The sequence below is a fragment of the Grampus griseus genome, assembly GCF_964374135.1.
Source record: "Grampus griseus genome assembly, chromosome: 10".
Classification (NCBI taxonomy): Eukaryota; Metazoa; Chordata; class Mammalia; order Artiodactyla; family Delphinidae; genus Grampus; species Grampus griseus.
In genome coordinates, this window is record NC_139004.1 from 76,039,663 (window position 1) to 76,095,066 (window position 55,404).

The 55,404-nt window shown below is 38.9% G+C and overlaps 1 long non-coding RNA gene across 1 annotated transcript; it reads left to right on the forward strand.

Moving 5' to 3' along the window:
* Positions 1 to 4,089: 4,089 nt before the first annotated feature.
* Positions 4,090 to 53,631, forward strand: LOC309828608. The gene is made up of 3 exons (XR_014297331.1): positions 4,090 to 4,192; positions 46,709 to 46,752; positions 53,529 to 53,631. It is a non-coding gene; the product is annotated as an uncharacterized lncRNA (long non-coding RNA).
* The last annotated feature ends 1,773 nt before the right edge of the window (positions 53,632 to 55,404 follow it).

A 55,404-nucleotide genomic window follows, 5' to 3' on the forward strand; every position in this document is an offset into this window, starting at 1 on the left:
TCGGCAGTATATACATTCACAGAGAGCTTTAAGATGCGGCACTTGAACCGGTTTGCAGGGTAGAAATTGAGACACAGATGTAGAGAACAAACGTATGGACACCAAGGGGGGAAAGCGGTGGCGGGTGGTGGTGGTGGTGGTGTGATGAATTGGGAGATTGGACCCAGGACATGCAAGTGCGGAGATAATCAGTGGGGAGATAACTATCTGATCTGCAGCTTCATTAGTAATCACCTGGAGATGGCATCTTAGTTTGTGTTCTCCCACAAGTATATCCTGAGACAAGTATTCAAGTGCAAGTAGTTTATTTAGGAGGTAATTGCAGGAAACTGCAGTGGGAGAATAGGAAAATGAAATGCGGAAGGGAAGACAGACAAAGAAGGTGCACTATCAAGCATATTACTGCTCGGGGTGATCAGAGCTTAATCTTCCTGGGGAACTCTAGGAAACAATGTGGAACCCATGCCTTAGATTGAGCTATCCCACCAAAGGGACAAAAGAACCCTATTGTTTAAACACCATCTCCCATCAGTCAATGATTGGGGGCTGTTTTCAGGGGCTGTTAAGTCCCTGGCTCTTCATCATACTGTATGAAAGGCAGAGTTGCTCAGTGACCTGAGGAAGCCAGAGATACAGGTGCTGCCATGTACTGGTGGGACACCAGTAGTATCTGCTACAGGTGGCTTTGGTTCACCACAAGCTTTTATCACTGAGACTAGCAGAATAAGAATAATTCAAAATTAAATAAATACGTACAAAAAGAACTAACCAAATGAACAAAAAAACCAAGCAGCCTACCACCTTGTATACCTCATCACGTGAACAGTTAAAATAGACAGCACTTTCTAAATCCTCACTAAAACAAAAACTGAACAAAAACGGCAACAACAAAAACCTCTTTTACACTGGGAAATCTTTGGGGACTTACGGAGAAGCTTCAGAGGAACTGGGGTTTAGTAGAGAGGGGAGGAATGAGATCAAGAAAAGGGGAAAAGGGAAATTAAAGAAATATTGCTGGAGGCAATGTGTTCATTTCGTGATATTGAAGAAACATAAGTAAAGATTTTTGAGAAGTTAGCATTAAATGCATAAACTGTGTCTTTAGACCTAAAAGACAGGTTTTTTTCCCAATTTTATTGAGATATAATTGACATATATCACTGTATAAATTTAAGTTTTACAGCATAATGGTTTGACTTACATATATTGTGAAATGATTACCACAATACATTCAGCTAACATTCATCTTCTCATATAGATAAACTAAAAATAAAAGAAAGGAAAAAAATTATCCTTGTGATGAGAACTCTTTAAGATTTACTTTCTTAACTTTGCTGTATATCGTACAGCAGTGTTAGCTGTAGTCATGTTCTACATTACACATCTAGTACTAATTTATCGTGTAACTGGAAGTTTGTACCTTTTGACCACCTTCCTCAGTTCCCTCTCCCCCAACCCCCTGCCTCTGGTAACCACAAATCTGATCTTTTTCTATGAATTTGGTGTGGGGTTTTTTGTTTTTTGTTTTTTGTTTTAGATTCCACATATAAGTGAGATCATACAGTTTTGTCTTTCTCTCCCTGACTTATTTTACTTAGCCTACTGCCCTCAAGGTCCATCCATGTTGTCACAAGCAGCAGGATTTCCTTGTTTTTTATGGCTGAATAATATTCCATTATTATGACATTCCATATAATATTGCATATATTCGACAACTTCTTTATCCATTCCTCCGTTGATGAATGCTTAGGTTGTTTCCATGTCTTGCCTATTGTAAATAATGCTCCTATGAATATGGGAGTGCATATATCTTTTTGAGTTAGTGTTTTCATTTCCTTTGGATATATTCCCAGAAGTGAAATTGCTGGATCATATGGTAGTTCAATTTTTAATTTTTTGAGGATCCTCCTTACTGTTTTCCATATGGCTGTACCAGTTTACAGTCCCACCAACAGTGCACAAGGGTTGTCTCATCACATCCTTGCCAGCATTTTTTATCTCTTCTCTTTTTGTTAATGGTCATTCTAACAGATGGGAGGTGATACCTCATTGTGGTTGTGATTTCCATTTCCCTAATGACTAATGATGTTGAGCATCTATTCATGTACCTGTTGGCCTTTCGTATATCTCCTTTGGAGAATTGTAGAAGACAGTTTTGTGAAAGACTTCTGTGGGTTGTGCCATAATAGCACTTCTTCATAGCAAGTAGCTTTACTTGAAATTATAGTCCCTATTTATGTCTTTCTGTTTATCATCTTTCACCTCCAAGTAGAATGTAAGCCTCTGAAGGCAAGAACTTTGTTTTTGTCTTATTCGATAGTAGGCACTCAATAAATATGTGGTAAAAGAATGACTATGTTATGGCCACAAAAGCAAACAGGGTAAGTACTACAAGGACCTGATATTTGTACCACTCACTGCATTCAGCTAAGCCATAAAGTAAAGAGACAAAAGTAACCCCACAATAACCTCTCATTATCGCAAAGCTTAGGACCACCCTGATGTGTAAAAACCTGGTCGTCACATACTTTTCTGCTTTAGCCAAACACTCCCAACAGCTCACAGGACCTACAAAGAAATCTTTACCATGGAAACAGAATTTCAAAACTGGAAAGACCTAGAGGTCAAAGAGTTGAACCCTCTACATAAGTCATCTCAGCCATATATTACAGGTTATAGTCCAGACTTTTGGACAAGAGTCTTGGCGGTATTTATTTAATTGGGAAAAAATCACATCCAATATGAAAATATCGTACTAGAATAAAGAAAAAATGATGCGTCGTAATACAAAGTATAAAAAGGTTGGGAAACTCATCTGTACCAAATGTTCCCACCTCCTTCACAATTTCTCATCCCATAATCACTCAGCTTTTTGGCTGCTATTGGACAATCCTGATGGTTAATAAGAGCTACCTCATGATACGCTGAAAATTCTCTAAATTTTTCCCCTATCTTTTTTTAAATTCTCTCATTTATCCTTTTGTTGTTCTGTGTTAAATATATTCCTTGGGTGGATTTGTTCATCAGATATTTAGAGACCAGTCTATTCCCTATAGTTAGTGAACATATGCATGCTGTCTCCTTTTAACTATGCCTCATAAATAATCACACTTAATCCTTCTTACTGCCATCTTTTGCAATCATCTTCCAGTTTCCTGGAACATAAGGTACATAAAACTAAGCTCAGTGTCCAAGCTGTGATTTCACTAGGGTGGCTCAGAGTTAAGCTATGATTTTGTATCACTCTCCTTCAAGAAATTATGACTCTAAACACATTGCCCTGGTTTCACTGCAGTTTTAAAGGCATTTCTTCATTCTAGAGGATAAAACCGACTAAAAGCTAAAGTTCCCTAAAAATTAAAAAGTATATTTCCTTAGTAGAGAATTTACTTCAGAATGGGATGCAACTTCAATTCAACTTAGTTTTTCATGGATGGAGGGTTACTCTGGGCCAGTCACTGTGCTAGGGGATAGGAATCACCAATGAATCAGACAATCCCTGGTAGTGTACTGTAATGGAGGCCATAAACACGTAAACAGGTGAGCAAATCAACGTAATGCATAAAATCAATACCAGAATGAGTCAGCTTTTCCACCTACGGTAGAGGAGGAAGGAGGTTCTAGGCAGAGGCACAGGAAGCACATGGCAAGTGCCAGAGCTCAGGCAGAGTAGATTCACCAGTCCCTGACCTAGAGTGGAGGTAGGGCAGTGGTGAAAGACGCTGGAAGTGTCCCAAGGGTCAGCCCATGAGCGTTTGGTAGGCATCCTTCTTAATTTTCCATAAGAGCAACCGAGAGCCTTGTTAACTATCAAATGAATTGCTTAACTTGAAGGCAAAAGAAAAAAATGCGTTCCACAAATACTGAGCACCCACTAAATGTCAGGCATTGTTCAAGGTGCTAGGGGTACAGCAGTAAATAAGTCAAAAAAATTCCTACCCTCATGGAACTTCTAGTAGAAAAGATAGACCATACACTAATACACAAATGCATGATATATCATAGGTATTGATTTTTAAAAATGCTATGAAAATAAGCAGAGTGAGGGACTAAAAAAATGATGGATGGTCTTCTCTTGGGTAGGGTGGTCAAGAAGGCCTCTTTGAAGAGGAATCACTTGAACAAAGAATTCAATGAAGTGAGGAGGCCAACCATGGGGAATTCTACAGAAGAATATTCCAGACAAGCAAAAGTAAGTGCAAAGGCCTTAAATAGGAATAAGCTTGGCATTATGGAAGAAGAACAGGGAGGCCCATTTGGCTGGAGAAAAATGAATGAGAGGAAAAGTCATGAGAGATGAGGCTAAAGGTCACAAGAAGCCAGACCATGTAGGCCATGGTAAGGTCTTAAGGGAAAGTGTTAAACTATTCCATAAATGTATTTGCCAGACAGTATATATGGTATGATCTATTTGTGTAAACGAAAGGATTGTGTGTTACACACATACTTATCAAGGTCTGTAATCACTCATCCAGAATTTTGGGGACAAGTCAGTTTTGGAAATTAACAATTTTTTGGTTTTTAGAAAGGTAATATATGCTTATACCATTTAGTGTCTAACATTCCTGCAACAGTCTTGGGATAGCACCCTGTCATCAAACGTTAATATTTCTGCAACAAAACACATACTGGATAAACAAACAGTATAAATACCCCCATATCAGGTCAGCCTTTTGGTTTTCAGACCTTTTTGGATTTCAGAATTGCAGATAAGAGATTGTGGATTTGTACTTGCACTTGTGTAGAAAACTTCTGGGAGCATCCCAAATGATTATGAACAATGAGATTATTGGAGCAATGCGATGGGATTGGTGGCATAAGTACCTTCTATTCTAAATACTTTATACTGTTCTTGACTTCTGAACTTTTTTTTTTTTTACCATATATTAGTTATGTAGTTGAAGTAACACTAATTTAAATTAAAAAATAAAATGTGGATGCTAATGTTTTTATTCATGTAGTCTTTGGGTAGTCAACAATATGGATGACATTAAGGGAAAATATTTTAAACACAAATGTAATAGAAAAGATTTTGAATATGCATTACAAAATTGCTTCTAAATTTGAGTGTTACAGTCATGACATTCAACTTCTATTGTGTCCGCTGTGTGCTTTTTGGATTTTCACCTTTTAAATATATTTGTGGACTGGAGAGAGTCATAGTATCAAGATGATTTTGTAAGGAGTAGGAAAATTCTAAAATTCAGTATTAAATGTATTTTTAAAATTTATGGTAAATAGTATTTCCTCATGTTTCAGGAAGTTTCTTCTGTTTTCATGTAGAACATGGTCCATTCTCAGGACTTGTGGTTGTTTCTGTTTTGTTTTTAAAGCAAATCTGTGGGGGTTTTGTCTGTTTTGATAACAGGATGTCATGCTTGTGATAAATACTTGCCTGAAAGAGATTTATAATATACAAGCCCCTAAAATATTTAGACATTTTTAAATTGCAGTTTGCAACCTACCTATTTCCTAGCACTCTCCCCCAACAAAAATTCAGAGAGATGCATTTAACAGACGCCGTGTTTCATGGTGAATGTTATTGGCTGTGTGGCTGAAAACTGTAATTAGCCATGCCTCACTGATTCATACATGAATCGTTTTGAGGTTTATTATTCCACTGGAATGTTAATGAACATGAATACAAAATACTTTGAGAGATTTTCTTTTTATCTTTGCAAAGTACATATGGTAAGGGGAAAAAATCATTTAAAATAATTAATGAAAAAATACTTGGTGTATATAACTAGAGCCTTGATTTTTTTGAATAGTAAATAAGATTGTATAATTTATTGGAGCCTCTTCTTTATGAAGCACACAGTGACTTTGAATACACTAATTAATAAAGCTTCAGGACCCCTACCATGTAAATTTTAATAAAACCCAGGAGTCCTAATTTTTCTGACCTTTGCTCTAGTTTCCAGATGAGACACTGGCTGACTAAGATGCTTCTACATCTTTGAAGACAGAATGTCCATGAAACCGACATTCAGAGTTCAGGTGTCATTTATGAGTAGCATTCTCTTATGAACCTAGTTGAAAATAAAAGTAATTTAGAAAAAATGATATTTCAGCACTGCCTTAATCTAGGAGGGATTTTCTTCTTGAGCAAATTAAACCAAACACAAACTGGAAGTATGACTTAACTGGGCCTGCTTCTGCATTTAGGGTCACCAAAGCACACTGTAAATGGAAATCAGATTGCATTAGAATCCAAGAACAAACTCTACTTTTGACCTTTAGAAAGCTCATGATGTATATGCCCACAAAATAAACAAAATAATTTCAAAGCAAATTCGTTGAGTGCACCTGACCTTTGAAACAGAGCAGATGATGTTAATCAGATTTGTACAACTTTAATCTAGCTCAGGCTCCATCTCTCCATGTAGTTTTTAAATATCATAAAGAAGAGTCTCACAAAAGGGAATCTTTCAAATCAGAATAGATTTAGAAATGGAACAGCATGTATGACCTTGCTTCAAACAATGAAGTATAACTCAGACATATAAGCAAGTGAGCACTATGACCATAAACCAATATACTGTGCTCGTGAGGAAAAATGACTTTTTAAAAATATTAACCTAAGCACATTGTAGGCAGCTTCTCAATATTACAATAAAATATGGCTTGAGTCCTGATAATGTATGAAGTACCTTTGGGAAACTTTGAGTAGAAAATGGCTTGCATATTATAAAAAGGTGTTCCATCTGATCACTGCATCTGTTTTTGCCCAGCCATATCATTTCTGCATTTGGGACTTCAAATGTTTGAACCATGGCCTTTCTAGAATAGCCTGTTAAGTAACTTGGTAGATGTATGCTTGTCTTCCCAGGATTGCCTCCTTTGGGTAACCAACCCTGACCTTGTAACAGAGTAATCTTTCTCAATTCAGGTGGCTCTGATGGGGCTAACCACATCTGTTCCTGCCCAAAGAGGCAGGTGAAGAAGGTGTTCAGAGAAAACAGGCTTGATCAAAGTACTCCAAGCTATTTGGCCACGTGATTTCTTCAGAGATGTGCTCATGGCCCAAGCTGAGCCAATTCCTTCAGACAGTTTGTCAGAGAGACCACGAAGGACGGTCCCCCCTTTTCCGTGATCACAAGCTGTAATGGTAGCTGTGTGGGGCTGCTGGTTATCTTGCCAGCTTAGGAATTAAGTCAAACAGGGGTAAACAGAGCTTAGAGGTGAAGAGAGATGAAAAGAGCCCGGGTGGTATTGCATGCCAGATTCCAGTTTTACCTGAAGCCACCCCTTAGACTTGCCAGTTGAATGAGACTTGTCTTATTTAAGTTGGTTTGAATTAGTTCTTTGTTACTTGCAGCCGAAGGAGTCATAGCTAATTCGTAAAATTTAGCTTATAGATAAACTCTTAAACTACCCAGAAAAGGAAAGTGAAATGAAAGAGATAATGAAGTTGCTTTAGAAGGCAAGAAATCCAAACACACCAGCCCCTGCTCTACCCGCACCAAAACTGTGCAAGAACTGGAGATGTTTAGCCTAAAAAAGCGAAGACTCAAAAATAAATAAATTAAATTTAAAATGTTTAAATAAAAGTAAAGAGAACGCTCAAAATGTTCTTGCTGGGCTCAACCATGTGAAGGTCTATTTTGTGAAAAGGGTGTTGGATTCATTCTGTAGAGTTAAATCTCAGACCCACAAGTGCTTGTCACTCAGAGAAATTTTCTATTCAACATGAGGGATAACTTTTCTAACAATGAAAGCTATCATAGCAAACATAATGTGACCATCTACCAGCAACAGCACTTCTTCTTTTGCTAAATAAGAGGTTGGACAAAGTGACATCTAAAATCCTGTCCAACTTTGTGATTCCTTGATTCAGTCAAAGTTTGGTCGTGATGATTATATTTGTAATTTATCATAAAACACCTCAACCTTTCAGCAAATCACAAATCAATACAAGTCAATCATATAAAAGGAGGCATAGAGGAAGGAAAGTGTCAGGCAAGATTTCCTAGAGGGGATGATACTTGCACAGTTTTAAATACAAATGGGACTTGGTTTATATCACACATACCATGTTGAAAAACTCTGATTCTTTAAGAAACTATTTGTCCCTGTAATAGTTTATTTTAAAATACGTAAATACATGTATAATGACAATATATTAAAAGTACTATAAATAAATAATTTCCCATGTCCTGAGTATATTTGTAGGCATATAGCTAATAAGCATTAACACAGCAATGTATTCTAGACCCTCTCAGCCAATGAATATGAGTCCCCATTATTGCACTCTACCATTCAACTTTGAGTTGAGATTGTTCTATAATACATATTCTTGCATCTCTTTTTACTAGTATTTTGAGTACTGGAAATTTATCTTGTATCTTCAAAAGCATCTTTGACATGCAGTGCTTAACAATACATAACTAAGTGACAGCACCATGCTAAAATGCAAGTATTATAGAAGTTCAGGGTGCCTTCAAGAAGTGTTTGAGAAGACAGAATCAGGCAAATGGGCACTGAAAGATATCCTTTGGCATTATGAAGGGCAGTGTAAACACCACTGCAGCCAGGAAGATTCAACAAAAATGTTATGAAAGCTACTTAGAAGAAATTATTGGGAGAAGGCACATCATGATGTAAGGGGTTTTACAGAGAGCAGAAGTGTAGTTGCCATGTGAAAGGCTGGAACAGATCTGCATGGGAACAAGGATAAGAAGGTCCAGGATAGTGCTGATCACAGTAGCACTCCCATTTTCAGGGATGGAACACCCCATCCATCTCCTGCCTTCTCTCTAAAAAGGCTTTGTGAGTGCTGCAAACCAAGAGGGGAAAGGCATTCAAGACAGAGAGAATAACACGTGAAAATGAAAAGAAATGCGAAACAGGCATTTTAGAGAACTGTAAGTGGTTTAATTTTACTCAAGAGGAGGATATGGTAGAGAGGGTAAAAATGACACTGGAAATGTAAGCAAAAGTCATGTTATGAAAGGGCTGATAAAATTCTCTAGACCAAGGGCTTGACCTGCTAAGGAATGGGGAACCAATGTTTGGCTTTAGTATACAAGTGGTATGATCGAGTTTGAATTTTAGAGAAAAATCTTTCTAGCAGCACTGTGGAGGCTTATTTGGAATGGGATATGACTCCAGGAAGATCAGTGAAGAGGTCACTGTTAACAATTAGACAATTTTTTTGACCTGTCAAATTACTAAATAATAATGATAAAAATTAATAATAATACCCCAGTAGCATAATAAGTGGGTAAATTTCCCAAAAGCTATGCAAATCAAGTAAGAACTTTTTTTTTGATTAACAAAAAGGTCATACCCTCTGACCCAATCATGCTATTTCTAGGAATCAACAGTAAGAGAATAGAGGTGCAGACAAAAGTATATGATCAGTGATATTTCTTCCCACAGCCTTCTTTCTGAAAAATTAGAAATTATTTTAATGTTCAACAAAGAAGTAATGGTTAAATAAATGAAATATGTCACTGTCATTTAAAATATTTCTAAAAATGTTGAATGATATGGATAATTGCCCAGGAAATAATATTAAATGAAAGTTCAGAGAACAGAATTAAATATATGGTATAAGTTCACTCTTCAGAAAATTATATACATTTAAAAACTGGGAAACACATAAAAATGTAATTGTACTTATCCCCAGGTGGTGGAATTATTGATGATTTTTATATTCATCTTTCTATCATTTTGTATCTTTGGTTTACTGTCATGAACATGTATTACTCTTGCAAACAAGTGTTAGGTTGAATCATTTGAAATTGCCTTCTATGGACTGAATTGTGCCACACCCCCATTCATATGTTGAGGTCCTAACCCCCAACGTGATGATACTGGAAATCAGGTCTTTGAGAGAATATTAGGTTTAGGTGAGCTCATGAAGGTGGGGCCCACATGATAGGATTGGTGCCCTTATAAGAAGAGGAAGAGACCACCACGGTACTATCTCGCTCCTTTTTTCTCTCTCTGTCTGTGTGCACCCAAAGAAGAGTCATGTGAGCACAGTGAGATTGTGGCCATCTACAAGCCAAGGAGAGATCCTTGCCAGAACCCAGCCAATCTAGCACCTTAATCATGGACTTCTAGCCTTCAGAACTGTGAGAAAATGAATTGCTGTTGTTTAAGCCACTTAGTCTATGGTATTTTCGTTATGGCAGCTCAAGTTCACGAATACACTGCTGAAACTGACTCCAAAAAAATGTCAATTCCATATGACTCAACCTATTTAAAAGAGAAATCAAGCAAGAGATAGTCATTGGAAATGCCCTTGAAATGGATGCTAAGGGTCAGAACTAAAGCAATAACAGTAAGGATGAAAGATGCAAAGGATATTAAGATAGTAGAATCTGTAACTTGGTGATTGATAGGATTGACAGAGTGAATAAGAGAGAACATCTAGAAAATGAATCTAAAGCTTTTACACTAAGAAACTGGGTTATCACAATGGTATTATTCAAGACAAGGAATATTCAGAAAAACCTGTTTGGGAGCTAGCCTCTAAAATGGCCCCCAATAATCCCTACCTGCTGGTATTCACAACTGTGAGTACTTCCCTTCCTCATGTACAGCTTGGTCATTATTCTACCTCATGTATAATACTGCAGAAATGAGCACACCACTTCAGAGGTGAGCACTCACTCCCAGAGAAGCCAGCTGCCATGTTGTGAAGGCACTAAAACAGCCTATGCAGAGGTCCACATGTTGAAGAACTGAGGCATTCAGCCAACAGCCAACAAGGAACCGAGGTCTGGCAGTGACAACAACGAGAGAGATTGGAAGCAGATCCTCTAGCCCGAGTCAAGCCATCAGTCACCTGCAGCCCTAGCTGACTACTTGACTGTAACCTCATGGGAAACTCTGAGCCAAACCACCCCACTAAGCTCTGCCTAGATTCCTGACCCACAAAAACAGTGAGATAATAAATGTTTGTTGTTTTATGGTGCTAAGTTTTGAGGTAACTTGTAACATAGCAACAGATAACTAATATGACTGGATTTGATTAATTTGCTGATCTAAAGAGCTGAATATTCCTTGAGGGCAGGAGTCATGTCTTAATATTTAAGGCCTCTTGTTGCATACAGCACATGGTCTGTGTTCAACAAATATGTTGCAACCTGAAAAGGTAGAAAGAAAACTGGAGAAGCTGGCAAAGTACTTTGGACACATCCTGATAGGGACCCAATAAAGGGTCATGAGATATAACCATTCAGGATAAAGATTTGTTTGAAACAAAATGTGGTAATGACTTTATTTCTTGATACTGCTTTAAGGACTTGTATTGCTTGTAAGTGTATGTACTTTAATAATCTTACGTGCTTCAGAAGTCCATAAATCCAAAATGACTCCAAATTGTAGAGCTCTAAACATGTAACAACTGATTGATCCCATTAATGCTTGGACACTTGTCAGAAACAAGGAGAAATAGAATGCAATGGACTGAATATTTGTGTTCCTCCAAAATTCATATATTGAAATCCTAACTCTCAATGTGATGTTATCAGGAAGTGGGGCCTTTGGGAGGTAATTAGGATGTGATGGTAGAACTGTCATGAATGGGATTAGTGCCCTTATAAAGGGACTCCAGAGACCTCTCTAGCCCTCTCTTTCCATCATGTGAGGATACAAGGAGAAGTTGGTAGTCTGCAACCTGCAAAAAATCCTTACAGAACCCGATCATACTGGCACCCTGATCTCGGACTTATAGCCTCCAGTATTGTGTGAAATAAATTTCTGTTATTTATAAACCACCCAGTTTATGATACTTTGTTACAGCAGCCTGAACTAAGACACAGAAGATGTAATAAAGAGAATCAGTCCATTTAAACCGGGGTATACAGACCATGATGTCTGGTCTCTAGTTTGGTACTAAAATATCCCATAATAATCCCACAAACACCCCTCCCCCAGATTTTACAAAACCAACTCATATTCTTTTCATCCCAAAGCTCAGTGAAAAATAGAAGGAATTTGTGAATTTCTGGAACACACCATATGCCTGATGAGAAGGAAATCAGCAAAGTCTGGGGTGCTCTTCAGAGATCACTTTATTAAAAATTAAAAAATGAGGGGCTTCCCTGGTGGCACAGTGGTTGAGAGTCCTCCTGCCAATGCAGGGGACACGGTTTCGTGCCCCGGTCCGGGAAGATCCCACATGCCGCGGAGCGGCTGGGCCCGTGAGCCATGGCCGCTGAGCCTGTGCGTCCAGAGCCTGTGCTCCGCAGCGGGAGAGGCCACAACAGTGAGAGGCCGGCATACCGCAAAAAAAAAAAAAAAATTAAAAAATGAAAATCTCGCATCCTATCCAAAACTACACAAAAAGTTCACAAGAAACGTTTCTATCTCTGGATAAAACCACAAAAGCTGAGAAAGAAGAGGCAGGAAGGCCAATGAGTTAATCCACTGCCCATATGAGGAGGGATTGGATCTTGCAACTCCGTCATTTACTAGAATCTAGTTCCATTTGATATCTCCTCAACGACCCAACTCTCATAGCTCTTGCTTCAAAGACTACCTAATTAGGTACAGCAAATAAGAATTTCCCTTCCAGAGCATGACTGTTTTTTCTTTATTTTATATCATTTCATAATTCACTTTGATAGTCCTTGTACTACGTCCGTATAATTTGCATCTTTCAAACATTGGAAGATAGCATTACCATGTACATTTCATTTAACTAAATTGTAGTCTGGCAGCTTTTACCTCTTTTAAAAAGAGATAGCGGACTTCCCTGGTGGCGCAGTGGTTGGGGGTCCGCCTGCCGATGCAGGGGACGCGGGTTCATGCCCCGGTCCGGGAGGATCTCACATGCCGCGGGGCGGCTGGGCCCGTGGTCCGTGGCCACTGGGCCTGCGCGTCCGGAGCCTGTGCCCCATGATGGGAGAGGCCGCGGCAGTGAGAGGCCCGCGTACCACAAAAAAAAAAAAAAAAAAGAAATAGCAAGAATATCTTTGACCTTATATCTTAACCGTAATTAAGATATCATCTCCAGTGTTTTCCTCTAGTAAATCAATAAGTAAAATATGAATTGATACAACAAATTCATTCATACTGAAAAGCAAATAACGGAGTATTTTTCATGCTTCTCTTGCAGTCAAACAGAAGGACTACTGGCTGTGTGACCTTTAGAAAAACATTTAACCTTTCTATGCCTTTGCTTCCTAATCTGTAATAGGATAATGGTTCCTATCCTTATGATTGTTGTGAGGATTAATTGAGATTATGTGACTCTCTCCCTACAACACAGGTATTATTTGTAATATCTCTCAAGTATGAATAGAATTATTTGGACTTCCTTTTACAAAAGGAGTTCATATTATTTCATTAGTGCCTCATCACCTAAAATAAGCATTATAAAAGCGGTTTATCTGTTAAATTCTTTTTAGATTTTGAGTTATTAGCAGCTGCTGAGTTGCAGCATCCCAAGATGCAGTGGGCAACACCATGATAGGAGGCATACAGGAATATACATGTATGCACATGTGTGTGACTATGTACATGTGTATATATATACGCACACACATTTGCATATATGCAAAACACCAACAACGGTATGTGGTAAAGACGGAGATATTTATATTGAGGTAGATTATTTGTATATTTATATATTTTGCTGTTCTGGTTTGAAGAAGACATGGTTATTCCTGTATACAGTCATAGCTGAGAAAAAAAATGGTTCATCTTAGCACCTATGAGCTGCCTTTCTGCTGCCAAAGCAGCTATTGCAGACAATTTATTCTTTTGCCTCTTCTCTTTACAGCCTTATTTCCCACTTCCCTGAAAGAAAGCTTGAGCTAAACTCATGTGAGGCAGAAGAGTAAACTAAAACAGCTCAGGCTCTGAAGCCCCTTTGATTTGCCTTCAAATCCAAACCCTGCTACTTCCAGCTATGAAACTGTGGCTAAGTTACTTAATCTGAGCTCAGTTTACCCTTTCGCAAAATGGGAATAAAGAGACAACCCACCTCCATACACTTGTATCAAGGATTAAATGAAACAACATATGTACAGCAGAGTGCCGAGCACACAGTAAGCCCTTAACAAAATGGTGGTGGTGGTGGTTATTGCATGAGACAGAATATAGGCTCCAGCTGTTGTAATGAATAAAAAGACCCAAATATAACACAGGCTTAAATAAACAAGGCAGAATTATATTTCTTGTCACTCAGCACTGATACAGAAACTCTGTGGCACCAGAGACCCAGGCTCGTTTTATCTTGTCGTTTTGCGTAATGAAGTGGTAGCTTCCATCTCTGAGTCCAAGATGGCTGCTCCAGCTCCTGCCATCCTACCCAAACCTCACAAAGGAAAGGTGCAAAGAGGTTGGGTAGTTATTTGTTCATTTATTTTTCTAGCTATATATATATTTTCTAATAAAATTATTTTATTTTATTTATTTATTTTTGGCTGCGTTGGGTCTTAGTTGCTGCATGCGGGCTTTCTCTAGTTGTGGCGAGCAGGGGCTACTCTTCATTGTGGTGCACATGATTCTTATTGTGGTGGCTTCTCTTGTTGTGGAGCACAGGCTCTAGGTGCACTGGTTTCAATTGTTGTGGCATGTGGGCTCAGTAGTTGTGGCTCGCGGGCTCTAGAGAACAGGCTTAGTTGCTCCATGGCATGTAAGATCTTCCCGGACCAGCGATCGAACCTGTGTCCCCTGCATTGGCAGGCGGATTCTTAACCTCTGCTCCACCAGGGAAGTCCCTGTAGCTATATATTTTTCTGTAATAAACCAAAACAAAAAGTGACATAAAACAGCAATCATCTCTCATGATTTCTGTGTCACAGGAATTCATGAAGGGCACAAGCCAGGCTTGTCTCTGTTCCACAATGTCAGGAGCCTCCTCTGGAGAGAATCAAATGTTGGGGGTGACTTAGTGGCTGAGGGCTACAGCCATCTCTAGGGCTTCCTAACTCACATGTCTGACAGTTGATGCTGGCTACCAGCTAGGACCTCAGCTGAGTTTATTAGCCAGAATACTTCCACATGGCTTCTCCGTGTATCTGATTGGGCTTCCTAACTGTATCGTGGCTGGGTTCCAAGAGAGACCGATTCAAAGAGAACCAGGTGGAAGCTTCACCTTTTTATGACCTAGTCTCAGATGTCAAATAGCATCACTTCCACCACAGTCACAAAGTTGCCCAAATTCAAGAGGGAGAACATAAACTCCACCTCTCAAAGGGAGGAATGTCAAAGTCACAGTGCAAAAAGGATCATATGGGATGGAAGAATGTAGTGGTCATTTTTAGAAAATGCAATCTGAGACAATCAGCCTGTGAATGACATAGCAACTTTATGGTAGCTATTATTTGTTCATTCATACTTTCAACTGATATTTTTTAGTGCCTCCAATATGTGAGGCACTGTTCTAGGTTCTAGGGATATGGTGGTGAACAAAACCAAGTCCCTGCCCTCATGGTCATTATATTCTAGTGGGAGAGACAGATAATAAACAAATATATAATACACCATTGGGTAGTGATGAGTGCTATGAAGAAATTAAAACAGAGTAAAGATATAGAAAACGACAGCAGGTAAATGTTATGTAGATAGTATGGTAAAAAAAGGAATTTCTGAGGCGGTGACATGGGCACAGGGACCTGAGTGGTCAGATGGACCAGCCAAGCAGGAGCTAGGAAAAGAGCATTCTAGGCAGAGGGAACTGCCCAAGTAAACATGTGAGGTGGAATACACTTGGCTCTTCCCAGTATAGCAGTAAACACATGTGACTGGAGTATAAAGATTCTGTAGATGGGAGTCAGAGCCTACCAACAAGAACTTTTTTTTTAAAGCTCATTCTGGCCACTATGTGAGAGAGTAAGAGTGAAAGTAGAGGTTATTCTAGTAGTCCAAGCAAAAGGTGGGAGACTAACCCTGGAGGTGAGAAGATGTAGCAGATTTGGAATCTGTTTGGAAGGTAGGGGCAATAGGACTTACTGATGGACTGGATGTGGGGTGTGAAAGAGAGACATAGAGGATGACTATTAGGTTTGAGGCTCTGGTTTGCAATGGAAATCTCCCCAGCATATCAGAGCTAGAGGCAGTATCATACAGTGGTTCATATGGCTTGATAGAGGCTCAAGGTCAAAGCATAAAGACTGAGACGCCCCAGCAGTGACCTTGAGTTCCTCCCCTTTCCACCAACCAAGGTCTGAACCAGCCCCACACACTGAAGTTTAGCAGGGAGGGAATTAAGCCTCTCAGATGAGGAGAGAAGGAAGCAGAGGAGTGGGCCAGGAGTGTAGAGGACTATTTTTGCAGTAACAATGGCACAAAGGAATCAGGCACCCCCAGAGCAAAGCACAATGGAGCCCCACGGAAATCAGGCCTGGTAATTCCCTCAGAATCATAGCCTTTGCTTCCTTTATGCCAGACACCCAGTGGGCGCTCCGTAAACACCATTGACCACAAAAATGATGTTGTTGACTGGGCAGCAATGCCACTCATTTGACCAGTTATTTATGATCGTTCAGCTGATTTCCCACTCTGGTAATCGTCTTCAATTTTACTGCAAACACAACTAGGGCATGCCAACACAAGTGCTTTACCACCACAAAAATACATCTTACCTCCTACTGGATGCCTTTGTGCAGTAAATTTGTGGCTAACAGACCCACTATCAAAGTCCCTGGCAGTGTTCTCCTGCATCGCCTGCAGATGAAGACAGTGGTAGGAAAAGTCAATAGACTGAGGTTAGCCCTACCAGTGTAGGATGGAGTCTACATTTTCTTCTTAGCAGTCTTAGTCCGCCGACTTCTTTCCCACCATTTTATTATAACCATATATATATGGTTTTTTTTTTCATTTCAAATACCAAATCTCAATTGATGTAGATTGGCAGTCTTACTATTTTTGTGCTCTCTCTCTCTCTTTCTTCTTTTATGTTTCACACTCAAGTCAAACTGAGAAAAAAGGTTTGAAATTACATCCTTATTCAATGTCATACAATTAAACCTTTTTTTCTTCAGAATATCTATTTTTCCCTTTCCAGATTTCCCCCTAGTGTTTATTTCTTCAGTATACTTATGGAATGTTGTTTCTTGATGTCAAAAAATTTTGCAACTTCGATCCTACATATATCATTACCTTTCTCGACCAATTGTAACTGATGGAAAACAGAATAAACAAGTGCAAATCCAAAAGGCTGGCTTCCCTTTGTGCTACAGTGCACCCACCCATCTCCACTCCAACTCCCTTAATTCACATAACCAGGGAAAGCAATCTCCTAATAATAATTCCAGAACACATTTCAAACAAGAAAAGAATTGTGAATTCTCTAAATCATAATATCTAGGACCAAATGGGAAAAAATTGGGGATAATCCAAGTACTCTCAATTAGCACAGCTAATCAATATTTGATTTATATTTCTTTGAGACATTTAAACTATAGATTTCCTCCCTACTTTAGAGATCTCTCAACATAACTTTGCAAAACTACCCTACGTGTGACTGATGATCTCAAGTATTTCTCCTGGATGGATGGTCTAAGTCTTTTTTTCCTAGGGCTTCACTAGTCCACCTTTAACTGTTTTTGGTTTTATTTTTAGGTCCATAATGAAGGAATACCTGTCTCATCAAAATTGATTTATTAAATATTTGTGAGTGAATAAATAACTTACTGATTCTCTAATCTTCGAGACTGAAGGCTTAGTGGTTTTCACAAATTGAGACTCTAATCCTTACCCTCTTCTTACTTTCCTGCTACCTAAGAAGTAACTCTTATCAGCTCTACTAAACTCTCATTGCCATTTAAACCCTGCGTTTCAATTTACGTATTAGTCGCATGTCAAAATAATAGCAAACTAAGAAAGAAAACACAGAATCAAAGTACAATTTCCATAAACTGTTGTAGTTTTTAAACATGTCCACGATGTTTTGATGGACTGGCCTTGTGACTGACTTCCAGCAAAGAAAATATGCAGAAGTGTCTGTGTGTGACTTTCAAGATCAGGTCATAAAAGTCATTGCAGCTTCCACCTTGCTCTCTCTTGGATTACTTCCTTGGGAAGAACCCAGCTGCCATGTCATAATGACACTCAAGCAGCCCTTAGTGGAATTCCAAATGACAAGGAACTGAGGCTTCTTGCCAACAACCATGTAAATGAACCATCTTGGAAGTGCATCTTCCAGCCCCAGTCAAGCTTTCGAACAACTGCAGCCCTGGTCAATGTCTTCATTGCACCATCGTGAGAGACCATGAGCCAGAGCCACCCAGTAAAGCTGCTCCCTAATCTCTAACCCACAGAAGCTGCAAGGTGATAAATATTTATTGTTTTAAGCTGATAAGCTTTTGGATAATTTGTTTTGCAGCAATAGATAACTAATATACTGATTATTTCACTGATGCATTACCCTCTTCCCCATTTTATCTTACACTGGTAACTGTTATCACACACTTAGATTTCTGTGAGCCCCTCTAGTCATGACAGATGATTATGGCACAGAATATCAGTGCAACATTTAACTGACTCAAAAATATATGCAAATCTGTGTATTTTTTAAATTAGAAAATATTTTTTATGTATTGTCTCTCTGATAGAAAATACTTATAATAATAGTAACTATCATTTATTGGCTATGAATATGTGTGAGGCAATTATATTCATATATAATATATAATTATACATTATAAACTAAATTATATTTTATGTTACATATTATTATATTTATTATATTATAAAATTATTTCATTTCACAGCCTTTGCAACTGACATCTTCATCCCCATTTTATAGAGGAGAAAATTAAGACTCAGAGATGTTGAGTAACTCATTAATAAATGGCAGAGTTGGAACTCAAAGCCATATCTTGGAAGACTAAATTTTATACTCTTTTTGTTATGACCACAAAAGATTCATATTTTAAAATTTTCACCTGATGGAAGAATAGCCCAATACTTATATGTGGACTTTGAATTTAAACATGTACCTTAACAGACAAGGTAACTCACAGTCTTCTGATAACACAGTAATCAAGAGCCTAAATTATTATATTATTGTCTTCATCCAGTTAGGTTATTTTTGCATCCTTGTTAATGCATTAGAACACATCAAATGGATGTGGAAACTGTTCCTCTTAGCTGCCCCCCGAATTTTCCTCTTGCAGGAGAAAAAATTCTTTTACATTTTAATGAGCTTACTGATACCATTATTTATCAATTTCATTCTCTATTACTCTCACATAGGCTATAAAAATCTTAGCAAATTGTTGGGAAAAATTAATTCAAACATCTATATCATTAAAGATAAAATAATGTTTCTTTAGAAATCTATCTCAATTTCTGAAAGAAGCTGTGTGGAAATACACTCAACCTTAGCCTCAATAGATGTTGTTTTCACCATCAAAATGATCCTTCAGTTAACTTAGGTCAAAATAACAATAAAAGTTGAGGTGATTGCTAGAATATTTTTTTTCTCAAACTGCTGTATTTTTTTTTCATGTCAAGACTGACAATTAGCAATGGTTTCCTACATTCACAGGTGAATGATTTTCTATAATTTCTAAAAGAAGTGACCCAAAATGAATTATTTCTAGATAGCTATATTACTCTGTTTGTTTCTCTAACTTCACATTTTCTTAATTCAGTCAAAGACTAAAGGGATTTTTAAATTTCTCAGCAGTGGATCTCATTGTCTTACATTTTTATTGATATGATTCTTCATAGTAGCAGATATTTTTCCTTTTATATTTTCAATTTGACATTCCAGACTGTTCAATTTGTTGAAGGACAGAAGGCTTAAGAAACACATTGATCTGTTTTTCTAAAACTGTGGAGCTCCTATAGTCTCCTTCTAAAACATGCATAATAAAAAGTACATCAGTATTTCTGGGAAAAAATTTTTTTCCCAATTTAGCTATTAGGCAATTTCTTCTACATTTTTCAGTACAAAAAAACCTTAACAACTGGAAGATCAAACCAGGAAAACCCAAATATTGCTTTGTAAATCCCTCTACCATTTTACTTGCAACAGGTCTTTGAAGGACCCTTACCATCTTACATCTTGCTATGGAATTATTTATATAAACACCTGTTTTCTTCCCCAGTACCTTATAATCAGCATATAGGCAGGGCTGTTCTTTCAGAAGTTTGGACCTTCTTTAGCTCCTAACTGGTATTATCTATCAAATTTAAAAGATCTTTTGTGATACTTTTAGCCCTGTAGGATTTCAGACACAATGTTAACCCAAAAAAGCAATGGAATTGGTCTCTATGTGAAACTTTTGAAATTTGTCACTTACTCATCCATTTTTCAAAAGTCTCTATGGTAGATTAAATTATTGGTTCCAATTCTTCGCTCTTCTCTGATAGAATTAACCACATAATTGTACATTTCTCTTTTGTACATTTCTCTTCCATTATGAGTGAAGCATACTTCTCTGCCTTGCTGATATCACATTTGGGTCATTAGCATACTTGCTTTGGCCAGTGAAATATTAATGGGGACCATAAATGTGCTTACACAGGTTGGCTTACCTCTTATATTCTTGTTATCCATCATGAGAGGAACATTCTACAGGTAGCTTCTGTTTCAAAGGAGGATGAGAGAAATGTAGAATAAATCTGGACTCAATATGAGGATTGGAAGCAAGGTCAGCTAATGCTGACCAAGCACAGTACAACCTTAGCCAAATGTCAATCCCTGAGCAAAACAAAATTAAATGCTTGCTATTGTGAGGCACTGAGATTTGGGATAGTTTGTTACACAGTGTTATTGCAGCAGTAATTGTCTATTACTATCTCCTCCCATTAGTTCTCATGTCTTTGTTGAAAAGATTAATGAGTTAATACACTTCAAGCCCTCAGTAAGTACTGTTTTCTGTCATTCTTTCTAGCTCTACATATGAATGTAAGCTATAAGTTGAGAGATATCAGACCCCAAATGTGCAGAGGTGTGTTGTCTGCTGCTCTGCCCAAGTAGTACCATCCACTCATACTCACAATATGGTGTAGTACATGGCACAGTTGATTTCAGAGACAAATGAATTTTATTACAGGAAAATTGAGATGTAGTACAGGAGAAAAAATCTAAGTCCAGCCTCAACTACTGAGAAGTAACTTTCTTAAAATCACAGGCAAACACATTTTGTAAGGGAAATGGGAGAGTCAAAAGATGGGCATTGATATGACTCCATCTAATTATTAATTCAGCTTCAATAATCTGTCTACAAAAAAGGAAAGGGTTCATTTCTATCCCAGCTGTGCCCAAAGATTTATCTCTATAGTTATCTCGGCATTATTTTAGAAGCAAAAATGTTGGAAACAACATAAATGTACAACAATAGGGAATTAATTAAATAAATTTTGATACAGATGTATAATGGGATAGTATAAAGCCTGTTGTAGAAAAATATGGCATAATATGTGAGTATACCCATTATATATTGCTTAAATGGAAAAAAAAGAGCTATAAAATGTTATTTGCAGTTTGATTCCATATTTTTTAAAAGCATACATTTAAAATGTGAAAAAATACTCAAGTTCATGCATTTATGAGAGGTGTAAATTAAAACTACATCAAGAACAATTTTCATTTATTAGATTTCCAAAGACCCAGAGTTCAATAACACATCATATAAGAGGTTAAGGGAGAAGATATACTCATCCATTGCTCATGAGAGCTATAAATTGCTGCAATTTTTATACAGGATAACTTGGCAATATCTACAAAAATTACAAATGTATATAACCTTTGATTCAGCCATCCAAATTCTAGAAATTTGTCCCAAGATACACTTTATTATTTTATTATGTGCAAAAATAAACACATTTTATTATGTGCAAAGTGACATATACAACAGGTATTATGGGTTGAATTGTGTCCCCCTCAAAATTCATATATTAAAGTCCTAAACCCCAGGTATCTCACAACATGACCTTATTTGGAGATAGGGCCCTTACAAGGTAATCAAGTCAAAATGAGATCATTAAGGCGGGTCCTAATCCATTATGACTGGTGTGAAAAGGGGAAATTTGAACACAGAGGCACACATAGAAGAAAGATTATGTGCAGAGACATAGAGAAAGATGGTCATCTACAAGCCAAGGAGAGAGGCCTGGAACTAGATCCTTCCCTACCAGCCCTCAGAAGGAACAGATGATGCCAGCACTTCAATTTTAGATTTCTAGCCTCAGAACTGTGAAACGATAAATTTCGATCGTTTAAGCCACCCAGTCTGTGGTGCTTTGGCCCAGCAGCCTTGGTAAACTAATACACAAGATTGCTCATTGTAGAATTACAAAAACAGAAGATTGGAAACAACCTAAATAACCATTAATTGGGAACTGATTAAATAAATTATTTATATATCTATATTATATTTATATATACTTATATATTGAACACTATACATCCTTTTTAACAGAGGATATTTTGTACTAATATGGAAATATCTCTAAGATAGATTGTAAAATGAAAAAACAAGTCACAGGACAATTTGAATATTAAGCTACTATTTGGCTCAGGGGGAAAAAGGAAAAAATATACATAAAGTTATTTAAATCTACTTAAAATATCTCTGCAAGAAGAGAGAACAGAGAACATTGGGGGACTCCATGGAAAGGAACTAGACAACTGAGGTTCTGAAGGGGGAAGATTTTTAATTTTCTAACATTTTTATCTTTTGAATTTTGATCCATGAAACTGATTCAAATACAATCCATGTGTATGTGTGCATGTATATACATATATTAGAGAAATTAATTGAAAAATATAAGCCTGTAATCTTAAGTCAGGGAGATAAGAAGGTTTTTTAAATTCTTGTCTTGTTTTTACTTAAAGTATTACCCTTGCAATTAGAAAAATCACTACATTTAAAAATATTATGTCATTTTAAAATAGGAACATACAGACAATAAGAAGAGGACTGTTTTGTTTTGCTTTGCTTTTTAATCAGCATGGTAGCAGGAAGTACATTAATAGAAGTACTTTAGGAAAAACCTGCCAGCCATATTTTGGCCTGAGAGACAGAAAACAAAAGCAATATTTAATAATTTTCATGGTTATCTTGAATTCCACTTGTACTCAGTCAGGAAGAATCATTTTCTTTCAACAGATAAAAATGCAACATCATAGCTTAATTCATTTGCTCAAAATATATAAACCATCATTCAGTAGGATGCCAATAAAATAAAGCCTACATGTGCCTACTCTGAAATTTAGTCTACTTAGAGCTAGTAATAGTCCACTACTATAATTAAGAAGAAAGATATGCCGTACCATCATGTGTAAAATGGCATAAACAAACTGTATCATATCTGAAAGATTGTCTCTCAGAGGAGAGAAATAAAACTGAGGGCAGGTAGTTGAGCCCTTATCAATTCATTAATGAAGTAGCGAACTCTTCTGTATAGCAGATAGCACCACAGGGTCAACCGAGCTAAAGCCAGCAGTGATACTATTGAACGTGAAGCAAAACAGCTCCCACAGGCATACTCTAAGATAAACCATGAAAAAGAAAGCTCTGAATTATGTGAATTTTAATGTTGACTTTGAAAAGATTTCATTTTTCTATAGGATTATCTAGGTCAGCAATAGACCTTTACAGGTTTACTAGTATTAAAGCAAGTAGAGAATTTACAGACCACGAGGTAAGATTGGTTTTGAATTACAGGTAGATTTACCATCCCAATTTCTTGAGTCAGATCCAAATGCTTCTCAGTTCTTCTTCTTTTCCCCCTACATCAATTGGGATAAAATTCTTGGCTCTACTTCGAAAGAGAAATAATACATTGGTATTTGATACTGGGCCTCCATGAGGAAAACAGAGCCAAAAATCATGTTTCCATAACTCCAAGTATTATAAAGAATGTTGAAGTATCTGGACAGTGGATACTCCCAGAAATCACCTTGGGCAACAAGATGTTTCCAAATGCCCAGCAAAGACCCTTTGTCATGGTTTTAAAACAAGTGTACAACTTTTTTGACACTCTTCCCTTAAGGGATGAGGGTCTATGTCCCCTCCCTGTGAATCTGCACTGGTTTCAGTGATATTGTACCCACAAGAATGCTGTGGAAGTGATGCTGCATAATTCTGAGGCTAGGTGAGAAAAGACCATGCAGCTTCTTCTTTGTTCTCTTAGGATGCTCACTCTGGGGAAAGCCAAGTGCCATGTAAGAAATCTGACTACTTCTGAAACCACCAGGCAGATGCCATGTGTAGGCAGTCAGGTAGACAGCCTTACTGAGCTCCTAGGCAATAGTCAACATCAACTGCAGCTGGGTGAGTGAGCCTTCTTGGATGTCCTGCCCAGATATCTTTGTCCCAGCTAACACCTGACTGTAATCACATGAGAGACCCCAAATAATAGCCCTTCCCTATTTCCTGACCCACTCAGTAATGAGCAAAATAAAATGATTATTTTAAGCTACTCACTTTGGGGGAAATTTATTATAAAGCAATAATAATCAGAGCACTACACAAACTACAACAAAATAGATAATGGTTCAGCCGTTTAATGTCTATAAAATCTAGGATCAGCAATCAACCTTCATTCTCTAAAAAGCACTTGTATCTTTCCAACCTGCTCTGATACTCCTGAGTTCTCAATATTCCATTGGTACTCAAATCTAGAGTTTAGACTGGGCTAGAAAAGATTGGGCTGAGATGCCAATAAGTTCAAGAACAATTGTTGGTCTCATTTACCAGCCAATAAAATTAATTATTCATGAAAGCTGAACGAATGCTACTTTAGCGAGAAGTCAGCACAGAGGAAGCCATCATTTAGGATATGCTCAAGGGTCTGAGAATATTGACTAGCTAGAAATATTTCACTTGCACAGACATTATTCTCACATCTTTTCTTATCCCTAAACATTTTCCATTCTCTATCTATATTATTCAAGGTCAGAATGAAGTTTGGGGATTTTTTTTATTGGCCCCAAAGCACAACCATTTCTAAGACTAATAACACAGGGCACATACAGAGATGGCAGAGTTTATGATAAAGCTTAGGTAATGGTCCATGGTTCATCCATATAACTGATTGTTGCAGGACATTTAAAGCCCCAAACCTAAATTTATCCTGCATAAAAGTGGAATGGTTAGATAGATTCAGTGAGCTTCACTTCTCACTTGATTTGCCAATGAAGCTAAGAACTTCCAGAGATGGGTGAGCATTTTTAAATGATAATTGACAAAGCACCTTGACCGCATCCATTTAGATAACCTCCACATGGCGTTCGTATGAACTCGGGAAAAACAGACTGACTGAATTTCACAGTTCTGGGTCCAGTTCACTCATGACACTTGTCTCATCATAATGATAAATTTTCAAGCAGATAAGCAGAGGAGCCATATCTGTGTCTTGGCTACAGAGTGATTTTAAGAATCTTCCCTGAGTTGTGATATTCTATATGAATAAAATGCACTGCTTCAAAGATGTTCTGTTGCAAAGAAAATTCAAATTCCTTCCTTCCAGACATTTTAATGATTTTCAGTCATCTAACCTCTTCTTAGATCACTTTCTCTATAATGTGAAATTCAAGTTACTGGTTAAAGAGATAATTCAAAATTATTCAAAAGAAGAGGTTAATCGAAATTATAAATCAGTTTTGGTAGTCGGAAACTTTCACATAAAGAGCCCTATATGATATCTATTACATGCTCATTACCCTTAATAAAATAAGTCATTTATTGGGTGCCTATTGTATGCCCTTGATAGTTGATGAAAGGTGGACGTATACTGTGTTTTCCTGACCCGCGTTCACTTCCCCTCATTCTGGCAACAGAACCCTCATTTTCACTAGGGAAAATTACCCTTCCTTCATTCATAGGCCATGCATTTTGCATGAGGTAGACCCCACCCCACCCCTACCATCTCCAAGTGTAGACATATGTATGATCCGGGTCTTGCCAATGAGAATACTGGAAGGGAGTAAGGGTATCACAAGTGGTGACTGATAAATAAACAGTTCCTTCATAGGGCTAGACACAGATGAGCACAGGATGAATTCCATGGAGTGTGGAATTCAGGGGAAGATGTGCGGAAAGGAAAGTAACTCAGTCTGCATTATGGAGAATAAGTTGTAGGGACCCAAGATAGAATAAAGGAGACAGGTGGGGAGATGGCTGTAGAAATCTCAGCATGTGATCATTATGTACTGAACCAAGGTTGCAATAATGGGGAAGGAAAGAAAAACTGTTAAGGAGGTAAGAGCTGGTTGCTGATTGACTGAGGAGAGGAGTGAGGGGAGGAAGAAGGAGACACAGGCTGCTTCTTTGCAAACCCTGAATTATGTTGTCAACATCTTGGAGTAGGACCCGTGTGGGGTTCTTTTCAGTATCTCTCACTTAGCGAGGCCTTTTTCGAATCCAATATAATGGGTTAAGAGCCCAGATTCCAAAGCCAAACAGCCTGTGTTTGAGTCCCAGCTCTGCAGATTACTAGCTGTGTGACTTTCGTACTTTACAACGCCCACAGTGCCTCGATTTCCTCATCTGCAAAATGGAGGAGATACCTGTACCTACCTCATAGCGTTGTTGTGGGTATTGAATGAGATATTCCATGTGTAATACTTAGGATAGTCCTGGAACACAGCAAGCACTATACAAGTGTTAGCTACTATTATAAATATAGTATAGTTTCAATAAATATTATAATAATCCCAAGCACATATATTCCAGGGGATAATAAAAAGATGTCTTTTGACATAATATTTATCTTGGTTATCTGCTCCTTGGTGCTGAAATTAAGAAAAATTACAAGCTACTTTCTGCATATATATATATATATATATATAATATTTTAACAAGAAAAAAAATGACAATGAAAAAATAACTGCTAACAGGCCAGAGTCAGACTGGGAAAAGCAGGAAGCCAGAAAGCAAAAGTTGAAGCACATGCTCTTTAATACCTTTATTTGTGGTCTGAAGCACAAAGTAAATTATACATTATTCTTATTTGCAGAAAATCATAAACAGTGAACAATAGATCAACAGTACAGAATAATCCAGAGACCTTGGAGAGGCACACAAGGTTAAGTGTGATGAGTTCAATTTACAAGAACATAAAACACACTTTGGGGAGAATACTATGAAGCACAGACATAAACTGAGAATTCTTCTAAAGAGCAAAAAGGCTTAAGAGGATTTGGGGGTGATAGTTTATAACAAATACACAAGAGCTTACAATGTGCTGCTAGTAGCAAGAAAAAAAGGCAGGGGAGGTAAATGTTCTAGAACAGTAGCAATATGAAATTACTGGAACTGAGAAAACAAAATAATACCATGCAGTAATCTAAGTTATCCCAAGTCATCCCATGATTTTCCAATTTCTGGTTTAGAAAAGTACCTACCTATAGATGAACCAGTTTTCAAGGCAGAAATAGAGACACAGATGTTGAGAACAAATATATGGGCACCAAGGGGGCAAAGCTGGCGGGTAGGGGGGGTGAATTGGGAGATTGTGGTTGACATATATACACTAATATATATAAAATAGATAACTAATAAGAACCTGCTGTATATAAAAAAAAAGAAAATTAAAAAAAAAAAAGATAAGTACCTAGCAATATCTCCCTCACTATCAAAATGTATGTCTTCATCTCTATATCCCTGAAATAGCAAGGAAACTTAAAAAAATAAGCCTGAGCAAATGGAAATATAAAAAAATAAGCCTGAGCAAATGGAAATAAACAGGACTCTTTTCATAGGGGAAATAGGGCTCCCAAATAAAAATTGTCCTTTAGTTTAAGGAATTGGGGTGAACAATAATACAGCACTATTAAAAACTAGTTAGCATCTACAAAGGTGATAGTTACTTCAGACATCAGGTTTGCCATCATTATCTGTAAGGGAAAAATACATTGCATTCATTCATTTATGTGGTCAGCAAAACTTATTGAGAAATAATATAAATAATAATGAAGGCAGGTGTTGTGCAATGCGTAGAGATCAAAAATGAATGAGATACAAACCTCCTGCGAGAAACAGACCCTTAAGCTGCTCATTGTAATCCCATGTGGTAAACCCACTGATGGACATACAGACAGGAATCGAGCTGAAAATCCACGTGGCAGGAAAACAGCAGCACAAAGCTAAGGTAAGAGATTCTCTAAGCAGTTTGTGAGGCTGGAACAGCAGGTCTAGGCTGAGAGATGTGAAAAGTGACACTGAAAAATCACCAAGTCCTTAAGGAGTCACTGAAGGACCTAGAGACTGTCATACAGAGTGAAGTAAGTCAAAAACAGAAAAACAAATATCGTATATTAATGCATATATGTGGAATCTAGAAAAAGGGTACAGATGAACCTGTTTACAAGGCAGAAATAGAGACACAGACATAGAGAACAAACGTATGGACACCAAGGGGGGAAGGCGGGGAGGGGTGGAATGAATTGGGAGATTGGGAATGACATATATACAGTAATATGTATAAAATAGATAACTAATAAGAACCTGCTGTATAGCACAGGGAACTCTACTTAATGCTCTGTGGTGAGCTAAATGGGAAGGAAATCCAAAAAAGATGGGATATATGTATACATATAGCTAATTCACTTCACTGTACAGCAGAAACTAACACAACATTGTAAAACAACTGTACTCCAATGGAATTAGTTAATTAATTTTAAAAAAAGGAGTCCCTGAAGAGTGTTAAGCCAGGAAGATTAAGAGTCAGTTTGGGGGGCCTTTCCTGGTGGTGCAGTGGTTAAGAATCCACCTGCTAATGCAGAGGACGTGGGTTTGAGCCCTGGTCCGGGAAGATCCCACGTGCTGCGGAGCAACTAAGCCCATGCACCACAACTACTGAGCCTATTCTCTAGAGCCTGTAAGCCACAACTATGGAGCCTGCGTGCCACAACTACTGAAGTCAGCACACCTAGAGCCCGTGCTCCGCAACAAAGAGAAGCCAACGCAAAGAGAAGCTCGCGCACCGCAACAAAGAGTAGCCCTCACTCGCCAAAATTAGAGAAAGCCTGTGTGCAGCAGCAAAGACCCAATGCAGCCAAAACAAATTTTTTTTAAAAAAGAGTCAGTTTGGAGTTTTATGGGGATCACTCTGCAGCCAGTATGGAGGCTGAATTTGAGAGACAAATTTGGAGATAAATGACATCTAAGAGCCCAGGTATCGGGTGCTACAAATAACATCTGGTGTTTTTACCTGGGCTTCGTCCATGAGTGGACACCTTCCTTTGGCAAGAGCAGCTGAATTTTTCTTGGGGAAAACCCTTCCCCACTGACTTCAGGCTTGGTGAGAAGATGTGAGTAGAAGACTCAAGCTAGGCTAATCATACTCATCCTTTCTTTGTCCCTGGAATTTGAATCATGAACCGAAGGACAAATGAACTGGATACAAATAGAGCCTCTTTACCCCTTACAGCAATGTCCTCACGAAACTGTTTTCTGCCCCCTGCTTCCCCTGCACTCCCTTATTGCCCTTCTATCCCCCTGCTGGCCCCTCCTGAGGCCTCAGCTTTTTCCCTGGATTCTGAGACCCCCTTCTTTCATTTTTTGGTTTCATTTAGCCAAATTCCCATTCTGTTACTTGCAACTAAAAGAGTCAAACTAATAAAGGTATGAGAAATAGTTAAAATAAGCAGGGCAGAGTTTCTATGTTTGAAACTATTTTTTATCAAGAAGTATGCCTACAAATATAATTATACACACACACACACACACACACACACACATATGGTGTTTCTAAAAGAGTGTCACCGTATTGCAAATATTAAAAAGTCCTGAAACTGGCAAAAAATAGCAAGCATTTATAACTATTTCAAACACATCATTCCAAAAACAATTATTTGTGAAATTCCTGTTTTTAAGGCACAAAGTAATTTAACTTTCAAATATATGAGTTTTCCCAACTAGCATTCGAAGATGTTTAAAGCTCTACTCCAAATCCCTTAAAAACATATTGAAGAGATGTATAAAATCAAGTCATGACATTAGGAGAAGTATTGAACAGTGGGCTCCCCGAGCATTTTCCCTTAGGGAAAATAGGTAGAGTACTTAAAATGATTTTTTTCATTAGGTATAGCAATGAATCAATTTGAAATTATTGAGTACCCAACATTGTAGCACAGAGGAATAATGTTCTGGAAGTCTTACTTAAATTACTGACATCAGATATTTGAAAATGAATGACTATGAAATCTGCCTACAGGTAAGACACCACGTATGCAATTATTCTTTCAATTTCAACTTGAGAGACATGCTTTTAAAAGTTTAAAATGGAAAGTTTTCTTTAATTACATTACCCATTGTATGTATAATTGTACAATCATGGACACAGGGCCCTTCTCTCCCTCTAATAATTAGATATTGTGAAGTGAGGGTCACCCCCCCACACCCAGGAGTTAAGTACCAGCAAGATACATAACATCCGGATACACTCCTGTTCAAAAATCTTTAAGGATTCTCTCTTTCTCTCAGAAGTAGTCCATACTTTTTGTATGTAATAGCTTTCAGGGATGTCTGTCAATTCACAAGGTCTTTCAAATTGTGAGCTGAGGCATTAACCAAAATGTTCTCAATCCTACTCTACTCTATGCCCTTGGATCCCTTTCTTGTGTACTTTCCCCCCACTGTCACTATTTCCATCTATCTGTCTGTACAAAACCAGCCAGTGCTTAAAGATAACCTCAGGGATTATCTCCCCTACAAAGATTATTGCAGCCATCCGAACCACCCTGATTTATTTCTCTTTCAAGCTCCTCCTCCTATTCACTGGCATTGATCAAACATCGTTTTGTGTCACTACTTTTCTTGTTATATGTTCACCTGTCATTTCCATGACTAGGGCATTTATTCATTCAGTAAATATTGCCTGAATTCCCACTATGTGCAGATGTGGTCCTTCATACAGAGAATCCAACAGTGAGCAAATCAGATGTAGATACATAAAATCTAGTTGGGGAGGAGGGGTGGGAACTTTTTTTTTAATTAATCAAATAAACAGTTGAGAAATTATTGTGTCCTTTAAGATAGCTCCAGCTTCACCTGAAAATTGGCAAAACCAGTATGGACATTTGCCACCTCTCATAGGTGACTCCACCTGCTTGCAGGGGTCCCAATGCTGCCCACCTCTTTCTGTGGTCTCCATCCCTAAGCTGGCAGCAGGATGACGGAAGCTGTTGGAGGCAGCTCATTCTGGTCAGCAGAGGCAGAAAACGGACTGTTTGCTTCTGAGTCCTCTCCTTAACAGCAAGAAATGCTATCCCCACAGCCACCTGGTACACATACCTTTCTGTTTCATTGTCCCAAACTTGGTTATGCACCCATCTCTTAGCCAGTCATTGGCAAGGAGATTTACTGTGAGATGGAAATAAGGTCATCCTCCCCCAAGTCACATAGGGAAGGGCAGATACCTGAACAAAATTCAGGTTTTGTTACTAAGGAAAAATGTGGAAATGAATGATGATTAGGCAACTAGATGTGCCTGATGCAACTATCTACTAACTATGACTAGGTGTCATGACGGGAGAAAACATGATGTCATGAGAGTAGCAAACGAACAAAACATAGACTGCAGAATGGTGGAGTGAATTGGTCGGATTTGCAAGATATACGGGGGTAAAATTGACAGGCCTTGATGAATCGGACAGTACATATAGTAAGAAGGATAGCAGCTTCGGTGATGACCTCCAGTTTTCTGGCTTGCATCTGCCTTGGGTAAGTCAGATAGATGTTGGGATCATTTCCCAAACTAGAAAACACTGGAAGGAGACTAAGTTTGGGAAATAATTAAATTATAATCAGATGCTTTTTTATCCTTTGAGACATCCAAGAAACATTGTCTATGAAGCAGTTGGGTGTATGGGTTTGGAGTTAGGGGAGTGATCTGGGCTGAAAATGTAAATTTGTGAAACATCTGTTTATTAGAGGTCGTTGAAGCCATGGGCATGAATAAGATTTTCCAGACAGAGAAAGTAAAGAGAGAAAAGGAGATGACTCAGGACTGAGTCTTGAGGACTTTCACCATTTACTGGCCAGAAATAAAAAGAGCAGAAAGGGAGATAGAGAAAGAACTGTGCCACAAGGTAAGAGCACGTCCCCTACACATTGCAAGCATATCAAATCATACTTCATATTTCTTGATTAACTACGGTTACTCTTTCCATTTAAACTCAATTAATGATTATCACAATTAGCACCTTTAAAAATAGTTATTCTCAAATTATTTCCAGTATACAATGTAGCACTTCATTTTACCCATATGTATTGCAGCTATATAGAATTGCACATCGGGCTTCCCTGGTGGCACAGTGGTTGAGAGTCCGCCTGCCGATGCAGGGGACACGGGTTTGTGCCCCGGTCCGGGAGGATCCCACATGCCGCGGAGCGGCTGGGCCCGTGAGCCATGGCTGCTGAGCCTGCGCGTCCGGAGCCTGTGCTCCGCAACGGGAGAGGCCATAACAGTGAGAGGCCCGCGTACGGCAAAAAAAAAAAAAGAAAAAAAAAGAATTGCACATCTACTACATGCTTCTGTTTGTTTCCCTAGCCAGACAGGAAACTCTCCATTGGCATAGACCAGCTCTTATATTTTATTTCCTTTGTTCTCAAAAATAATAGCACAATATTCTTCCCACAGAAGTCATTCAGCAGATAATTAAATTAATTCTGACACCTCCCATACATTTATAATGTCCTTAATTCTAAGCTATGGAAAAGGGCTTACTGTTCTTATTTTGAGTTTAGTGCCAGGCCTACCTGATGGTACAGTGTAAAGAACTAAGATGAGGAACCAACCAGTCTACTTCTAATCCATACCCATCACATTCCCAAGGTCAAAATTATCAAAAGGCATTTTTTACTAACTATGCCCTTGCCGTTTAATCTGCAGATTCTCATTATTTTTCTAATAGAATGGTTAATAATTTACAAAGTACAAAAATGAAGATTGTGACTTCGAAGAAACATGACCCCTCCCTTTTTAAACTAGATAAGGATTGCTAATAACATTAGACTGCTGTCAATCAAACTACACCATTCTAATTTTATGCTCCTAAAATGCATTAGAACTCATTTCTTCTCTGTCCCTTTATCAACGTTTCAAATTAATTTTAGAAACTCAATGTATAATTACTGTAGGCCATCCCACATCTAAGAAGCTGGGTCTTAAACACAACCTGTGGTCATTCAGTGGACATTTGTCCACTTTGGCATCTCCAGTAGAAACATAACAAAAGCAGCTCTCTCAGGAACCTTAGAATCATTTTAAGCAAAGGGGCAGTTAAATGCCTATTCAAATGGGCAACATAAAAATATCACTGTCTGAATATTAAGAAGGAAATGTTTTCACACCAATCATCAGGAAAACAAAGACACGGTAAGGTCAGCAATGAAGAAGAGACTTGGTGACCACCACTAGTTAAGTCTTGCCATGAAAATAGCCAAACCCGAAAGTCCAGAAGAGTTCTTGTCAAGTCTGTTGGAATTTCATAACAACATATCTGACAGTTTTCAGTAGGAAAAAAACCTGCCCCACACTTTTATCATTTGTAAGGACCCAAACACAAAAGAGCTGGATGTGTTATAGGTGCTTTGTACCAACCTGTACTGTTTACCTGCTTTGTATCCTAAAGCTCTGTGCCCAACAGGCCATCAGTTAGTCTGTCAATCAATCCATAAACCCATATTGAGAGCCTCTGCATGTCCGTGTGAAGAGGAGGCAAGGCTGCTCAAGCAAGCTTTCCAATCTGGCGCCTTTCATTAAATTCCAAAGTCACTTGTCTTTGTCTCTGTATTAAAAGAAATGATTTCATGTCCAGTCCCTCCTTGAAAAACTGACAGAACTCAACCATGCAATATTCATTAGCTCTTTTTGGCAAGCCCATTTAGCTAATGGAAAATCAGGTACATTTATGTGCAATTATTAGATATTGAAAAATTAGAAAATGTCCAACTTCTCTTTTTATAGTGCACACATATTCCCAGGTTTTACTCTATGGTTGTGAAATAAACACATGCAGCTGAGACGGGTCAATAAACCTTTGTAGAACTGGCAGGTTTTCAGTTTGCTTCATCTATGTGTCGTGTGACAAGCAGTCAGCTAGAACAGCTTTGTCAGTTTAACTCTGCTGTACTTCTTCCAGCAAAGCTATGCGCCTACTAACCTCAAATTTACCCAAAGTAGGAGCAAGTTTAGGGGGGTGGCCTGAAGTGGGGAGAGGTCTGCATTGGTTGTTGATAGTGCTCACCCTGGAGTCACCTGGGGTCACCCAAGTGACTTAGAGCAATCTGCTTCATGTGTCTGAGCCTCAGCCTCTTCATCTGTAAAACAGAAATAATGTTAGTGCCAAGCCAGGAGTTCTAGCCTCAGGAGCAGAAGTTAATAGGGCGTCAAAAACTCAGTAGTCAAGATAAATCACATTTTAATACAATATTTTGTGAAATCAAATTGGAAATCTATAGCCACCTCTTTTTGTAAATAAATTTTTTTTTTTTGCGGTACGCGGGCCTCTTACTGTTGTGGCCTCTCCCGTTGCAGAGCACAGGCTCCAGACGCGCAGGCTCAGCGGCCATGGCTCACGGGCCCAGCCGCTCCGCGACATGTGGGATCTTCCCGTACCGGGGCACGAACCCGTATCCTCTGCGTCGGCAGGCGGACTCTCAACCACTGCGCCACCAGGGAAGCCCCTGTAAATAAAATTTTATTGGAACTAGGGCCGGCATTAGGGTGAAGCAAGAGAGTCAGGGTCAAGTCCAGGGTCAGTTCTGTCTTTATTTAAAATGTTGATATTTTATTTAGCATGATTTTCAGACCTTAATTTTGAGTTTTTAAAGTGCTGCCTTAAAATACAATTTATCTCAGTTACTGAGTTTTTCAGCACTCACTCACCTGACCCTACACCCAGCTGTCACTAATACCCACCTCATGGTGTTATTGGGAAGATTAAATGAGATAATGCCTCTAGATAGTGGCCATTGGCTGCTCTGTGACTCCTCACTCTATCCCCCCTCACTCCCGATCCTCTTGGTCCACCCCAACTACAGTGCACAGGGTTCACACATGCTGACCACTTCCCACCTCAGAGGCCCAGCCTCTCTCCTTCTCTGCCTGGGACTTTTCTCCCACACCAGGGGAGCTTATGTAGCCCTTGAGTAAGGCATTCAGAAATGCCAGGAGTCCATTCTCTACATCTGCATCTTTATTGGGGAGGGGGAAGGGTAAGCTGGAACGAAGGGAGAGAGTGGCATGGACATATATACACTACCAAATGTAAAATAGATAGCTAGTGGGAAGCAGCCGCATAGCACAGGGAGATCAACTCGGTGCTTTGTGTCCACCTAGAGGGGTGGGATAGGGAGGGTGGGAGGGAGACACAAGAGGAAAGAGATATGGGGATATATGTATATGTATAGCTGATTCACTTTGTTATACAGCAGAAACTAACACACCATTGTAAAGCAGTTATACTCCAATAAAGATGTTAAAAAAATGCTTTTTAAAACCAATTCACACATTTTCTAATAAGAATACTTATGTAGTAAGGAACAGGGCAAATCTAAGAATTTTTAAATGTTTAAAGTGTATGGATCACAGTTCTTATTAAAATCATTATATACACGATGTGGTAGGCATATTTAGCAATTTAACAAATGTTGTATCAATTAAACCTTGTAATAAAATACTTTGTAATTACTATTATCCCCATTTTACTGAGAAAGATACTGAGATTTGGAGAGATGATAATTTTACCTGAATCATGGAGAAAATTATGACAGAACCAGAATTCAAATCAAGATCAATTCATATTCAAAACTTTTATCATTATATTGTATTACATAGAATAGCATCGGGTTTACTTTGCCAATAAAATAATTTTGAAAATAAAAAAAAAAAAGAAATGCCAGGAATTTAATGCCTTCAGGGGGAACCCTCAACCAAAGAAGACAGTTAGTTGGTGAACAAATAGGCCATTCACTATATGGAAGCTTTCTTCCCAAAGGCTGTTGACAAGCAGAGACACAGCAGGACTTGTGTGAGGCAAATGAGGCACTGTCTCAGGAACAAAATTTAAGGGCGTGCCAAAAAACTCAGTGTCAAGATAGAGTTTTTCTTTTTTTTTTAAATTGAGGTATAATTGACATATAACATATTTGTTTCAGGTGTACAACATAATGATTCAATATTTGTATACACTGTAAAATGATCAGCACTATAAGTCTAGTTAATATCCCTCACCATATATAGTTCTAAAATTTTTTTCTTGTGATGAGAACTTTTAAGACCTACTTTCCTAACAACTTTCAAATATGCAATATAGTATTTTTAGCTATAGTCACCATGCAGTACATTATGTCCCATGTCTTATTTATTTTATAACTGGAAATTTGTACCTTTTGACCCACCTTCACTCATTTCTCCCACCTCTCACTGCCTGCCTCTGGCAACCAACAATCTGTTCTCTGTGTCTCTGAGCTTGATTTTTGTTGTTTGTTTTGTTGTTGTTGTTTTTATTTAGATTCTACATAAAAGTGAGATCATATGGTATTTGTCTTTCTCTGACTTATTTCATTTAGCATAATGCCTTTCAGTTTCATTCATTGTCGCAAATGGCAAGATTTCATTTTTTAATGGCTGAATAATATTACATTGTGTGTATATACCACAATTTCTTTATCCATTCACCCACTGATGGACAGTTAGGTTGTTTCCATGTCTTGGGTATTTGCAAATAATGCTGCAATGAACATGGAGGTGTATATATCTTTACAACTTAGTGTTTTTGTTTTCTTTGCACCAACACCAAGAAGTGGAATTGCTGTGTCATATGGTAGTTCTATTTTTAATTTTTTGAGGAACCTCCATATTGTTTTCCTTAGTGGCTGTGCCAATTTACAATCCTACCAATAGTACACAAGGGTTTTCCCTCTTTTCCACATCCTTGTCAACACTTGTTATTTCTTTTCTTTTTGAGAGTAGCCATTCTAACAGGTGTGAAGTGATATTTCATTGTGGTTTGATTTGCATTTCCCTGATGGTTAGTAATGTTGAGCATCTTTTCATGTACTTGTTCGTCATCTGTATGTCTTCTTTGAATAGAGTTTGAATGCAATATTTTTAAAAATAATGAACAATAATTTTTAAGGACAGAAACTAAAATTGATTTGAGGAAGGTGCAAGTCTTACACTCCACATCCTGTCATCTCAATCCTGAAAGTAGAGCTAGAAACTTAGAGTTTCAGAATTAACAGAAGAAAGCAGTGAGGAGAAATAATGAGGAAAAAACTCCTGTCTAATATGATATGAACACGAAGTTCCAACTTGCCAAGGATTTTCTTAATTTTCCATTCCCAACGTCGTAACATGTTTCCCTAACAACAGACTACTCATGTGAAAATTATGACTGCAGTGTTTTTGCAAAGTACACAATGAGGTATAACCAAACACATTTAGCCCCCAAAGCATTTTTTTCCTTTAGCCAAAACTCATTTTTTATTTCCGTGATAAGATAGGAAAACAAATTCAAATATGTGAAGCAAAGTAAAAGGTCTCCCTGTGTGTTTTAATTAATTAGTTTCTCCAACTCAACCTAGTTTTTAAAGAGAAGCCAAGTAGAGTCTGTCAAGAGCACGTATAGTATGCCTAGTTCAGTGTATGTTGGAAGAGCTAATTCTTTTCTTGTTTATACTCAATGCCTTACGACTTAGAAAACCTGAACATAAGCTTTTTCTCTCCATAACCCTTCACAGCGGCACAGGATTTTAGTATCTCTCTTGTGCTCGCCAGTTTTACCTCCCTCTGACATGGAGCCAAGTGCTTGGGAAAATCAGCGCTTTTGCCGCCAACGGGGACTGGAGGGGCTGTCTGGAACAGAGATGCATGGGAAATGTAGTTTGTTTTATATTTAACTCTCTAAAGCTTCCATAAAAAGCATGTTATCTTAAAATAAGTAATCCTAGAGGGCTCAGAATATACAACATATATCTTTGCTCTGTCAAAAGTGCAGCCTCTTCGGTTGCTTCTTGATCTTAATGCAGTTTCCTAGGAGAAGCTATATTCATTTGAGTAGCACCTCACTGAGCTCTTTCTAGCCAACCTGGGACATAATCTTCCTTGCTCCTCCACTTGCTTTTCACCACTGCTGCCACCGTGATTATAACACACACCAGCCAGCATTTCTCTCAACTCTACACACAGCCACCAGTCAAGCAGATATTAGCGTCATCCTATTTGCATCTAAATTCTGAAGACACATTCCCGGGAGAACCCATGCAGAAAATACTGATGAAAGTCAATAATAAGTAAGGGTAGTTGCGATGGCCCACTAAATTCAGCAATATTCTGGTAACCTTCCTGAAAATAAACACAGGCTGTAAGGGAGTGGGTTTTTTTTTCTCCAAGTAAATTTCTAAGTATTTTATTCAAACGCCATGCACAGCTCAACAAGATATTAAAAGATGAGCAAGATTTGTTTTTTTTTCTTCAGCAAATATCATATCCTATTAAGCTACATTAACAGTGTAAAATGAATCCTATTTTGATATGTTAGACATCAAAAATACATACTTTTTTTTAAGAAACTAGGAAGTATGTTAGCCATAGTGCTAACCACACTGTGTGAAACTCCAGTAAGTGGGTGTTGGATTGTTAAAATGCATAGAAGTTCGACATGCTTACCTAAGCACAAATGTTGCCTCTGAAGAAAATATTAAACAATTACACACCTTGAAATGCAAGCCATTCCAGTGTAGTTTGAGTCATTTGTGGAGAAAACCTGTTGAAAAATTAGTCTTAAGAGCAAGTGATAAATTAGTGCTATTAGAGTAAAATCTGAAATGGAAGAAATTGGCCAGATTTTTTGGAAGATTAAATAAACACGGTCATATTGGAAAAACTTGTGTTTGTTGCTTAGCTTTTGTGCTTTCAAAATTAGAATTTCCTTTAAACGTTCTCAAAATCTCTTGTGAATATTTTTCAAAATATGTTAACGGTGGATTAATCAGATTGCTTCAGGAATGCCATATTCTGATTGACTTAATTAACCAGAAAATCTTTCTGCTCCAACCCTTATTGTTGAAATTCATACTAAAATGCCTTTTTAAGGAAAGCGTACTAAGCTTCATCTTCCCTTGAGAATCTGTCATCTTGGATGATTGAGCATCACACCCAGCTCTGAAAGTGAAGCAAAGATTCAGTTGCATGGGTGCAGCTATCAGGCCCTATTTGAGGGGGTGGTGATGCAGGCCAAACTTGTGCCCCATCTTCTCCCTCGTCTTATTGACATATAGAAAGTCTGCCTGACCTGTTTGCAATCAGATTTTCTAAAGGTGGGGGTGGACATGATAATGTATTAGTCAGGGTTCCCTAGAGAAAAAGAACCAATAGACCAACAGATTTATTCTAAGAAACTGGCTCCCATAATTTTGGAGGCTAGCAAGTCCAAAATCTACAAGGTAGGCTGGAGACCCAGGGAAGAGATGATGTTGCAGCTTTTCTTTTCTTTTTTAAAGAGTTGTTTTTGTTTTTGTTTTTGGCCATGCCACACAGCTTGTGGGATCTTAGTTTCCCAGCCAGGGATTGAACCCTGGCCCTTGGCAGTGAGAGCAAGTCCTAACCACTGGAGTGCCAGGGAATTCCCCTGATGTTGCAGCTTGAGTCTGAAGGCAGTCTGGAGGCAGAATTCCCTCAGGGAAAGTCAGTCTTTTTTCTCTCAAGACCTTCAACTGACTGGGTAAGGCCCTCCCACATTACAGAGGGTAATCTGCTTGGCTCAACGTCTACTGATTTAAGTGCTAATTAAATCAGACGTTACTTGACAGTAATGTCTATATTAGGGTTTGACCAAATACAGTTGATCCTTGAACAACACAGGTTTGGACTGCATGGGTCCACTTTTATGCAGAATTTTTTCAGTGAATATGCACAGTACTACACAATCCAAGACTGGCTGAATCTGTGAATGTGGGACCACAGTTACCAAGGACCAACTATGGGACTTTGAGCATCCATGGGTCTTGGCATATGCAGGGGTTCCTGGAACCAATCCCCCAAGAATACTGAGGGACAATTGTGTCTGGGGACTGTGGCCTAGTCAAGTTGACACAGAAAGTTAATCATCACAGGTGAATTGAATCATTCTTGAAGAAGTCACAAAATATTCAACATAATAATGAAAAATACGTGGAAGAGAGCTAGAGGGCAAGCTCATCTACTTTACGTTAATACGTCAAGGCAAGAGAAAGGAGGGGCAGAAAGGTTGATGTTATGCATATTACCCAAGGTTTTTTGGTTTTGTTTTTTTTCTTTTAATCAGCTAGTTTAATAATTATCTCCTTACAAGCCCCAAAGCATCAGGTCCATTGTGAGTGTTCTAATGTTCCATAGCTTTGCTCTGGGAACTTTGTGAACTGTCTGGTAGGTGGTAGAAAGATATCCTAACGGATAATAATAACTAGACACTTTCTGTGCATTACCTTTCTCCATCTTCCTAACAACCCTCTGAAGTAGATAGTAATATATTGTCATTTCACAGATGAGGAAATTAAGAACCAGAGAGGTAAAGTGACCAGCCTATGCGTACTCATCAAGGAAGGGGCAGAATAGTGACACATAGGTCCGTAGAATCCCAAAGCCCACGTTCTTATACACTGTATTAAACTGCATCTCTGTTTTCCTTTATTAATTCTCAAGTAGGTATCAGTTGTGCACTACAAATAGACTCTGTGCTATTTGGGCTACAAATAAATAGGAAATGACAAGCTGAAGATTGTTGCTGGTCGATTCCCTACCTCTCTCTCTTCTACTTTCCCACTTAAGAAACCCAGCCAAGCCATCTACTGCATGCCAATTGTGTTGTCACTTCCTCATATATTTACTTGAACAGTTGCTGAAAAGTAAAATGAAATCATCATTCAGGCACAGAAAGACAATTTAGGTATAAACAGCCCAAAAGGGCAATATTGATCAAGGGAGATAAATGTAACATGTGTAACATGGAATACTGCACATGGGAGGGTAAAAAAAAGGTAATCACCCAAAGTCTAACTTGCACACAAATGCAAATCATTCTACTCCTTAAGTATTCACGGAAGAGTAAATCAAAGAAATAATGCATTTATGCTCTCAAGAAGCTCAGACTCTTGAAGAAACAAAACTCTCCCGGATGAAACAGTAAGGGCAAAAAAAAAAAAAAAAAAAATCATTCAAACATAGTTGAGTATCAGTAATAAGTGTTCAGGGGCCTCTGGGTGAGAAAGAAAATGTTGGCTAATAATCGGCCTCAGTCTTCTAGTTTCTCCAAGAAAACTCCAAGTAAAGCTGGACTTCTGCAAAGAGGTGATGAAAATCAGTCAGTGCCACCTTTCAAAAGTAGCATACCTCAGCCAGAACCTTTAGCTCAAAAAGCCCTGAGAACAACCTGTTGTGACTTTCCAAATTATCTTCACAAGCTTTGCCTTCACAAGTGGCACCCAAGGAAATAAAAGCAACCATGACTGTCATCAACATTAAATAATAATACGGCCAAGTTGGCAGTGGCAGTTGGCTGTGGTCTCCAGCACCTGTGGGATTTGGATACAGACCAGGGTATCCTGCCACTGTGCTTCTAGATGGTCCGTGAAGGCAGGATCTGTCTGGCTCACTCCTGTGCCCCAGTGCCCGATGCATTGCCTGGCATACAGTGGGCTCTCAATAAATCAAGCAAATGAATGAAGCTACCCAATCCAATGAAAAATTGCAGGATAATTTTGGGATGGTATTCATTTCTGCAGGTTCTTCCTATATTTTTATGATTCTCTTTACAAACAGAGAGCCAGACTTTGGGCTTCCTTATCTCAGGGGAGGTCTGAAGGCAGCAGCAATTCCTGTCTTGTGTGGAAACCCAAAGTCACTGAAATGATTATTATGGGTTTTCTGGAGCTGGTGGAGGAGTACCTTTAAAGGTCATAAGAGGCAAGAGGGAAGCATTTCTCAGAGAAGATGGGGAAGAGGACAAATGTTGGGGAAACTTCGATTAGCTGGGACATAAAGCCCAACCATGGCAGCACTCTGGGGGCATCAAAATCTCAGAGAGTACTACTCTGGGGTGCTTAAGCAGGCTGGAAGCCAGGCACCCAGGCTCTACCTCTGCCCTGACTCCAGTGCCCAAGCCCGAGAAGGTCCTGCAGCGTGATAGAATGGTACCCCATGCTTTCTTTGGGATCATGTGAGACCTTGCACAGCATCCTTGGTAGAGGGTGGGAGGGAACATGGGGAAGAAAAGTGTTCTAGTAATGACCGAGGTTAAAATTGGACCCACCCTGGCAAGATGAGAAAACTTAAGCAAAGATTTAAGAAAATAATGAAATGCAATCAGTCTTCCACTTGTGGGATTGTAGGTGGCCAGTCATGCCTACTATAGCAACTTGGTTTACAAATTGCAAACAAGTGTAAAGTCCTCAACTGGTGATGCATTTATCACTCCGTGAAGCCAGGCGAGTTGGTAAATATCACTTAGCAGGAAATGCGCCCATGCAAAGTTGTGCTAGGGCATGGGGAAGCCAACATCAACCCTGCTGTGGAACAGGACTGACAGAGGGTCCTGACTTCAGTCACACAGGGTTCCAGTTTGGAGCCTCAGGGCAGGATACTTCACAAGGGACCACATTCAGCAATTTCTTCACCCCCTTCTTGCCTGACTACTCAAATTATACATCAGCTCCCCAGGATTTAGACATTCATTTTGGTGCTGGGATTTATGGTTCAGTATTACAGCCATCCCACTGCCTAATGATTGGCACCTAACTAGTGCTAATGATAGCAACACAACCAGCAATAACAATGATGAAAATAACAAAAACAATAATAGTGATAACATTGCTGAGTTCTTACTCTCTTGCAGGGAATGTACTCACCTCTTCACATGGATCAGTCAGGTGAAAAATGAAAAACAAAAAATCTCTTATTTTACAGATGAGAGGATTAGTTTTATCTCACTTTAAGGATAAGGAAATGGTGACTTAGAATTGCTCAGAATGGCTTTAAACTCACCCAAGGTCCCAAACAAGATGGTAAAGGCAGGATTGTGATCCAGATATGTGACTCCAGAGCTCCTGGTTTTAGCCATCACAGAAGATTGTCTTAATATGCAATTATTAACAAATAAATAAATTATAAGTGTTCAAAGATGATCCCAGGTTCAGTGTAACATACTTTGCAAACCACAAGGATCCAGACAGGCCAAGCTTTGCCATGTCCCCCGATGCCCCAGGTTCCCATGAAATGCTGGAGAGAAGGCAACCACTACCCACCTTATCTCCCTGCCTCCAGGTAAACGCCCTTTGAGCTAAAGGAACTAAACACTATTCCCTATCCAGGCACACTCCACAGCAACCAAGGGGGCACTCTTCCTCCTATGACCCAGGGCACTCTGCTTTAGGGATTTCCAAGAGGCGTTGGGCTTTGGGCTTGGGGCAGCTCCCCTGGGAAGAGACATCACATCTGCAGGAAAGAGGTAGTTTGAAGTACAAAATATAATATTTTATATTAAAATATAAAAATTGTAATATTATGTATTTATAAAAATATAATTTTTTTGGAAAAGTGTAAATTACATATTGTTTTATAATATACCCTATGTGAAAGATCATGAAATCATCTTGGGTGGTGGGAAGGTATGCAAGATGAGTGATTTTCAAAGATGAGGAGACTAAGCTTTGATAACAAGAACTAAAACCTCTGTGAGGGGAGTCCTTATCTTAGTTTGGGTTGTGGAAGTGTTAAGATGTTCTGTGACTAGTAGGCATGGCGAGAGAAATGAGAAAGTGCAGTAGGGAAGGGAAGGGAAGGAGGGGGACTCAGGGGAACTCTGGAGATCCGGTAGGTCAGTGATTCTCAAAGTGTGGTCCCCAGACCAGCAGCATCAGCATCGCCTGGGAATTTGTTAGAAGTGCAAATTCTCAGGTCCCCACCCCAGACCTGCTGAATGAGAAACTCTGGAGTGGGCCCAGCGTGCTGGATTTTAACAAGCCCTCCTGGGATTATGATACACACTAAAGTGTAGGTGTGGGACACTCAGAGTTGTCCTGATCAGGCAAGGGAGCCAGGAGTGTTTACACCCCACAGCTGTCAATCATTGGTTCTGGGCTGAGTGGTTGGGGTGGAGGGAATGTGTGCTGGGAGAGAAAACCCACTGGCAGCTCGTGTTTATGACGATGGCAAGGGATCCAAGGGGACTTGGGGTGGGGGGTCCCTTGTTTTCCAAAGAGGTCAGTGAGGCCAGTGTGACTTGCCCAAAGCCACACAGCTGATCGGTGTCAGAGCCAAGATGCAAACTGAGTTCCATCTGAATCAGTCTTTTAACCAAAATACCACACCACTTTGAGGGGGCATGAATAAAAAGATTGATGTGCACACACTGCTACACCAGCTCAGGGGCCCCTTCCCTTTTCTCCCCTGCCCCTCCCCGCCCCAGCTCTTTTCCTCAAGTAAACATTCTCTCCGAATGAACCAGTCACTTAGGTTAAAGTATCAATGAAGTAAGTTACTGTACCAACCTGCCTATCAACGATAAAGCTACATCCCTCATTTAGAGCAACAGCCCTCAACGTTTTAGGCACCAGGGACCAGTTTCGTGGAAGACAGTTTTTCCACAGACGGTGGGGGTGAGGGATGGTTCAGGAGGTAATGCGAGTGATGGCGAGCGATGGGGAGCGATGGGGAGCGGCAGATGAAGCTTCGCTCGCTCACCTGCCGCTCACCTCCTGCTGTGCAGCCCGGTTCCTAACAGGCTGCAGACCGGTACCGGTGCACAGCCAGGGGGTTGGAGACTCCTAATTTAGAGCATGCCATGGTCTCTAACCTAACAAATCAGTGAAGGCATAAGAACTTTTCTCTTAGAATTTTCCGTGAATAACACATTCTAAATAGAATATCAAATATGGAAAGGCTTGCCTTCTAGTTCTGTCTGTAGTGTTACCTATTTATATACTGATGAAAGGAAGCATGTAAAATAAGGATTATCCAAATTTGTTTTGCAAATAATCCAATATAACTGCTTGGAAAGGATCATGATCTATGGGAGGTTTTCTAAATAATAGCCTTTCTCTTACTAATGTAGCAGCAACCGGGAGAAACTGGGAGAATAGTTACTTCATAAACGTGGATTATTCAATGCAACTGATTGACAAACTGCCATGTAACATGTAGTGTGCCATTTCTCAATTTGGGTTTCATAGATAACCCAAGAGTTCATAGATTTTATATTGCAATTCATGCGTTGCACAAGTATTTCATATTTTCACCTAAATTATAATCTAAATTGCTGTGATACATCCTAGTTGAAAGACAGTTTAATAGAATTAGACTCTAGTTTATCAATTGGTGTTTCTGTAGTTAGGATCCCTAGATGTACTGCTCGTGGTCCACAACTATTTCCTGAACAGACTCTATACGATACTAAAGCATGACAGCCACTGTGTAGTGGCTTAGACAATTTCTACTGAAAGTGTCATCCCTAGATCATCAGCATCGGCATCTCTAGGGGGATGATTAGATATGTAGAACTCAGGCTCCATCCCACATTTACTGAATCAGAATCTGCACTGGATTCCAACACAGACAGTGCAGGGATTGGATCCCAACTCCAACACTTAGCAAATGTGCTATTTAACCTTTTTCAGCCTCAGATTCCCCATCTGTAAATGAAGATAATAATATAAAATCCTACTTCAGAGGTTTGCTGTGAGATTAAATGAAAGAATGCACTGAAAAGTTGTCACTCATATAGTGTAACCCAATGCTCTCAATAAATGTTAGCTATTATATTTTCCTCAAAACAATAAGAATAGAAAAATCTTGTTGTAAAGGTGATTTTCTATTTTAGCCGATAAAATGATGCATATTCAAAAATGCTCATGGCTGACATTGCCCTCAATGTTCGGAGAAGACACACTCAGATTTCCTACTAATTTGTTAATGGATGATAGACCCAATATTGATTTGCTTAATGGCAATGTGCAACCTAATAGTTTATCAAATTCTTTTTGTAGTGAAAGTAGATTTCCAGAAACAGCATTTAAGCTCTGCTTCATAGAAAAATGCTTTTGTTTGATGCAGAAATGAGGAGAGTAAATTGGAAACTCTCCTATTGGCAGTCTTGCATTCAGAATAAAACTCAGTCCATACAATTCATAATTACATCTTTTCTTCAAAACCCCTCAAATATTGACTCATATTTTAAAACATGACGTCAAGCTCAATTCAATGTGACTGAAATTAAGCCACACAGACAGCCTCATGATGTTGTTATGGCAACCTCTCACACAACTGTCCTTGTAGTTGTTGAACAATTGCTAATTTCCTTGCTTTGCAAGGAAGCCTGAGTTGCTTTCCCAGAAGGCTCATCCTGGTAACAAAGAAAACTGTGTATGATAGTAATAGAAATTGTCACAACAGTAACTTTTGGAAGAATAATATTTCATTATTAGTCACACTTTGCATTTCAATTTGTTTTCTTCTTCATCATGCCACTTGTGGTGGCCTTGGCTTCCAACAGCCCAGCTGACTTCAGCAATAAAGGGTCTGGTTGGAATTTTGCTTCCTTTTCTAAAACCCAGGCTGGTACAAAACACCAAAATTGTCTGCAACCGGAAAAGGATTTTAGGCCCATCTGTGATTACAAACTGAGCATCTCGAAGGCTGAGACGGTAGCTCTCTCTTCTCTGTGTCCTTCTGTGTAGCCACCATGTTTACTGGATGAACGACAGAGAATCAATGAAATTCTAAGGTGTATTTTAACATTATTTCCATCTTTTCCGGAGTACATAAGAATTATTTTAATATTTTACTTTTGCAGGGTTCCAGGAGAATAATTCATGAAACAAATCAGGAATGCTGAAGGTAAGATGTTTAAAGTGGAAGACCTTTATTCATCAAACAGTAAAGCCTAAGGATTTGTTCTAGATTAAAGGAAACCAAAGAGACATGATAACTAAGTACAATGTGGAATCCTCAGTTAAAACCTGGATTGGAAAAAAAAAGATGCTGGTGGGGGTAAGTTATAAAGGACATGACTGGGACAACTGGAGAAATCTGAATATGCTCAGAATATTAGATGATCTTAAATTAAGGTTAAATGCCCCAAATATATAGTCATGGCATATTGTTGGTTGCGTAGGAGAATTTCCTTGTTCTCAGGAGATGACTGTTGAAGGATCTGTTACAGTGTCTGCAACCAATTCTCAAATGGTTCAGAAAAATTATGTATATATACATTACACACACATATGCACACACATTTACACAAAGATATAGGGAGAGAAAAATAAAGAAAGCAAATGTGGCAAGGTGTTAACAACGGATGAATGTAGGTGAAGAGTAGAAAGTTGATTGTTGTACTACTCTTGCGAATTTTCTCTTAGAAACCGAAAGTAAGGGTGGGGAGTCCTTTACGGTGAAAAGCTTCGAATCTGTAGGGAGAGAAATGGCAAAAAATAAAGATGTGGTAACCGGGTAACAGGAGAATATGATGATCTGATAGTGTATGAAATCATACAAAAAATGTGGGGAGACCGAAAGCATCCACATGAGTCTCCACAGAGACTATATTTGACCCAAAATATATAAATAGATTTTACTACGCACAAGAAAATACCTTTAAAATAACAGGACTAAAGTGAAATAATCCAAGACATCTACGGAAGTGCCAGAAATAGTCATTAAAGCAAGTCAAGAGAGAGGAATAGATATCTTGGACCTGTCTTCTTAGATGACGAGTCCATAGACAGAGGACTGGTAGAGCTGGGAACCTCGGCTTTCAACCACTCGTGTAAGCGCTGACATCAATTGCATAACCTCTTGCAAAAATGCCTACTCCCATGCAATCACTGAACTCATGAGCTCATAAACTTTGTGAACAGCAGAAAAAATCCAATAAACCAATATTGTTTCTCAAATTCATCTTAATAATGGATGTAAATCTGACAAATGCTCCTTTTACTCATGTCTGTTCTTGTAAATTGTTTTTGGATTTTAAAAAATTGATCAGTCTATTTCTTCTTTCAGTTACATTCTTCAAAAATCATTAATAGGCAGTATAATAGACTGGTAAAGGGTGTGAGCTCTGAAGAGTCAGACTACCAGAGGTTGAAATTTACTAGCGATCAGATCTTTTAACCTGAATCTTCTCGTCCTCATCTGTAAAATGGGAAAAAGAAATATTTGGAGTCTCACAGACTTCCTGTGCTAATTTAAAGTGATGCTTTCGGATAAAGTCAGGCATATTCTAGCCACCAATGAACATCAGCTAAGATCATTTATAACTCATTTCAATATATCTACATGCACTTATTTTCTAAAACAAGTGATAGGAATATTTACAAGCTGCACAGAACAGAATTCCTTGCCTACAGTAAAAAAAAAGCTAATAAGAATACTAACTCATAATCATCTACCTGGATGCCATATAGAGTGGGAGGAACTACATAGGCTTTGGAGTTTTAGAAACCTGAGTTTAAATCTCTGATTTCTTCTCCTTAGCTATGTGCCCTTTGGCAACTACTGAAGATCTTTCTGGCTCCATATCCTCATCTGGACAATGGGGTAATATCACCTTCCCTATATTGAGACGACAAATTGTAGGTACAATGCCGTCACACTGCAGGCACTCAGGCAATAATAGCTAGGATTATTCTCATTCTACCAGCCAACTGAGCAGAAATGTTTGTCCAATAACAAAGATACCAAATTTTAACAATAATAATATTTCAGGTAGCTTCAGATATAGTCCATAGCAACTGCAAGTATTTATTGAAGCTTTTAGTAATTGGCTTTGTAAACACATTAATTGCTTTGCTTTGCTTTGCTTGTACCAGTTTTTTAAGTGCACTATTCACAAAGATACAGCTTGATCAACTTTTACACAGTACATACATACACATCCATGTACCCAACACCCAGATCAAGATATAGAACATTTCCAGGATCTTCAGGACCTTTCCAATCATTACTCATCCCCACGGGTAACCACTACTCTGACTTCTATCTCCACAATTCACTTTTGCCTATTCTTGAAACACATAAATGTAATGGTACACTGTGTATACTTTTTTTTTTGTGGTAAACAATATGTACTCTTTTGAAAACACATTAAAATTTCCAGTGTGTTTTTGATGAGGTATATTCCTGGGCTCTTCCCCTTTGTGTTATTATTTTTTACTTATAATTGGAAACCCCTTGTCTTGGTTTCATATTCACTTGCTGTTGGTGTCAGAACAATTTTATGGACATGCTATGAAATTAATGGACTGCTTCCAACCATCTTTAAGGAACTAAATGATTACTACTTGTGTTGTTGTATTGAAAGGAAAAACATGGGTGTGGGCAACCAAGTACATCCTCTAGAAAAAGAACACACAAGTGGCTGCTGGGTGCTATTATATAACCAGCAAGCATATTCTGATATACAAGGTTTAAAGGATAAATATTTCCTTTTGGGGGGAAAAAAGCAAAAATCCAGTTGTGTAGAATTTGGGGGAAAGAATACACAGATTGAAGAAAATATAACTCCAGGAGATGGCTGAAAGGACAGAATTAAAGAAGCAAAAGAAGCAAGAAATTATGGCAAACCCTTCTAAAACTACAATGGGATGTTATGTCCAAGGAAAAAAGGCCACTTTTGCTAAACCAGGGTTGAGAACATGTTATGAAAGATGCAAAGAACAGTGAATATGGAACTACTATTTTGTCTCTGCCTTTAACAGAAAGAATGAAGGAAGTAGGAGCTCAGTAAGACAAATATTAATGAGTTTCTGGGAATATCAAGAAACAGAATTAATAATAGGCAGGTAAAAGAATACTTATAGAATTTAAATATTTATAAATCAACAGAGTTGGATCGGATTCATTTGAACATATTCAACAAACCGGATAAGGCAGGATGTACCTCCAATACTAGTGTTTGTCGTGGAGAGTTATGTACCAGGGGAATTTAAGCAGGCTGATTTAGTGTTGGAGATAAAGCAGCCAAAAGCAGATCCGGGAAAAGGTGGGCTAGTTAGCGTATCCAAACTACCACTCAAAAACCTTAAATGAAATCATAAATCAGCCGTGAGCACCTTGAGGAAAATAACAGAGTAAGTAATAGCCAAAGAGGTTCATAAAAAATAGAGCCTGTCAAAGCAACTTAATCCATTTTTGGATATACTAAGAAATTTGGGGGAGGTAATAGATGTTACAGACATCATTTAGGGAGGCCCCGCAGTTACCACCAGACGATTCATTTTGGACCCATCTTGTTGATGCAGTGGCTGTTGTTCTCACATTTTCCAGCAGTGGAAGGCAATTTTACTTGCACACTTAATATATGGGGATAGGACTGTCTATTTATTCCCCATGACATCCCAGCATGGAATTTAGTTATCGGGTAAATGCAGTGTGCACCGAGAAATACAAAGTAAATATTACCTAAATGAGAACGAGATGTACAGATAATACTGGAACAAACTGGACTGACCTCTTTTGGAAGAAAAGTGTGTGTGTGTGTGTGTGTGTGTGTGTGTGTGTGTGTGTGTGTGTCTGCAATTATCAGCATAACTCAGGCAAAAGCAAATGTTTTTGTTTGAATTCTCATATAATTATGAAAAATATAAAAGGATGAGGAAAAAAGGCCCTGTTAAAAATGTGCAGATCTGATCATGTCAGCAGGTCCTGCTGAAACCAAACAATGATTTCCCATTGCTCTTAGACCAGAATGCTTAACCTGCCTAGCAGGCCTGCCTGGTATGGCCTGTGCTTACCTCTCAGTCTCACTCACACCCTACTCCTCCGCCCATTCCCCTGGCCTTCTTTCAAGGCATCCTGTTATTCTTGTCACTGGGCCTTTGCACATGCTGTCCTCCCTTTCTCTTACTTATTCATTCTTCAGCTTTCTATTCAAATCCCACTTTGTGGAGGAGAAACCTTTTTAACCTCTCAGGCCATATGATTCCCAGTGTATTTTGCCCTAATAAAATTGTGTCCTTGCCATAAGTGTTTATTTTGTAATGTTAATTTAATACTCATTTAAAATAATTAATATAGTCCTTCCCTACTAGACTGTAAGCCCCACAAGAGGAGGGACTGAGTAGGAATTTTTTCAAGATTGTATCCCCAAGACCTAGCACAGTATTGAGCACAATATTTGTGATCTGATAAAAAATAATTAGGAATATATACACAGATGAGTTCCCTTCATAAAGCGTTAACTGGAAAGAACCTCTCTCCATCCTGAATATTATAATATTCTCCAGTCGTCTTTTCAAGTAGAATAATGGGAAAAAGTCTTTAATGAGGATCTTGTTGACAGAGGTGTAAAAACACAAGGCAGCTAAAACTCGAATTGTTGAATTCTACATTTGCACATTGTATTTACCTCTGATGTGTTCCAAAATTTCATTTCATGGTGATAATGAATCTGTGGGAAATTAGCATTCTGTCGCTCTTCACATAAGAGTGTTACTGAAGGTTTTCCAAGCTTCAGGCAGGAAACGAAACATTTTTCGGGTAACTAACTTTGTAACATACCCTTACTTCTTCAGCAGTGTTCATCTTTACACCTTGGAGGGATGGAAACCTAGAATTAGAGAGAGCCATCAAGTTGGAGACAATATTTTATTCTAAGATCAGTCACGGATGGGAAATTTTCTCCTTTTAAAATAACATTTTGATGTTGAGATTTTTTTTTAAATATGAATTTGTAAGTTCATAGGTAACCAAACTGCTGTATGTGAGGTTTTGATATAGTCAAGGTCACACAGAAGTTAGTGACCCAGTGGGGACTAGAATTCAGGTTTCTAGTTTCAGTCTATTGTTCTCTCACTAGTTCCTTCCTTCATTCAACAAATGGAACCTGAAGGGCTCCCGTGAGTCTGGCACTGTGCTAGGCACTGTGGAAACAAAGATGAAGGAACTGTCCTTGTCCTTGTGGAATTCATTACTTCATGGGAGAAACCAGGCAAGAAGCAATGATTACAGTACAGCTGTGATGAATGCTGTTTGTAGCAGCCGTGGGTGGTGCCCCAAGCTGAATGCTGTCAGCCCTCCTCTGACTTCAGCTGCAGCTGTGGTGGACAGCTCCATGCCTGCTGATGGCTTCCTGTGCAGGAGCTCGCTTAGAAGAGAGAGCTGTGACCGCCCTGAAGATCAACCCTCAACCAGAGGGGGATGCAAGTTTGTGGATAAATATCCCATCCTCCCATCCTTCAGAAGGACAATTCTGAGGTGTGTTGTACGCAGTGCCTCAGAGAGTCCCCTGGAGACTGAGCCTCAGGTGTCCACAGCAATACTCAACTCAATAATGTACCTTTACTGGCTTTTTCTCCTTCCCAGCCTCACTTTCCCCATTCCCTCACTTCTGCTTCCTAAGATCATCTCCCAAATAAACTCCCTGCACCCAAGCCTTTGTTTCAGGCTCTGCTTTTAGGGGAGCTGATACAACCACAGTAACAGTGAATGAACACATGAGTGAGTTAGTGAACGCAGAGGAGACACTAGGGCCAAGGTTGCAAACTGGAGCATCTCTTGTTGCCTATCCCCAAGGTCACTGTCTATAGTGCAATGGTGTGTGTGTATGTGTGTGTGTGTGTGTGTGTGTGTGTGTGTGTTTAAACCTACTTGAAGATCATGTGGTTAAGTGTTGGGTGTGGGGATGCAAGATGGGAGCATCCAGGTCAGAGGTGAATTGCTTTCCTAAAGAAATAGATACGTATGTGTGGGAGGAAGGGAAAGATCGAGGAGCAGAGAAGGCTGGGCTGGCACACCTGTGGCCTAGATAGGAGAAGAATGGAAAGGGGGAAACAGTGAGCAGAGGAGAGGGTGGAAAAGATCTGGGTATGGAGGATTGCTTTTGATAGAAGGAGTGTTATGGTGTGATAAAAAATCCCCTGAGTTTTTCCCAGGCATAGTCTGGGCCCTGTGTGCCTCCCAAGCTGCTTGGACCATGCACACAGGACCATGGTTTCAGAGTCACTTCTGTGACTCCAGTCTGAGCTTGTGGGAACGGCTGTTGCTCACAACGATCCCTACCAAACAAAGGACATTGAATGAGAAGTCAAACAACAAAGGTGAAATAAAATGTCTGGCTAGGGCTAGCATTTCTTAGGCTTTTCTATGAAAACTAGTGCTTATTTACAAGTCATGACTTACAGAGCTGGAATAAAGATTTAGCATGAGGGAAATATTCCCATTCAACATAAATTGGATCCAGTCACTCCCCTATGATGCTTCCCATCGTATTGAGGTGATGTATGCGTTGGCGTGCCAACATCCAGCATAGTTCCCAGCACACAGTGGTACTCGATATACATTTATGAAAGACAGTTGGGAAGAAAAGGAGGAAGGGGGGAGAATTAGTAGTTAGATAAACAATCAATGCATCATCAGTCAAAAGATTTTAACAATGGTGTAAACTCAATGCACAGAACCCAGGATATTAAATCTTTATGAGGTTGAAGACAATAGCATAATTCAGGATCTCCTTGGATCCTTTGGTTGGAGACGGATAGGGGGACAAGGAGTAGGTGGCACAAGCTCTATGTTCCCATGCAGAAAATAGAGAAAGGTATTTTTTTCCCTTCAGAAAACATCAGTGGGTAAGATGATGCTCTCTTATTGGTAACAAGATTTGGGCTTCTTTCCAGAGAGTGACAGAGATCCTTCCAGCAAATCTTGTGGTCTTTGATGTGAGCACTGCCGAGAAAATACCTTCCACCGAGCAAGTATGGGAGAAAAACTTGAAGAAGGTATTTCATGTTCTCCTTTGTTGTGTCTTTGATGTACACAAAGGATTTCATCCTAGAAGATGAAGACTTTATCCATTTTCTTCTTCCTGAGGAGAGCTTTGTTGTGTGTTTCCCTGTTGGGCATGATCCTGGTGAGTAGGTGACAGATAATTATAGGGTTTTCTCATTATCCAAGTAACCATTACCCAAGTCTCCATAGGCAACAAGTTGCATAGAAAAGTAAAAGTCATTATAACACAAAAATATTGACTAAGAAACTTACCATTTATGATAACACCCCTGACTAAAATATGCCCTTCCAATTACAAATACCCATGTGTTATGCTTTAAATTCAAAGCAAATCAACTGTGAAGACAAACTCAAAATCTTTTAAAGGATACAGTTTCATAAAGTCAATCAAAGTGATCTGGGAGAAGTGTTCCCAAGTACTGGCATAGCCTTTGTCAAATGACAAACTGGCCTAGTTAAACTGGTGACCAGTTGGGGTGGGGGGTAGGGGACCGTAAGGGGGATGACATAATAGCACTTCAAAAAGAAAATAATCTGAACAGCAAAAGAAGATACCCTTGGGGAAATTGACAAGCCCAAATATTTCCCCAAAATGATCTCTCTTGTGAACTTATTGCAAAACCTAAACATGATGTGAAAGATGTCATTATCATACTGTGATAGAATTTGTGTTGAAAATTATGCCTTCCAAATTTCTGATTCATTCTTCACCATAAACATTAGTCCATAATTGTGATTATAAACTTTAAAATTATTTATAATATTAAAGTAGGGATTTTGAAGTGAATTTTAGTTTAATTTTTCAAGTTAGAATTTCAATCAAGTCTTTTGCCCTCGCTATTTACTTGAAAAATTGGTCCCTGTATTAACTGGCTTTACTTTTTGTGGCCTATTCCAGGTATCAGTTATCCTTGCAGAAAGAAGACCTCCTCTACTCTTGAATTTCTCTCCTTCTTCCTCCTCCACTGTCACTTCCTTAATCGAGTCCAACACTGTTTCTCACTTGGATTACTACAACCACCTCCTATCACTCCTGCCTCCAGGCTTGCCCTTCTCCAATTCTTTCTCCCAGTAGCAGCCAGATGGAGGTTTCTAAAATACAAACATGGTGATGTCACTCCTCTACTTACAATCCTTTTAGGGGGCCCATCTACCCCCTGTGTGCACATGTCTTAGTGTATCTTGCAAAGCCTTCAACCATCTCTCTCCAACATCCTCAGCCCTCCCTCCTGTACTGCTGTGCTCTTCATTCCAGCTTCTCATCATCCCTAGTGCACTATCGTCCCACAGATCCGGCCATTGCACAGGCCTAATGCCTATTCAGCTTTCAGTTCTCAACTTAGAGATCGCTTTCTCCAGGAAGCCTTCCCAGATCACCTGGGTTTGATGTCCCTCCCTTATGGTCGGTCCCACAGCATCCTGCACTAACTGACTGTAATGAAGCTCTTATGAAACAATATTATTATCTGTTAGGGACGAGGGCACTACCACTGACACTTCAAGAATCTCTAGCACTTTGCTCGACACCTGGCCCAGAGCAGGTACCTTAGTATATCCTTAATTAAAGGAATGAATGAATCAATAAGTGTAGCACCAACCAAACCAAAACAAAATTAATACTGTCATGAAAGGGAGTAAAGCCTTGCAGTTAAATTGAGACATTTCTAAGTCTGGTAGGTAAAGAACATGGAAGTTAAGACATCAAAACTATTCCAGAGGTTATTTCTGGGGAGTGTGATTGGGGGAGTATAAAAAGGGAATTTC